The following is a 71,795-nucleotide window of genomic DNA, read 5'->3' on the forward strand; positions in this document are numbered from 1 at the left end:
AATTCAAGGGCTGGAGAGATTACTTGATGGTAATGCATTTGCCACACAGGCACGAGACTAGCCTGGGCTACTCCGTTCCAAAACAAAGTAAGATTAAATTAAAGTACAAGGTAGACCAATGTGTTAGAATGTAACCGAGTAAAAATATTGATGTTTTCAGGTTCCACATTTCAAGTAGCCTTTGAGACTCTACGCTTGTCAAGCTTCAAACAGTAAGTATCTAAGACTGATAACCTACATTATTTCAATAGATAATTAACAGATAGTTTAAAAAGCCAAATCCTTGCTGCTTCTTTCCTTCTCTGAATTATACTACTGTATAAAGAGCCCATCTCTAACAGAATATATTTACTTTAACTAGTCCCACAGCAGACATAACAATTAAGCAGACGTTGAAGAGATTGAAAAAACAAAAACAAACAAACAAACAAACAAAAAAAAAAAACCAGAGCGCTGTACTTCTCTGCAATTTCTTGGTTTTGAAAAGTAACATTGTCAAAACTACGTTGCTTATAAGGAATTTGATAGTAACTTTTAGAGAATTCATACTTTTTCTCAATTCTAATTTCTCATCTGACACACACTGGAAATGCCACCATTTTCATTTGAAGAATGCGTAGGGGTCCTAAGCCCGCTGAGCTGGAGAACTGCAACCCCCTTAAGCCAGAACAGTGGAGGCTCCCTTCAGGGAGATGGAAGGGAAAATGACAATTCTTTTTACTCTCCAGGAAATAACCAAGACATTTTAAAGCAGCGTGATAGCTGGGAGCCCTCTTGGAGGACACTATATTAAATCTCAGGGCTTTTTTCCCCATTAAATCTTAACCACGATCCATAGCTCACTCACAGGAGCCACTGGCCAAAATAAAACTAAAATGAAACCATCAGAATAAGGCCCAGAGCTAAGCGAATCTGTCTCCCCATAGAAGGAAGGTGTCATCTGCGGCACTGCAGAAAGGATATTTCAATGGCAACTCATGGACAGCCACTGCCAAAAGGCCAGATGGGGAAAGAGAACTAGAATGGGCTTGTCCTCGCTTTTAACATAGAGTTTAAGAGATATTCAAGTATTAGCTGTTTAAGAGAATACATGAAGATGAATATGGATGTGTGTGTGTGTGTGTGTGTGTGTGAGAGAGAGAGAGAGAGAGAGAGAGAGAGAGAGAGAGATTTAATTCCACTTTGTTTTAATTATATTTTTTCTCAGTTATAGGAGAATGGGCAGGAAGGAAAAAATGAGAGAAAGGAAAGGAAGATTGATGTGTGGGGGAAACACAAGAAGGAGATGAGGGAAAGGTGCAATGAAGGAAGGAGGCAGACAGGAAGAAGGGGAGTCGCAGGTCCATGATATACATTTGGATGTGGAGACAGGAATTGCATCTTCGTTTTAAATAGGATGAGGCAGGAGCCCAGAGAAGTTAAGTGGCTTGAACAAGGTTACCACTGCAGGGACTTTAAGATGAGTTTTCTAGCTTGTAAGCAGAGAAAACACACACATAAAGAGAAAAGTCAAGAACTGAGATGACTGCTGGGAAGCATGACACGGGGGCTGGAGGGGCCACCTACACATTATGCAGTAGGTTCTACGACAGTGTTGATTAAACACTGTTCCAACCTGAGACTACTATACCCAAGTGGACTTTGTAAACAGTCGTTCTAGGCCCAGTATTATTCTCTCTGTAGCAAGCCCAGAACTCCCTTGAGGATCCTGATACACAGGTTCTGTCTTAGTTGTCTTAAGGTCTGAGATTCCATATTTTCTGACAAACCCCCACCTCCATGGGATAGCTTAAATCAAGAAGATGACGTGACAGTATCTGTCACAGAGAGCACTCTGAACTAACAGCAGCCACATCACCTGGAAACTTGCTAAGAAATGCCAACTTTCAGCTCACTAAATCCCAAAGCAGCTAGTTGAGGCCCAGCTATGAACTTTAACTGGTCCCTACAGGGATCTGACACACGTCGAGATTTGTACTGTTGCACTGGGTCAGCATGCCTTCTGTTAATTACATTGTAGTACTGTGTGAGTTTTCCATTGGCTATCACTGGCATTCCAAAAACTATTCCCAAATTTACATGAAGGCTCAGGGTGGCACTGAAGTCACAGGGCTTAAGCAGGATGAGTCATTTATGAGGTGTTTTGTCTTCTTTACTGAACATGTGCCTGCCGTGAATGGTCCAGCTGATGCTCCCCTAGGCCTGGCTGTAGATCTGAGTCTGCCTCCCCACCACCACCCCCATTGAGTAGCAATGGGGAAGCAGCAGATAAAGTACTTACCCAAGCCCAAGCCTCAGATGTCCCCTGTCTTTTCAGCCCCCTGCAGTCATGAGTTCAGACGCAGAGATGGCCATATTCGGAGAAGCTGCCCCCTACCTCCGAAAACCAGAGAAGGAGAGGATCGAGGCTCAGAACCGCCCGTTCGACTCTAAGAAAGCCTGCTTTGCTGTGGATGATAAAGAGATGTATGTGAAAGGCATGATCCAAAGCAGGGAAAATGACAAAGTCATTGTCAAGACCCTAGACGACCGGGTGAGTCTTGATCTTCAATGATGAATACCACTTACCGTTTGCCGTTCTGTGGTAGAAGTGTTAGAGAAGGTTGCTACTGCTGTTTTTCCTTCTCCCTCTTCCCTCCGAGGATTCGGGCTGTGAGGTGTTTGTGGTGTTTGCTTTGGTGGAATAGGGAAGGTAAAAGAGATTGGTCTACTTAAAAGAAGAAAGTGATGCTGGTTGCTGCCTGCTGGGTCCACTCAAACAAAGCTCTGGGCTATGGAAAATCTTACAGGGCAAGCTCAGAGGAGTGATAGCCACGGCGCCCTCTTTGGTTCGATCCTTATTGGACATCCACCAGATCCCAGCTGTGGTGTCAGTCACTCAGTAAATCTGTCAGTTGTGGAACCCGATTCCCCCAAGTTTACAGTCTAGTGTAAGAGAACGAACACCAGTTCGAAGGCAGGCACAGCAAACAGATCTTGTTTACAGGTTTTACCGTTAAACTTAACCTCTAATTCTAGCTCTTCTCACTGAACTAGGGGGTGGGGGAATCTTATTCTTGGGCTCTTCCCGTCTTCAGAGCTGTGCCCCATTTTCAAACCTTACAGAGAGTCACCCTGGACTGAGTCTGATGGATCACCCAGAAATGAGTGTCAGTCCCTAAACTATCAGGATAGAGAGGCCTTCTTTCTCTCCTGTGGGCTACCTTATGTGTCTCTGTGTAGGCTCAGATATGGGGGTAGAAGGGCCTTCCTTCCTCGTGAACTTTAACCTACACCAGCCAGTCTCCTTCCATTAACCTCAAAGCTCTTCTAAGGACTTTAGTTTTAGGAGAATAAAAGCCAGTAAACCTTCTTGGCTCTCTCTTCTGCCCTACTTTCTGTGTCTCCAGAGAATGAAGTGCAGAGCCAATTATATGCTTCAGTAGGAAGGAAAAGGTGGGAGAAACGCAGAGAGGTGAAATTCAATAATTGTCTCCAAATACTCTTCAGCCACGAACCATCATACCTGTCCAAATGTCTCATGATGACAGTAGAGATACAAGCAATTATCAGAGCTTTGAAGAAGCAGGTGAAAGGAAATGGGGCATGAGATTGGGCACCTGAGTGGAGCTCTGGGGGTTTCTTTCTAGAGACAACTTTAATGAAGACATTCTATACGAGCAGGGCATCAAGGCAGGAAAGCCCAGAACACGTGAGAAAAGTTTCTTAACATTTGTCTCGTCACAGCACTCAGAGCAACAGGTTAAAGCAAGGCGACTTCCCCTGACTTGGACTATCCTAAGCTCTATCTGGCAATTCCAAGTGCCAACCGCTCTTTAGCTTTACACACCTGATGCCCCTTCTGGGCACGCACAATGCCAGGCTGTGTGGGGGCACCAGACCAGAATCAGGTTAACCAAAGAGTTATCACTAAGTCATCTCTGGACATGGAAATGACCCATGAAGTTGTTGCAGCAATGTCCTAACTGTGCTGCAGTGTCTCACTATGTCGCCTGCCCCAGGAGAGAACAGGTTAGTGGCGTTGAACCCATCACTTGCTTTTGTTCTACCACCCAGGAGCTCACTCTGAACAGTGACCAGGTCTTCCCCATGAACCCCCCTAAGTTTGACAAGATCGAGGACATGGCCATGATGACCCACCTTCATGAACCCGCTGTGCTGTACAATCTCAAAGAGCGTTACGCAGCCTGGATGATCTACGTGAGAGTCTTTTGACTTCTTTCTATTTTGCTCCCTCTCTGAGGAAAAACAAGATCCATAATCTTTTGAATCTCCTACAGACCTATTCAGGCCTCTTCTGTGTCACCGTCAACCCCTACAAGTGGCTGCCAGTGTATAACCCAGAGGTGGTGACAGCCTACAGAGGCAAAAAGCGTCAGGAGGCCCCGCCCCACATCTTCTCCATCTCTGACAATGCCTACCAGTTCATGTTGACAGGTGAGTGAAGCCTTTGATTCGGATGATTATAAGGCATGACTGACTAACTACTTGAGCCCTTATACACTCCACTCATCCAAATAATACAGTAGTCAGCATGAACTTGGGGGCCTCAAATGGCCTGAGGGTGAATAACCAAAGCCATGGCATCTTTCATTACAGTAGTCATGATGAAGGGTGAAACCCAGGGTTCTGTCAGAAGCATTCTAAACCTGTGCTCACTTTGGGGGAGTTGAGGAACACAAGGACAGTGCCCTTCCATATCCCCAACATACCCTGCTATGGGTACACTTAAACTGGAAACACCAACCACTCAGGGAATGCAAAGTTGGAGAGATGGGTAAAGCAGGCTTCTCTTACCTTCCCAAGAAGTAGATGCATGGTGACATTGCCACACCACTATACCTACCACCACTTGTCTGTTCAACTTTCACCCGACTTGACTTGCCACAAACAGAGAAAATGAGCTGCTATGATCAGAAGAGCCTCAAGAAGTAAATGATGCCTTTACAGTCCTCGTCATTTCTCCAATGTCTTTCCTTTACATGAATTGAACTTACACTTTTAAAGGGAAGAGTCACATGACTGTTTGTGTCAGCTTGCTATGGCCACTATGACACAATGCCACAGGCTGGGCATCTTAATGAGAAATACATTTGCCTCACTGTTGCAGAAGCTAGTGGTCTGAGATCCAAGATGCCATTGGGGTTGATTGTTTGTAAGGATCATGAGAAAAGATGTATTCGACTTGCTCACCCTGCTTCTGTGCTTTGTAAGCAACCTTTGGTGTTGCCTGCCTTGTGGAGACGTCCCTTCCTCTCTGCCTTCCCTTCCCTTGGTGTTCTCTCTATGGTGCACACCTTCATTTCTTCTTATTCTGCAGAGACACCGTGATGTGGTGTTGTATGTGGTGTTTATGAGCACATGTCTTCATTTTTTTCCCTACGCTGCAAGGGCACAGTGATGTGAATCAGGCCTCAGCCTGATCCAGTCTGATCTCATCTTTAATAACATCTGAGTCTCGTTTACATTCTACCTCCAAATGGGGTCACACTTGGAGTTTCTGAGGGTTAGAACGTCAATATATGACTTTTCAAGTGCCACGATTTGCCTCACACGCTCTCATAAATGAAAAATCAGTCTTACTTTATGCAAGTAGAAAACCAAGACCAAAAAATTGAAATGACATTCAATCAGCTGAAGGCTGTGGCCTCTCAGTAGCTCAGGACCCAAGGCTCGCTTCCCTTGTTAAAAGCAATGTGAGAACATCGCAGCAAGGAGTTCAGATCTACAGACATAAATACCCTTAGCACTGTGGGGATCAATATTCATTTCCAGGCTCCTGCCCATGTCCAGCATCCCACTTTCAGGAATCTGCATGAACTCTCTCACGACGATTAGACATGCCCATGCCTCACCCCTAGCAGACAGCGAAGTCAGAGCCTGTGCTCTGGGAGTCCCGGTAGGGTTGCTTGTTTTCAAATGTACCTGTTCTGTTGTTACTTGTGTGATTGGTTTGGCTTCTTTCTGTTTTTCTAGATCGAGACAACCAGTCCATCCTGATCACGTGAGTAGCCCATGTTCACACCAACATGGTCTTGGAGCCCGCACACCTCCTCTTCTGCTTTCTTTTATCCCATTTATTTTTAATTGACAGAGGAGAATCCGGGGCCGGGAAGACGGTGAACACCAAGCGTGTCATCCAGTACTTTGCAACAATTGCAGTCACCGGGGACAAGAAGAAGGAGCAGCAGCCAGGCAAAATGCAGGTAAGGAATAAGATGTGTCAAAGGCTTGTTAGAATAAATGTGCATGAAATATTAGGTGAATGCCATGGGTATGAAGGATGTACAGTCAGGAGACAGCTCAATAGACCAGCTTCATTTATTCATTTTTGGTCCCTTTGTGGTTTTATATAGAAGAGTTCTCATATCGATGCATACACATTTTTCTATAGCTGAAGTATTCTCCGGTTCTCTGAAAATGCCAACCAGGATCCTACAACTCAATTTAATTCTGACGCTACCTTCAGGGACATAACGGCACATCCCACAAATTAAGGGCTCGGGCTCACAAGCCCCAGTTCACACTACCTGTGCATCTAGCCAATTTCTTAAAAGTCAGGAGTTCCTGCAATCTCCTCTGTGGCTGGAGGGGCTCACAGAACTTGGGAGACGTGTCCCTTAAATGTATTGATTTATTATAAAGGACAAAGCTCGGGAACACTCAGAATACCACACTGGAAGAGAAGTCTGCAGTTCCGACCTTTTATAGACCTGCCAACTTCCAGCCCCTCTCTGGGTTCACCAGTCTAGACTATGTCTAAACCCCACTGGTTAAGGAGCCTCACAAGGGTTCCTCTAGTCAGCCATCAGTGACCAGCTCAGACTTCACTCTCTCCCTCTAAACCCCCAACCTTCTAATCACGTGAAGCCCTTGTCCTGAGGCTTCAGTTCCCAGCCACAACACATATAACACCACATCACACCACACCACACATATCACACCATACCACACCACACCACACCACACAACACCACACCACACCACACCACTTCAGAAACCCCAAGAGTTTTAGGTCCATGCCAGGAAACTGAACGAAGACCAAGGTACGCATCTCGGTCTAAATCACAGTCAAGCATGAGATGGTGCTGTCTATGTGGACAGCAACAGCTGAGTGATCTTGACCAACTTCAAGGCTCCCTTTAGAGAACGATTAGTGGTAACACGGGTTTTCAAAAGAGAGCACACTTCAGAATCACCAAGAAGACTTCTTAACAAGACTCGTGAGCTTTCAGGCTTACAATTTCTAGGTGACTTGGTCTCGGGTGCAGCTCCTCCTGTTTTACTGAAGGGCACGTTCAAACAAAACAAAACAAAACAAAATGACCCCTGTGATTTATAATAAAGCATCCGTACAAAAGAAAGCATGTTGAAATGGTGGGGGGGGGGGCTATGTTCCAGTCTGGAATCTGCCACAGCCAGAAGTCATTCCAACGCTACCCTAACAAAAGACTCTTCAGGTGGGAGCCACAGAACTCCTTAAGACGATGATCCACACATCAGCTCTGACAACTGGCAGATGTCAGGGGTGGCATCCCTTCTAGGACTCTGCCCAGAGCACCCACTGTTTGCATTTACTACCCATCCCAGAAGATAGCCCAGGTTCTCCCCATTCCTCTCTTTGCTTGTTACTAGGGAACGCTGGAGGATCAGATCATCCAAGCCAACCCCCTGCTGGAAGCCTTTGGAAACGCTAAGACCGTGAGGAACGACAACTCCTCCAGATTTGTAAGAGCAGATTGGTTTTCAACTCCCCACCCAATTGCACCCATCTGCTAAATTCTAGATGTGAAAATTCGCTGCAGAGACTAAGATACACTGAGCCTTGGTCTACCCTTACAAAATTCAGATCGATTGATCCGAGTATAGTTAGGAAGGTTTTGGCTTATTCCTGGCAAAAAAAAAGGGGGGGGATTTAACTGTCTGTCCTTAAGTAGTGAACACCCCTTCACAGCATGCTGATGTCACTGAAGTCTCCATGAGTAAGGAGAAATCACTTATATCAAATTGGCCTCTGTAGGTGGGAGAATATGTTTTTAAATGTCTCTGACCATTTGAGGTCCATATGCACATTTGAGGAAGCTACAACAAGAATTTGTATTTATCACTTTCTCTTTTGCCTCAAGATAGGGTTTCTCACTGAACTAGAAGCTTTCCATTTCAGCCATCGTCCTAGCCAGCAACATCACAGGATCAGATTATCTGTGTCCCACAATGCTGGGGTAACAGGCATTTGGAGTCATGCTTCTTGTTTTGAAGCATTTTTAAAATGAAAAAGTTGGTTGACTTAGTCACAGAAACCTCAGTATGACTTAAATTAGTAAACTTGACCTCCTCCAAGTCAGGAGGCCCTCCCTGGAAGGAGGGGCCAGCTAGTGAAGGCAGGAGAGGAGACTAGAAACTGAGAAGGTCTTGATATTGACAATACTAAAAGATATAGTCCACTATCCAGAATTTCACTTAATATTAGCTCAACTTATTACTCTCATGCTTGCAAATTAGTAAACACTCATTCCTCTATTTAAATGTCTTGGCCAAAGGAACAGCTGCTCAGAGGCGAAGCCCCAGTGAGGCTCCCAAACATGAAAGTGGATAAACATTCCCCACACTTCACTAGTTGGGGAAGTTCTAGCTCACATCCCATAACCTTCTTAGAAGGACTGAATGGGTACTGATTAGAAAGCTGAGGCAACTCTCAGAGACTGTGGCTCTGAGCCCTGGCTATCCCTTCCTTGGCTATACCCCTTGCTCTCAGCTCACTGCCCCATGCACACCTGGCTTCCTGGGTACACAGCTGAACCCTGCCCTTTGCTAGGGGGTGCGGGCGTCTGTTACACACACCCAGATCAGGTTGGTTATTGGGTTGACCTTTAGTGAAGATAATGCCTATGGGAACATAGTACACTCTTAGTCATGAGGCCTCTTCACTTGGCCCTGATTTAGAGTAACAATCACATCTGTCTACTCTACCATCCAGACATTTCCAAGCTAAAAGGTGATGTCCATTTTCTTTCATTAAGTTGCTGAATATTGTACTGAATCATGAAGACTTCTCTAAGTTTTCGTAGATTATTCATGAAACTCTGAGAAATGTTTGAGAATTGAACACATTGCAGACCATAGAAGGAAACAAATATGGCAAGACTTTTGCCCTCAGATTCGCTCCTAGTGTAGTAGAGGACCTGTTAAGTGCACAATATAAGAAAGGAGTACAAACATTATGCCTGCTACTGTTCTAAATTATACACGATACAATTTCATAACTAAGTCATATAAATAACACGCGAATATTTTGTTTCACATTTGGTATATAGTGTTTTACATACATGTGTGTGTGAGAGAGAGAGGGGAGAGAGAGAGAGAGAGAGGAGAGAGAGAGAGAGAGAGAGAGAGAGAGAGAGAGAGAGAGAGAGAGAGAGAGAGAGAGAGAATGGGATAACACAGATCCTGAGTTATTTATTTGGGAGCCAGGGAGACTGGCCTGGGGCAGAGCCTGGAAGACGGATTTGCCATTTGGAAATAGCATGTAAAACTGAAGTGAGAAATCTTAGAAGTAGCCCCTAGAGGCAAAACCGAAACCAGAAAGACAGCTATGGATTTTAAGGTGTTAGGAAGAGTGTGAGAACCCAGGGATGAGGCAATTAAAACAGACACAGTTCCAAGCAGAGAGTTGAAAAGTGAAGGAGGAATCAATCAATACTGATCTGGCCCAAGCAGAGAAGTCAGGAAATGAGCCCATAGTTTTCCCCAGAGTTGCAGGAACAGGGATGCAGTTCACTTTGAGTAGAACTCTCATGGCCTTGGAGGACTCACTCTGGGAACATGTGTGTCAGGGAACCAGAGAGGAAGAAAGTATCTGCGTTTCTGCCATCTCTCCCAGCCACACCTCTCTACCTACTTCCTACTCATTGATGGTAGCACCTCTCACAGAATCAGAGGCAGCATCAATAAAGTAACTCGTTTGTTAACCTGTTATTGGACAGGGGAAGTTCATTCGGATTCACTTTGGAGCCACAGGGAAGCTAGCATCAGCGGACATCGAAACCTGTGAGTCTGCACAATGTATAAAAACGGTGCTCAGCTAAACACATCTCTCAATATTTTGCAATCATTTGATTGTTGTTGTTGTTGTTGTTACCTTAGATCTCCTGGAAAAATCCAGAGTGACCTTCCAGTTATCCAGTGAGAGAAGCTATCACATTTTTTATCAAATCATGTCAAACAAGAAACCAGAACTAATTGGTAAGCTTCTTAGCTTCTTGACCAGTAGTGAGAACAGTACCCAGATTGAGTGCTGCCTGAAGGGTTAAAGGGTCTCCATCTTTCACAGACTTGCTTCTGATTTCGACCAACCCCTTCGACTTCCCTTTCGTGAGCCAAGGCGAGGTCACAGTAGCTAGCATCGATGACAGCGAGGAACTGTTGGCAACTGATGTAAGCATGTATTTATTTGTTTGCTAGCACGTTACAGAGTTCATGAGCTGAGAGGCATCCTAGTGAGCTCATGGGAAACTGGGGAATCCACAGGTACTAGATGGTTAGACTCACAGGTTGCCTCCTCCACTGCCACATCACAATGTTTCAAAATGGGATCCGCAAAGTACTACAAGGCAGGTTACCAGTTCTATTCTTTGCCATTTTGATATGAATCTCTTTTGCATTATTATGTGTGTGAACATCAGTCAGAAGTCTTCATATTGCAGAAGAGTACAAAGCAGGAAAAAGAGACCCTCCTCTCTGCAGTGGCCTCTCCATTTCCCTTTCTACCTTCATCCTAGACTCGCCCCAGGCATCTACATCCTCAGCACACAGGGCAGACATGTAACCTGTATCTTCGGGGATTCCCTGCAGATCTAATCACCATAACAGTAATAACTAAATGTGCTGAGCATGGACACATCACAGAGACCACTGACTTTACTTCTTTTATTCAGTTAAGTCCTAAAACCTATTCCCCCACTTTATGAATATGGAAAACTTACTCTTAGAAACTTAAAAGAAATACACAACTTGCCTGAAGGTCTGTCTGTAAATGTAAACATATCTAAACCCAAGTTTGCCCAACCAGGAGTGGAGTGCTTCTCCATTCTTCCTGGCCCCACCCTCACAGAAGCTTCAAAGGCTATAGAAATGAATCTTATCCTTCATCGGGGCACATCTAGCACCCAGCATCCTTAGCTTTATTCTGTGATGTTTCCATGTAAAACCAATTGTCTAAAGCAAGTAGAGATTTTTCATGATCAAATAAACCAAAGGTAATGGTTTCCCCAGTCTTCTTCTGTGAGCACTAAGAAGAGTCAGGTTAATAACTGGTGCTTCAGCCTCAGAGGAAGGAGCCCCTACAGTGTCTATGGCAAATTAGTGTTCTGACAATCCTTACATCTTCTCCTCAGACACTCGCATCCTTTCTATGGCGTGTCATACTCTTTGCCTCACTCACCTGCGTGCTTTAAGGATGCTATAGACTATACTGCCTAAGTCAGTACAAATGACACACAGTTGTATTATTTTTGGTTGTGAGCCTAGCCTTTAATGGCTGAGCCATCTCTCCAGCCCACACAGTTGTATTATATAGTCATGAGGGTAGATCATACATGTTGGCCAAAGGCAGCTGTGGATGTGACCCAACACGAAATCAGAAACTTGCTCTTAAAAGTATCAGGTTATTTTGCCTTAAAAAAATGTTCAGTTCTCAAACATAAAGTTTGTAGATTACAACATCACATCCATACCTGGAATATACCTGGAAAGCAGAAAAACCTGCACAATGTGCTTAGTACAGTGAATTTCCCCCTCAAATATTTTCAGTTGTTGGTGATTGAATCCACAGATGTAGGCCCATCTTCACACCAAAGGTTTCTCATGTCTATGCCTTCACCCTCCACTGTTCTCTCTGCTGGAGCATATCTCTTGAGTGGCAGTTAATAGCCTAAGAGAAGAATGCCTTTAAGGGGATTGTGTTCCCAAGAGGTTCCCCCAAAAGTAACACTCTCTATTTCATTAAATATAGAATTTAACGAAAGGGTCTCACAATCTCCTGGAACCCCTCACTGAAACTAGCTAGGGACCACTGAGATAAGATATGCAATCAAGGACGACTACCATGGCCCCAGGACCCTTCATTTTGCTAGATCCTTGCATGGGCTCTTCGTGTTCACAGTGGAGGGTCATCCTAGAAGTGCCTCACTTCTTCAGTAACATCCCTCTGGCTCACTGGGTCTATCCTACCAATTCCAACATCTCCAGATGTATTTCAGCCCTACCCAAGAACATGTGTGGGCTGAAAACCTGCTACATAATCAATGTGCACACCCCACAGAAGAACATTTTTAAACATCATTTATCACTTGTCATTTTATTAGGCTTTATGGTAAGAAGATGGGCAAAATAGTTTTGAAACCAAATCATCAAACACTGGATCCAGACTAGCTCTTGGCCCCACCCCATAGCATCCCCTCTATAGGACCCTGGGCAGGTTCTCATCTTCAGAGAATCCTACTTCTTCATCCACGAGTCTGTATATTTACAAAATATGTGAGCATTAAGGGTGCACACTTACATACTTACATATATACATGCTATAAACCTACAAGGTATTCATGCAGACTTAGTAAGATAAGATACCGATAGTGCCTCATCCAATGCCTTATATAAAAGGGGGGGGGTTCTGCAAAAATGTGCCCTTTGATCATCTGAGAGTTGGTAATATCTCTGCTGACCTTCCGTCCCAGGTCTAATATTCTGTAGTGAATTTACTAAATAACAGACCACACTGGGATTCCCATGTTACAACAAACCAAAAATTTTGGACATTATTCCTCTATCACTGTCTGTGCAATTTTCTTCCTCCAGCATCACAGAGTGGTTTCAATACCCTCATCCAGAAAATAACCTAATTTATATGTCGTTGGAGAGGTTACAGCGAGTTCTTATCTAATAAAAGAAAATGAATACTCCATTTTCTTCCCATAATCTCCACTCACCTAAACAAACATATTTATAAACCCAGATCTTAGCCCTTAACTTGACACGTCACACATTCATCCACTTGGGTGAGCAAATGCTGTTTCATCTGATACACAATACAGATCCCTGACTCCTTTTTGTCCCTTCTAGAATGCCATTGACATCCTGGGCTTCAGCCCAGAGGAGAAAGTTGGGATCTACAAGCTGACAGGGGCTGTGATGCATTATGGGAACATGAAGTTCAAACAGAAGCAGAGGGAGGAGCAGGCAGAGCCAGACGGCACGGAAGGTAACTGCCTCTGAGTGTGTGTGTGTGGGGGGGGGGTGAGTCCACACCCAAATCCATGTGTGTCCCAAGCCTGTGTTATGTGAGATACACTTTGTTGCTCTTCCAAAATTATATGCCCTGCATTTGAGTTGCCCAAGGTTTGTCATGAATTCATGTCTTTAAAGCAGTCCACTCCTTTCATTAAGACTTACAGTGTCAAATCGTCATCTACTCTCATCACCAAAATATGCTTGATCTTTGAGGTGGACTTGAGTGGAAGACTAATGCTAAGTGGACTTCACTATCTCTTTATGTATACTAACATTGATCCCCAGAATACTGTCCTGTTAATTTGAACTTAAAATGGAAAAACTTCTGCTAAAAAGGAAGTCAAGTTTGCTTCCTCCTATTGTCCCCACCCTGACATCTACTGAACTTGACCCTGAAGCAAAAACTAGTGACCAAGTCTCCCCTTTAGTAATTCTCACCTGGCTGCTGACACACACTCTTCCTTCACAGAAAGCCACACCCCGACATATCCACAGAAATCCGAGAAATAAAACTGAGAGTAGCAGGAAGAGAGGAGAGGCAACGAAACTCACAGCATTCTGTGTGACCTATTCTTTGGACATCTCTTCTCTCACATGCATCCTAAAATATTCCTTGAATACATGGGTGAATAATCATGGGTCACCCCTAAAAATCCTTCCTATTGACTCTATCTCCAGTGTACAAATCCAGGTTGGTTAAGTTTGGAGACCTCAAGAAGGCTCTCTAGGCATGGCTTAAATGGTAGGAAGATCTAAATGACCTTATCAGCATGCTGTTAAGGCTCACCTGATTTGTTTCTATCTGCCTGGATTAATCTTCCTTTTGTCATCTGAAAGCCATCTGATGAGCAGCATTATCATGGGTATAATAGACCGCCATATTCATAGATTCCCACCTACACTCAAGAGGAAGATCATACAAGATGTGTTCCAGAGACACGTGTCTTGGGAACCCTCTTAGAAACCTGTCTACCTCAGTGGCACATGATGGGAAGAGATACCAAATTCAGAACAGGAATCATGCTCACCTAGGATAACTGTGGAAGGCTTCTTGGAGTAGGGGACAGTGAATTGGACTGTGAAGGAGGGGTAGGATTCTGAAAGATGTGGGGAGAGAGATACACACTGAGCTAAGTAAGGATACAAGAGAAATAATGTGGTGGGAACTGAGAGCTGGTCTGTTTTGGCTACAAGGGGAAGTAAGAATGTGGTACATTTGCATTTGGCAAACTATATAAGCCAGTGACACCCCACATAGAAGGGCAATTAATGAGTCAGCAGTCAGCCTATCTTAAGCAGGGAACCTTAGAGAAAATGCACCAGGGTCTTCAACAAGTGTGGATTGCATAGAAACATGTTCTGGTAGAGTTCCTGACCTCCTTCTTGCCCTGCAAATCTTGTGCCTCGGGTTTCAAACAGAAAGAATCCCCACAAAAGAGACAGTGAAGAACTTAGCCAAGGCATGAGCACCTCAGATGATAGCAATCTGAGTTACCATAGAGAGTAGTCATGGGAGCTCACTGAACACCAGGCATGCCTCCTGGGAACCCTAAAATCCCAACGCTGCCAATATCACCCCAATTCTGCAAAGGACAAAACTAAAGCTTAGAGAAGCAGAAAATCCAGATCCAGGCAGTCCAGACTGGATCCAGGTAATCTGATCCTAGAGTCCCAGACTCTTTGCTGCTGTAGTGTTTCATGGCTGTTGGAGGCAAGGGCAAGGCCAGCAATTTGAGGGCATGAAATGAACATGGACTTACCAAGGCTAAGAGTGGCTGATGATGAATAACTAACTGGTCCTGATCACCCAAATGGGCATGGAGTGAAGTGTTCATTTGGCATTTGATTAAGTGCTTACCAAATACTGCCCTGGATTTGAACGAACCTGTCTCCACAACCAGCAAGAAGATGAGAGTCACAGGCCGGGAAAGTCAGCCTTGGGGAAGCATTGCTCTACCTTCCTGATGGGTTCAGCTGGCGTCAGTTAATGTGCACAGCTTAAATGAATGTCTCTGCAGGCCTCACTTGGCATTGTGTAGGCTTAGAAATCAAGGAATGCCTATAACTCCCATGTTCCAGTTTGCTTTCTGTTGCTGTGATGAAAGCCACGACTAAAATCAACTTAGAGGAGGAAAGGGTTTCTTGGCTTACAGGTTAGTTCACCTTTGAAGGAAGCCAACCATCAAGGCAGGAATATGTCGGCGGGATCTGAAGTAGAGACATGGGGGAAGCCACTTGCTGGCTTTCTTCCTGGCTTGTGTTCAGCTACTTTCTGACAACTTAGGACTATGTGCTTAACGGTATGCCATGCCATCCTCATCAATTTGCAATCAAGCAAATGCCCCCGCCCCTGACCAATCTGATAAAAGCAACGCCTTGTTGGAGGCTACTGCGTCCAAGGAGTCTCTAGTTTGTGTCAAGCTGACAGAAACTAACCCTGACCGGCACACACACTCCTAACAGCGAGTGAACTCCCCTGTGTAAACTGTGGAAGTATCTGTGCACTGATGTACATACTGTCCAATGTACTGTGAATTATCTCTAGATGACTTTAACATCTACTACAATGTAAATAGTCGTGCTATATTGCTAAGTGCAGATGCAATTTCATTGTTATTGTTGTCGTTTTTCAGATAGGATCTCACTAAGTAGCCCTGGCTAGTCTAGAATTCACTATATAGACCAGGGTGGTCTGAAATTAACAGAGATCCACCTATCCCTGCCTCCTAGGTACTGGGATTAAAGATGTGAGCTACTGTCGCTAATAATGCATTTTTTAAATATTACATTTATTTTGGGGGTGTGAGGGAGTTGTACACCAGGGTCCATGTAGTGAGGTCTGAGAACAACTCCCAGGATTCAGTCCTCTCCTTTCATTGTGTGAGTCCTAGGACTCAAAGTCAGGTTATCAGGCCTGGCAGCCAAACCCTCACTTGCTAAGCCATCTAACAAACTCAAACTTAATTCTTTTTTTTTTTTTTTTTTGGTTCTTTTTTTCGGAGCTGGGGACCAAACCCAGGGCCTTGCGCTTCCTAGGCAAGTGCTCTACCACTGAGCTAAATCCCCAACCCCTCTTAATTCTTTCTCTTAGCATTTTCAACTCATTGTTGGTGGGACCCACGGGTGTTACAATGTAACTAACAGCCTTTTGGGTTTGGGGTTGTTGTTGTCGTCGTTGTTGTCATCGTTGTTGTTTTGAGAAAGGATCTCTCTAGGTAATCCTGACAGTCCTGGAGCTTGCTGTATAGACCAGGCTGGCCTCAAACTCACAGAGGTTTGCCTGTCTCTGACTCCCAAGTGCTGGGGTTGAAGGAGTGCACTACTGTGCCCAGCTGATTAATGTGTTTATGAAGTTGAAATATTTGTAGGTCAAAAACCAGTCAAGATGTATACTGTCTGGCATTTGGCTCAACAGTAGGGCATTTGCAAGCTCAAAACCTTTACCGACAAGTCCATGCCTGTTACAGAGAGGAGAATACAGAGACATCACAGGAAGATTGAGAGACATGTTTCTGGGAGGAGCCTGGGCTAACTGGATAGCCCAGTGGCTTCTGTTTCCTGTAACACCATGTCTCCTCTACCTTCAGTGGCTGACAAAGCTGGGTACCTGATGGGACTGAATTCTGCAGAGATGCTGAAAGGACTGTGCTGTCCAAGAGTGAAGGTTGGAAATGAGTATGTCACCAAAGGACAGAATGTCCAGCAGGTATCGGATTCTCAGAATCCCGTTGACTGGGACGGCTTGATTTTTTTTTTAAACTGGGTATTTCTTGTTTACATTTCAAATGTTATTCCCTTTCCTGGTTTCCTGTCCATCAGCCCCCTAACCCCTTCCCCTCCCCATCTATATGGGTGTTCCCCTCCTCAGCCACCTCCCCCCACTACTGTCCCCCCACAACAATCCCCTACACTAGGGGTCCAACCTTGGCAGGACCAAGGGCTTCCCCTTCCACTGGTGCCCCAACAAGGCTATTCACTGTTACATATGAAGCTGGAGCCCAGGGTTCATCCATGTATATATATATAGTCTTTGGGTAGTGGTTTAGTCCCTGGAAGCTCTGGTTGGTTGGCACTGTTGTTCTTATGGGGTCGCAAGCCTGTTCAGCTCCTTCAGACCTTCTAACCATATCTGCAGCAGTCTTCTGGGTACATTCAGAAAGTTGTGTGAAACAGACTTCAGCATCAAACTGGAAATTATCCTTAGATCTCAGGGGTAGCCCAAGAAGTGCAGACGCGGGCATGCCCACTCCTGCAATGAGGGCAGGTAACTAGGAAATGAAGGCGAGGTGGCCTCTCTCTGACTCCTTTGCAGCTGCAAATGCTATTATCTTTGTCTCTATTGTCTTTGCTAAGTAAGGTCCCTTTGCCCCTCCTGTCTGAGACCTCCCTCAGAACTCTCAACTTTACACCTCCGTATTTCTACTTTCAACCTGAGATCCAGACCAGTGGCTTTTGATTCCAATTCCAAATTCTATAAAGGGATATTAATTCATCCAATCTACATCAAGAATTCTCTGATTGGAACACAACAAGGGTTGGAGTCATGTTCTCAGCCATGGCTGTTAAGAAACAATGTTTTTAGAGGAATTGTTATCAGAAAAAGGAGAATATCATGAGCTAGATGTCTTTATAGTATTTAATAAAACACTGACCGATGTGAAATTGTCAACATTTAATTACTTTTGGCCATCATGATGTCAATTTCATGCTTCAACCTAACGTGACCAGTGAGCGTGGACTAATGAATTAATATGAATGTTAAGTGGATGGTCCTTTCTCAAGGTGACCAACTCAGTGGGCGCCCTGGCCAAAGCTGTCTACGAGAAGATGTTCCTGTGGATGGTCACCCGCATCAACCAGCAGCTGGACACCAAGCAGCCCAGGCAGTACTTCATTGGGGTCTTGGACATCGCTGGCTTTGAGATCTTTGATGTGAGCTGTTTGGGCAAATGACTGGCTTATTCTGTCTGCTTAGCTCTGGTCCCAAAGTCATTCGCATAGATTTTTCAGACTTAAGCTCTTTCACATTTGCACCCACCCAGTTCAACAGCCTGGAGCAGCTGTGTATCAACTTCACCAACGAGAAACTGCAACAGTTTTTCAACCACCACATGTTCGTGCTGGAGCAGGAGGAGTACAAGAAGGAAGGCATTGAGTGGGAGTTCATTGACTTCGGGATGGACCTGGCGGCCTGCATTGAGCTCATCGAGAAGGTAGGGATGCTCCTTCCTTCTTCCATGGTTGGCACCTGTCTCTGTCTGGTCATAGATGGAGATCTCTAATACCTCTCCCTTTCAGACAGCTGGAGTCTTCCTTGCAAAAAAGGTAAGCTTGGAAAAAGGAAGACTCAGAAGGCACTCAGAACTGTTCTCACAACTAAGGAGGTGCCTGAGTGGTTAAAATATAAGACCACAAGCATGTCACTGGATTCTGCACATGCACGGTGGCATCTCTTACTTACTGGCATGCCCCAAAATTCAAAAAGCAGAGACCAGGAGCATTGGTATTCCTAGTGGGAGGTTACTGTGAAAATAAGGAATTATGTTAACTTTTAATAAGGACTTCGATGCTGAGCCAGGGGATAGATTCCTGTAATCCCAATGCTCAGGGGTCTAAAACAGAAGGCTTATGAGTTTCAGACTAATCTACCCAGCAAGAGTCCATTCTTTGTATCTACCACTGTTCTGTTACTACATCTCTCTCTCTCTCTCTCTCTCTCTCTCTCTCTCTCTCTCACACACACACACACACACACACACACACACACACACACACACACAGGAACCTTGTTTTCATGGCTCACAATCCAGTGCTCTCAGCAGCACAGTGACGGCACCAAAGGAGTTCTCTCTGCTTTCTCCAACCATGGAACCACTAGCATGGCTTCTCAACTGTAAAGACACCATCTCTGTCATCCTTTTTCTTCTAGCCAATGGGCATCTTCTCCATCCTGGAAGAGGAATGTATGTTCCCCAAGGCGACAGACACCTCCTTCAAGAACAAGCTGTATGACCAGCACCTGGGAAAATCCAACAACTTCCAGAAGCCCAAGCCTGCCAAAGGCAAGGCGGAGGCCCACTTCTCCCTGGTGCACTATGCGGGCACCGTGGACTACAACATCGCCGGCTGGCTGGACAAGAACAAGGACCCCCTGAATGAGACCGTGGTGGGGCTGTACCAGAAGTCCTCTCTGAAGCTCTTGTCCTTCCTCTTTTCCAACTACGCAGGAGCAGAAGCAGGTAATGTTCTTTTTCCCTCATGGAAAACTCCGTGCACTCACTCACACACTAAAGATGCTCATACATCAGACACACAACATGAGCTTCTCTCACATTTGCTCTTGCCTCCATTTTTCTTCTTCCTACTCCCAGTGTTCCTCTTAAAACACGAAGCCCTGTGGAGTTAAAATGGACCCTAAGTGGACAAGTTGGTCAGTAATCCATTGCTCCATGAGCTTCTTTAAATTAAGATGTAATTGAAATACAATATAATTAGTATTTTAAAATGTAGTGGGTGTATATGTTTGTAACTCTGAGCAATCGTCACTACTATCCAATTTAAGGACATCTTATCACCCCTGTAATCCATATGCAGTCTCTCACCGTTCCTGTCCCCAGAGCCTGGCAACCTCTGCTCTACCTCCCATCTCTCTCTATGGACTATTTTCTCAAAGCTGACCAGGGTTTCTGTGACCTCACTTAGGGGTGCTACCAAGACTTTACTACAAGGGTGTATGTGGCTATGGAACTCCTGTATAGCTGAGGCTAGGTTGAGGGTGTGTTTGGCCTCTTCTGGAAATTTCATAGAAATGGAATCAGACATGAGAAGGTCTTTCACTCAGGCTTGATATTTTCAAGGCTTGTGCCATGATGTAGCAGTATTAGTTCTCGATTACTTTCCAGAGACAGTAACATCCCACTGCATGGGTGGGGGTAGTCTTCGCCTTGTCTCTGTAGTCTGTGGGTATTTGGACTATCTCTGCTTTCTGGCTACAGTGAATAGGACTTCAGTGAGCATGTGTATGTGCTTATCTGTTGTCAGCGACAAGAGTATACACCTAGGACTAAAAATGCAGGGTCACATGGTGTATACAGGGTCACATGGTGTTTGCAGGGTCACATGGTGTGCAGGGTCACATGGTATATGCAGGGTCACATGGTGTCCTCGAGTCTTTCCCAGTTGGTGCTGTAGCCAAGCAATAACTATGTTTATTTGTCTGAGACCGGGTTTCACCTTATAATTCAAGTTAGCCTAGAATTCAGTTTATAGCCCAGCATGTCCCAAACTTACAATCCTCCTGCCTCAAATCCCCATATGCTAGGATGCAGGAGTGTGCTGCCATAGCCTGCCTCTATGTCTAATCATTTGGGAAACTACAGAAGTTCTCAAAGTGGATAAAGAGCAGCCGGACCAACTTCCAGTGTTGCTAGTCCCTTCACGCTCTCTTTACTAACAGGTGTGGTGCAGTAAACAATTGCCCAAGATATAGTTTTAAAATACTGATCATTTAAATGTGCACGTTTATTAATTTCTTCAATTTAAAATGAGTGGAAGATAATCATTTAGTAGACAACAATATAACACTATAAGAGTTAATGTCTAGTTATATTTTGGGCTGAGAATTGTAATAAATGAGCAAAATTCGAATTTCTGAGTCCGACCCGGGCACTGTCTCTTAGGGACAATGTCACTTAGCAACAGTGTCGAGACATTATTAGAAGAATCCATGGATGGATACGGATCTTTAAAAAAAAAAGGCTTTCTGACCTTCCCTCCCTGACCCAAATATACACTCCTGCCAGCCTCATACAGAGAGGCAACGTGACAGAGTATAAGAAAAAGAGAAGGAACATTTTCCTCAAAGCTGAAGCAAGATTAAGTCTCAGAGGCTAAATAGGAAAGACAGTCAATCACTAAACTTAGACCAAACATCACTGACTTCAAACTGAGACAAGAAATTAGGTGGTTTCTCCCAGAAAAAAAAAACTGGAATAGACTACAGAATATTTGTGAGGAAAAAATATCATTTCGTCCTTTTCAGTTTCTTCCTAATGAAGGCAGATTCCAGGATAATGAGGCCCATTCCTACGATCCCAGCACTGGGGTAGTAGAGGCAGAAGGATTGCTGCAAGTTCAAAGCCAGCCTAGGGTACATAGCAAGACCCAGTCTCAAAACCAAAAAAATAAAATTATGAATAATAAAAGGGGTAAACACATGAGAGAGATTCCAATCATGAAGAAGAATGCCTCAACCCATTTGACTAAATGTCAGATTCCCCATGAAGAGGACTGTCTCCCTGCACCAAGACTGTGTATTATGCTCTCAGCTAAATGTCACCTCAGCCCACCCCAGCCATTAGCATAGTGATAAGGTTGAGTATTCCCATGTCTGGGCAGCTTAGGTGTGAGCTGAGAACAGCCCAACAGAACTTGGGCCAGTGCAGCCAATACTCTTGTCACTGGGTACAGATCCTGCCCCTAGGCCCCCAGCATTGCTCCTGACCCCAGCTCTGTGTGTCCCTCTGCAGGTGACTCTGCAGGAGGCAAGAAAGGCGGCAAGAAGAAGGGCTCCTCTTTCCAGACCGTGTCGGCTGTGTTCAGGGTACGCGGTTTCTCTTTTGGCGCCTTCCTCTTCCACGTGTTTCTCTGCCCAGTAAAATGGCAAGCGCTGAGAGAAATGTGCTTGCTTTTATCTGTATCCCAGGAGAACTTAAACAAACTGATGACCAACCTAAGGAGCACCCATCCTCACTTCGTGCGATGCCTGATTCCCAATGAGACCAAGACTCCTGGTGAGTGACTCTCCCGAGGAGTGGTTATTTGAAGAGAACAGGACTCACTAAAACGTGTGCAAAATTCCTAAGGTTGGGTTGGAAAGAGGAGAGGAGACGGTGGCTCAGGAAACCATTTAAAGTTCAGAACATGGGCACAAAGGTGCACACTGCCAATCCCAGAGTCCCTAAGGCTGAGGCAAAAGGTTGTAGTTTGTTATCGGCTGAGGCATCGCAACAAGACCCTGTCTCAAAACCCAAAAGGGAAAAAGAAAAAATGAAAAGCAGGTTCGACATATTCATACCAAGGCAATACAGGACTATGCATGGGCCGTCTGGAGAGCGCGTCCATAGGGCTGGGCGCCAAGACAGCACGACCCCTGGCGGAGCTCAACTCAAATTCCTAATAAGCTTCTGTGAGAGGGACCTGGGACAACAGAATCTAGCCTCTGCTCTGTCACTGCCTTTCAAAATACCCACAGTATCCTGTCCCACCATAAGATTCTTCTGTGGAGTTTTAGAAAAGGCCTCTGTCTTGCATGGCCCCTGCCCTGATGGGACCATCACAAGATGATGGTCTTTAAGTTTTCTTCCAGATGCTGTGTTCTTCTGCCTTCCTCCCTGCCCTTGACTCTCCAGGAGCTATAGCCTTGACCCTGTCTGCTTGCCTCAGACCACAACAATGACATGCCCAGGGGCTCCTTTCCACGGGCTCAGGGCTGCTTTCCTCCTGTTACTCACATCAACTCATACCTATACCTTCTGTGGTAGAAGCTACTATTCTCCATATTCTACAAGTGAAGAAGTAGAGACATGTTAGATTTCAAGAAATTCCTTTTTCCAAAGTCCAGCATTTAGACAAAAGTCCTGGCTTTTAAGAAGATAGTTTCTGCCTGCTGAGAGGAGGCGTCATTCTCCTTATCTATGGCAAAGGAGACTGGATGGATAGCTTCCCCATTAACTATGCCTGGGGTACTAACTTGACAATCAAAGTGAGTCACTGCACGTTGGTCTCTCTCAGCACTGGATGTACTGTTAGAGAGTCCTGGCTCCTCTTAGCACTTCTCACCCTACCCCAACCTCCTGAGGCCCTGAGCCTCACTTCCCTTCCCCTAGCTTCTTGAACTCATCTATAACCCAGCCATTTTGACTAGCATTCACTTGGTCTCTTGGCTTCTTGGTCTCTGGGTTTCCAGGGAACTCTCTTCGCCCCCTCTCTCTTCTCTTCCTCTCTCGCTCCCCAAGCTCCATGGCCCAGTTCAGTCTGCTGGCCAAGTTCAGTCTGGACCATTCCAGTTCTGTGTCTCTGCTCTCCCTCCCAGCTACAAAACATCTTCTTATCAACTCACATCTGGGAGCATCAGGCCCTTTTTTTTTTTTTAAGACACAGAAGGTCCCCTTTCATGCATGCAGTCGGTAAACAGCACAGTTGGGATTTGAACCCGTAGGAATCACATTCATGTATTGAAATATACTGTGTCTCATCAATATGCATGACCTTAAAGTTTTGTGCCTCTGTTCTTTTTTCTTCTTTTTTTCCATCTTTATTAAATTGGGTATTTCTTATTTACATTTGAAATGTTATTCTCTTTCCCGGTTTCCATGCCAACATCCCCCTAACCCCTCCCCCCCCCTTCTATATTGGCTTCCCCCCCCCATCCTCCCCCCATTACTGCCCTCCCCCCCCGAATCCCCTTCACCGGGGGGCCCGCCTTGGAAGGACAAAGGGCCTCCCCTTCCCCCGGGGATCTTACTTGGATTTTCATTGCTTCCTATGCAGTTGGAGTCCAGGGTCAGTCCATGTATAGTCTTTGGGTAGTGGCTTAGTCCCTGGAAATTCTGTTTGGTTGGCATTGTTGTTCATATGAGGTCTCAAGCCCCTTCAGCTCTTTCAGACCTTTCTCTGATTCCTTCAACGGGGTCCCGTTCTCAGTTCAGTGGTTTGCTGCTGGCATTCGCCTATGTATTTGCCATATTCTGGCTGTGGCTCTCAGGAGAGATCTACATCTGGTTCCTGTCAGCCTGCACTTCTTTGCTTCATCCATCTTGTCTAATTGGGTGGCTGTATATGTATGGGCCACATGTGGGGCAGGCTCTGAATGGGTGTTCCTTCAGCCTCTGTTCTAAACTGTGCCTCCCTATCCCCTCATAAGGGTATTCTTGTTCCCCTTTTAAAGAAGGAATGAAGCATCCGCATTTTGGTCATCCTTCTTGAGTTTCATGTGTTCTGTGGGCAATTCAAGCATTTGGGCTAATATCCACGTATCGATGATTGCATATCATGTGTGCTTTTCTGTGATTGGGTTACCTCACTCAGGATGATATTTTCCAGTTCCATCCATTTGCCTATGAATTTCATAAAGTCATTGTTTTTTATAGCTGAGTATTCCATTGTGTAGATGTACCACATTTTCTGTATCCATTCCTCTGTTGAAGAGCATCTGGGTTCTTTCCAGCTTCTGGCTATTATAAATAAGGCTGCTGTGAAAATATGGAGCATGTGTCTTTGTTATATGTTTGTTATATGGAGCATCTTTTGGGTATATGTCCAAGAGAGGTATAGGTGGGTCCTCAGGTAGTGCATGTCCAATTTTCTGAGGAACCTCCAGACTGATTTCCAGAATGGTTGTACCAGTCTGCAATCCCACACCAACAATGGAGGAGTGTTCCTCTTTCTCCACATCCTCACCAGCATCTGCTGTCGCCAGAGTTTTTGATCTTAGCTATTCTGACTGGTGTGAGGTGGAATCTCAGGGTTCTTTTGATTTGCATTTCCCTTATGACTAAAGATGTTGAACATTTCCTTAGGTGCTTCTCAGCCATCCGACATTCCTCAGCTGTGAATTCTTTGTTTAGCTCTGAACCCCATTTTTAATAGGGTTATTTGTCTCCCTGCAGTCTAACTTCATGAGTTCTTTGTATATTTTGGATATAAGCCCTCTATCAGTTGTAGGATTGGTAAAGATCTTTTCCTAATCTGTTGGTTGCCATTTTGTCCTAACAACAGTGTCCTTTGCCTTACAGAAGCTTTGTAGTTTTATGAGATCCCATTTATCGATTCTTGATCTTAGAGATAAGCCATTGGTGTTTTGTTCAGGAAGTTTTCTACAGTGCCCATGTGTTTGAGATTCTTCCCCACTTTTTCTTCTATTAGTTTGATTGTATCTAGTTTGATGTGGAGGTCCTTGATCCACTTGGACTTAAACTTTGTACAGGGTGATAAGAATGGATCAATCTGCAGTCTTCTGCATGCTGACGTCCAGTTGAACCAGCACTGTTTGCTGAAAATGTTATCTTTTTTCCATTGGATGGTTTTGGCTACTTTGTCAAAAATCAAGTGACCATAGGTGTGTGGGTTCATTTATGGATCCTCAATTCTATTGCACTTGTCCATCTGCCTGTCCCTGTACCAATATCATACAGTTTTTATCACTATTGCTCTGTAATACTGCTTGAGTTCAGGGATAGTGATTCCCCCAGAAGTCCTTTTATTGTTGAGGATAGTTTTAGCTATCCTCAATTTTTGGTTATTCCGGATGAATTGTTCTGTCTAACTCTGTGAAGAATTGGATTGGAATTTTGATGGGGATTGCATTGAATCTGTAGATCGCTTGTGGTAAAATGGCCATTTTTACTAATTTTTATTAATCCTGCCAATCCATGAGCATGGGAGATCTTTCCATCTTCTGAGATCGTCTTCAATTTCTTTCTTCAGAGACTTGAAGTTCTTATCATACAGATCTTTCACTTGCTTGGTTAAAGTCACACCGAGGTATTTTATATTATTTGGGACTATTATGAAGGATGCCGTCTCCCTAATTTCTTTCTCAGCTTGTTTCTCTTTTGTGTAGAGGAAGGCTACTGATTTATATGAGTTATTTTATACCCAGCCACTTTGCTGAAGGTGTTTATCAGCTTTAGTAGTTCTCTGGTGGAACTTTTGGGATCACTTAAATATACTATTATATCATCTGCAAATAGTGATATTTTGACTTCTTCCTTTCCAATCTGTATTACTTTGATCTCCTTTTGTTGTCTGATTGCTCTGGCTAGAACTTCGAGAACTATATTGAATAAGTAGGGAGAGAGTGGGCAGCATTGTCTAGTCCCCGATTTTAGTGGGATTGCCTCAAGTTTCTCTCCATTTAGTTCAATGTTAGCTACTGGTTTGCTGTATATGCCTTCTACTATGTTTAGGTATGGGCCTTGAATTCCTGTTCTGTCCAGGTCTTTTTTTTTTTTTTTTTTTTTTATCTTTATTAACTTGAGTATTTCTTATTTACATTTCGATTGTTATTACCCTTCCGGTTTCGGCCAACATCCCCTAGTCCCTCCCCTCCCGTCTATATGGGCTTCCTCCCCATCCTCCCCCCATTTCCCCTCCCCCAACAATCATGTTCACTAGGTGTTCAGTCTTGTCCAGGACTTTTATCATGAAGGAGTGCTGAATTTTTTCAAATGCTTTCTCAGCATCTAATGAAATGATCATGTGGTTTTTATCTTTCAGTTTATTTATGTAGTGGATTACATTGATGTTTTTCCATACATTAAACCATCCATGCATACCTGGAATGAAGCCTACTTGATCATGATGGATGATTGTTTTGATGTGATCTTGAATTTGATTTGCAAGAATTTTATTGAGTATTTTTGTATCGATATTCATAAGGGAAATTGGTCTGAAGTTCTCTTTTTTTGTTGGGTCTTTGTGTGGTTTAGGTATAAGAGTAATTGTGGCTTCATAGAAGGAATTCGGTAGTGCTCCATCTGTTTCAATTTTGTGGAATAGTTTGGATAGTATTGGTATGAGGTCTTCTATGAAGGTCTGATAGAATTCTGCACTGAACCCTTCTGGACCTAGGCTCTTTTCGTTTGGGAGACTTTTAATGACTGCTTCTATTTCTTTAGGAGTTATGGGTTGTTTAAATGGTTTATCTGTTCCTAATTTAACTTCGGTACCTGGTATCTGCCTAGGAAATTGTCCATTTCTTCCAGATTTGTTGAATATAGGCTTTTGTAGTAGGATCTGATGATTTTTTTAATTTCCTCTGATTTTGTTGTTATGTTTCCCTTTTTATTTCTGATTTTGTTAATTTGGACACACTCTCTGTGCCCTCTGGTTAGTCTGGCTAAGGGTTTATCTATCTTGTTGATTTTCTCAAAGAACCAGGTTTTGGTTCTGTTGATTCTTTGTATAGTCCTTTTTGTTTCTACTTGGTTGATTTCAGCTCTGAGTTTGATTATTTCCTGCCTTCTACTCCTCCTGGGTGTGTTTGCTTCTTTTTGTTCTAGAGCTTTTAGGTGTGCTGTCAAGCTGCTGATATATGCTCTCTCCTGTTTCTTTCTACAGGCACTCAGAGCTATGAGTTTTCCTCTTAGCACAGCTTTCATTGTGTTCCATAAGTTTGGCATGTTGTACCTTCATTTTCAATAAATTCTAAAAAGTCTTTAATTTCTATCTTTATTTCTTTCTTGACCAGGTATCATCGAGTAGAGCATTGTTCAACTTCCATGTATATTTGGGTGTTCTTTCCTTATTGTTATTGACCAGCTTTAGCCCGCAGTGGTCTGACAGGATGCATGGGATCATTTCTATCTTTCTGTATCTGTTGAGGCCTGTTTTGTTCCCCATTATATGGTCAATTTTGGAAAAAGTACCATGAGGTGATGAGGAGAAGGTATATCCTTTTGCTTTAGGATAGAATGTTCTATAAATATCTGTTAAGTCCATTTCATCCATAACTTCTGTTAGTCGGTCTATGTCTCTGTTTAATTTCTGTTTCCATGATCTGTCCATTGATGAGAGTTGGGTGTTGAAATCTCCTACTATTATTGTGTGAGGTGCAATGTGTGCTTTGAGCTTTAGTAAGGTTTCTTTTATGTATGTAGGTGCCGTTGTATTTGGAGCATAGATATTTAGGATTGAGAGTTCATCTTGATGGATTTTTTTTCCTTTGATGAATATGAAGTGTCCTTTCTTATCTTTTTTGATGACTTTTGGTTGAAAATAGATTTTATTCGATATTAGAATGGCTACCCCAGCTTGCTTCTTCAGACCATTTGCTTGGAAAGTTGTTTTCCAGACTTTTACTCTGAGGTAGTGTCTGTCTTTGTCTCTGAGGTGTGTTTCCTGTAGGCAACAACATGCTGGGTCCTCATTACGTATCCAGTTTGTTAATCTGTGTATTTTTATTGGGGAATTGATTCCATTTTGATGGTGAGAGATAGTAAGGAACAGAGACTGTTGCTTCCCGTTATCTTCATATTTGGAGGTGAGATTATGTTTGTGTGCTTTTCTTCTCTTTGTTGCAAAACAATTAGTTTCTTGCTTTTTCTAGGGTGTAGCTTGCCTCCTTGTGTTGGCCTTTACCATTTATTATCCTTTGTAGGGCTAGATTTGTAGAAAGATATTGTATAAATTTGGTTTTGTCATGGAATATCTTGGTTTCTCCATCTATGTTAATTGAAAGTTTTGACAGATACAGTAACTTGGACTAGCATTTTTGTTCTCTTAGGGTCTGTATGACATCTGTCCAGGATCTTCTGGCTTTCATAGTCTCTGGTAAGAAGTCTGGCGTAATTTTGATAGGTCTGCTTTTATATGTTACTTGGCCCTTTTCCCTTACTGCTTTTAATATTCTTTCTTTGTTTTGTGCATTTGGTGTTTTGACTATTATGTGATGGGAGGAGTTTCTTTTCTGGTCCAATCTATTTGGAGTTCTGTAGGCTTCTTGTACATTTATGGGCATCTCTTTCTTTAGGTTAGGGAAGTTTTCTTCTATGATTTTGTTGAAGATATTTACTGGTCCTTTGAGTTGGGAGTCTTCACTCTCTTCTATACCTATTATCCTTAGGTTTGATCTTTTCATTGTGTCCTTGATTTCCTGTATGTTTTGGGCCAGTAGCTTTTTCAGTTTTATATTATCTTTGACAGTTGTGTCAATGATTTCTATGGAATCTTCTGCTCCTGAGATTCTCTTTTCTATCTCTTGTAATCTGTTGGTGATCCTTGTATCTCCAGCTCCTTGTCTCTTCCTTTGGTTTTCTATATTCAGGGTTGTCTCCCTTTGTGCTTTCTTTATTGTTTCTATTTCCATTTTCAATTCCTTCACCTGTTTGATTGTGTTTTCCTGTAATTCTTTCAGGGATTTTTGTGTTTCCTCTCTAAGGGCTTCTACTTCTTTACTTGTGTTTTCCTGCATTTCTCTAAGGGAGTTCCTTATGTCTTTCTTAAAGTCCTCCATCATCATGATGAAATGTGATTTTAAATCTAGACCTTGCTTTTCTGGTGTGTTTGGATATTCCGTGTTTGCTTTGGTGGGAGAATTTGGCTCTGATGATACCATGTAGAATTGGTTTCTCTTGCTTGGGTTCCTGCGCTTGCCTCTCGACATCAGGTTGTCTCTGGTGCTACCTTGTTTTGCTATTTCTGACAGTGGCTTGACTGTTCTATAGGCCTGTGTGTCAAAAGTGCTGTAGACCTGTTTTCTTTCAGCCAGTTATGAGAACAGAGTGTTCTGCTTTCAGGCATGTAGTTGTTCCTGTCCCCTGGCTTTCAGCTGTCCCTGTGGGCAGGAACCAGAAGGGCCTACCCCTACTTCTGGGTCCCTGTGTGCAAGGAGCCCTGCTGGCACTAGGTGTTTTCCTTTAGAGTCAGAAATGTGGGCAGAGAGTAGTCTCCTCTGGTTTCCCAGGCGTGTCTGCCCCTCTGCAGGTCTAGCTTTTCCTCCCTCGGGATTTGGGTGCAGGGAGCTGTTTGACTGGGTCTGTTCAGATCCGGGCACAGTCTGGATTGCAGGGCTCCTGCAGCTTGACTGCCCTTATCTTCCTGTGCTCAGAGGCCCTATACAGTTTCCTCTTGGGCCAGGGATGTGGGCAAAGGTGGGTAGAAGTGGCGGTCTCTCCTGCCCTGCAGTCTCAAGATTGCCCACACGTCTGGGCAATGAGCTCTCTCTCCTATGGGGTTTGGGAGCATTATGCCTCTGTTAAAATTAAAAACTCAGTGGATACTAAGAGGAGATGTGAAAATGAAAAAATATAAACCACAAATATTGCATGCTATAAAATCAAGAGAAATGAATACTAATGTGTTACTAAAGAAATAAAGTTTATTTATATATTTAAACATTTCTCTAATATCACCAAGAAATAGAAATGTTGGAAATTTGCCAACAAGAATAACTCATTCTTTGATTAGGCTGGCAGAGAAATTTCAACAGTACCCTAAGACCATGAGAATCTTAAGAGTCCCTTAATGGATTTTTCTATTCAAGATAAAATGAAGCCATTAACTATCGAAAAGGAAAGGAACCAAAACCAGGAGGAAATGAGGGAGGGGGAAATGTCTGTGGTTGCCTGCACAAATCCATCTGGAATTCTGATAGAGATATTTCCTCCTCAGTCTTTTCCGATCTTTCTGCAGGGAATTCCCACCCAGAGAACCTTTGGGCAGCGATGACAGTGTTCTACATTTGCACAGTATGGTGTAGCCACCAGCTGCACAAAGTCTGCCTTAAGGCAACTAAGATGAGCGCTGCTGTTAATGACTAACATGTATCAGGTCACACAAAGATGATACTTACTGCCCTAGGTGTGGCTACAGCTCCAGTCAAGCTATGAAAACTTATAAAGCTCTCTTCAGAGCAACTGGGAACACCTGTAGACATTCTAGAAATTTCTATAAGATGAAGTCAAAGCCACAATGAGCTGTGCCCCTCCCCAGCAAATTTAGAAAGCATGCAGTGAGAAACCACCACGGCCACAGTCTCTTTTCTCTAACCCTCCAGCTAGGCTGGCTACCAAGAGCGGCCTTGGCTTCTCTGGTCCCTCTGCCCCTAATTTTCCACTTGACCCCTGCTTCCTGAGACAGGTGCTGAGCAGATGGCCACCAGGCCCCTACACGCAGCCTCCATCTCCTACCTTCCCTTCTGCCTCGATTTTGTTTCACATCTGGTTTTGCAGGCTCTGCACCTAAGACATTTTCACCCTTGAGCAGAGACAGGAAGTCTCATGAGGTTGTCTACTGGGAAGTCCCAGGCCCTTTCCAAATGCCCCTGCTTTCCTCAGAGCATAGTCTCCAAGGCTTCTGGCAGGATAAATCTCTTATTCTCATGGCCACGGGCTGCTGGAGTCTCCCAGGAAGACTGGGGCAGTTTCCTCTGCGAGGCTTGTTATACAAGTTGCAGTCACTCCTAGAGTCCCATTTGGTGCGAGTATCAACACACTTAAATGCTGTTGATACCAACGAAGTCCATGGTGTCTCAGATCATCAAGACAAATAGTGAAAAGCCACCAATGCCCCACACCCTGCGTTTTCCCCAGGTGTGATGGACCACTACCTGGTCATGCACCAACTGCGTTGCAATGGGGTCCTGGAGGGCATCCGCATCTGCAGAAAAGGGTTCCCCAGCCGAATCCTCTATGCTGACTTCAAACAACGGTAGGTTACCTCTTCCGTATATCTCTCTCCTCTGGGGACAGCTTTTATGGACACACCCCATTCAAAGTACCCTTGGTTGGCAAAATAACAGCTTCTCGGGGTTTTCTATAAGCGTCACTTTGCCACAAGAACAAGCCCATGTCCAATGTGAGTCTTGGGATGTCCGAAGTGGTCTATTGTCACCTGTCACCTGACAGGTTAGGTCTGTCACTTTAAAAAAGGATGTCTCATCATAGGACTGATGGGCACTTGGGCTCTATGATCCTTTATATAGAGGTGCTCTTGTACATTAGAGCATCCCAGCAGCATCTCTTAACCTCTACCCAAAGATGCCGGCTGCAAACCACACGCCACATTTCTGTGCTGTAACCACCAAAGGCACCAGACATTACCAAGTGACACCTGGGATCTGAAGGCAAATTTTCTGAGCTACATGCTCAGTCCATCTTCCTCCTTCCTTCCTGCTTCTGTCTCTGGACTCTCCCTTCTCCCAGACTAGCAGAACAGTATTTACCTTCTTAAGAATGGAGCAGAAGGTTCTAGAAGGTCTGGTCTCGGGTACAAGACCCTGCTGAGAGGTCAGAACCATGGTCTCTTCTCCTCAGGTACCGGATCCTTAATGCCAGTGCCATCCCAGAAGGGCAGTTCATCGACAGCAAGAACGCCTCTGAGAAGCTCCTGAACTCCATTGATGTGGACCGAGAGCAGTTCCGATTCGGCCATACCAAGGTAGGAACAGGTGGCTGGAGACTCCTGCAACCCTGCAGCTAGTTTGGTGCTCAGAAGGAAGGGTCTTTCTCCCTCTGATCAACTTGAACAGCCTTGTCATGCAGCCCAGGCAGAGGAGCCCTGGGACAGTCCCTGGGGGGCTCTGGTTCTGTGCTGATCTTTAAGAGGCAAGAAGCTTAAGTTAGAAAACAGAACAGCAAGCAGGGGAACCCTCATATCCTAGAGGGAGTCAGAAGAGAGACTCTCAAAGGGAAGAAAGAGACTCAGAATGCATAGAACATAGGACAGATTCCAGGGTAGATGGCTTGAGAAGGGTAATTATAACCACAGAAGGATTTCTGGTCACTGTGTGTGCATGCATGTGCCCTCCGCACATATATATATATATATATATATATATATATATATATATATATATATATATATCAATCACTGTCTTGCTCCTATTCTGGGCACAATTTTGCCCTGTGGTTACTCTCTGGGTTTGTCCTGATTGCCTTTAAGTGGGCCCTGCAGAACCAGTCCAGTGGCTAATAAACCTGGAAGCTACTTTAGAGCCCAAGAGGTGCAAATCTGGAGACCTGACCCACTGGAAAGTGAGGCCTGGATGAACTCTGGGTGTGGAGGATGGAACTGGGAAGAAACAGGTTCAGTCCCGAGGCTGACTGAACCTCTGCTGAGGTGATAGCTGGCCTCATCTCTTTTTTAATGCAGGTGTTTTTCAAAGCTGGGCTCCTGGGGCTTTTGGAAGAGATGAGAGACGAGAAGCTGGTGACCCTAATGACGCGCACACAGGCGGTGTGCAGGGGCTACCTGATGAGGGTGGAGTTCAAGAAAATGATGGAGAGGAGGTGAGGCATCTCTCCTACCCACCCTTCCTAGTCAGCGCTAGCAATCACTTCCTGCTTCGTGACTGAGTAGCCATCCTGTGCACTGGAGACAGGGAAATGAACCCCACCTTCCAGTAGTTCATGGAAAGCAGACACATGCAGAGAGAGCTTCAATACCTCACACAGTGGCGTCTTTATAGTTAGACAGAGTTAAGCCCCTGGCCTGGTTTGCATATTGGAGTTGGCACGGAGGGCCCAGCCTTCCTTCTTCTTAATCTTTTTCTGCTGCCTCCAGTGCCCTCGTTCACATAGACTCATGGGTCCTGCAAAGCTTGGGTGTGCCCCCTTCTACCCATCTGAGTTCCGATGAAGAATCTGAGATTTGTCGGGGAGGGTTTCAAATGGAAAACGAGCTAGCCAGTTCTGTGGGTAATTAATCCGAGTCCTGTGGGTGCACAGGGAGGCCATCTTCTGTATCCAGTACAATGTTCGTTCCTTCATGAACGTCAAGCACTGGCCCTGGATGAACCTGTTCTTCAAGATCAAGCCCCTGCTGAAGAGCGCAGAGGCTGAGAAGGAGATGGCCACCATGAAGGAGGACTTCGAACGAGCCAAGGAAGAACTGGCTAGATCTGAGGCTCGTCGGAAGGAGCTGGAGGAGAAAATGGTCTCCCTGCTCCAGGAAAAAAATGACCTACAGTTGCAAGTCCAGTCTGTAAGTTTCTTCTACCGGAGGGTGCAAAACAGATTCCCAGGACAGTGAAGGAGCAGGAAGGCCCCCTTAGCTCTCTATTTAAGAGGCAGTGGTGCCACCTAGTGGTCCTACCAAGTATTGCAGCACTACCCGGTCAGTAGGAGCAGGGCTGTCCTTGATTTCCCCAGACATGTTGACAGAGTAATTTTATGCTCTCTCTGGTCTTCCATAGCAAGCAAAACACCCACTCACACACATAAAATAAAAAACACTTTTTAAATGTTTAAATTCACATTTTAAATGTATCAATAAAAATAAATCACTAAAATTAAATAACCCAACTGAAAACAGAAACTAATTTTCCACACATGATTTTCAATTATGATTATTCTCTGAAAACTCTTTTAGAGAATTCATTTTTACAAGAGAAATTGGGGTATGGATGTAACCACACTCACAGGCCACAATATTCTGGTATCATAATTGCCTTCTCTCCAAGAAATGTATTTTTTCCCTTAATAAAACCCTCAGAGACTTTCCTGGCATCTCCCCTTACCTACAACCATGTGCTCTCCCTTCCTCTCACCCCCTGAGCAGAGTGCTCTCCATGGCAGCACCGCCTTCCAAAGCTCAGAGGACAGGAGTCCTAGAGCCAGGTGGGCGAGCCTCCCGGACTCCCCATTTGTTAGTGGTGGGACTTCAGCCCAGTTAGTTCTCTTGTGTGCCTTCATGTTCACATCTGAAAATGCACGTCACAACATACATACATATAACATGCATACATGCATGCATACATACCATACATAATGAATGTCATAACATACATACATATGACATACATACATGCATGCATACATACCATACATAACGAACGTCATAACACTACTCACAGTGAATGGTTGTCAAGGACTCGGAGGCCTTGACCCATGTCAAGTGCCCAGCGTGTGCTGAGGCATCGAGAGGTTCAGAGAGCACTGGCAAGGAATCTTCTCGGTCTCATTCCATCCATTTCCCTGCACTGTGTGTCTATTGCTTTAAATGCTCTACAATGGGAAGGTGTCAGCTGATTTAGCTTACGAACATGATTAGCCAGTCTCGGTTCCATCCTCAAGATTCACTACGGTCTTCTGGGTCATGGGCCAATTCAGTCACCTCGTCGTGTGTGTGTGTGTGTGTGTGTGTGTGTGTGTGTGTGTGTGTGTGTGTGTGTGTTCCCATGTGGAGAGGTTTAACGAGAGAAGAGTAGAAGAAGAGAGGAAAGGCGGCCAGCCATGGGCCTATGGAAGGGGGGATGGGAGCAAGAACAGAGAAGAACAAAGAGCAAGAGGGGGAAAAAGAGGGTAAGAGGGAATAAGAGAGCGTCGTGTGTGTTTTTAATCTCCTGGTTTGTTGCTGGAGGAAGCCCAGCCAAGGACACATGGATGGCCCCCTTCTGTTGAATGTTAACAGGTAGCAAGTAGACTTTCAGAAACACCAATCTGTTCTGTCTAGCACGGAGGACATGGATCCCGTGGTATTCGACTGACGGAAGAGGCTTTCTTGTGTACAATGAACCTGAAACTGCATGAGTGCCTTCACGTGAAATTACTTTGAGTGATTGGCTGTCCATGATGATGCCCTCAGTGGTTAAGAGAGCACATAGGTGACATCTGTGTAAATGCCTGTGTGCATGTACACCCAGCCTACTCCTCAGCTCGGCTTGGGTGTTGGCTTTTTAGAGGGTCAGGTCCTTTCTTCCCAGGGTTTACAAATAATTGACCGGAACTCACAGTGACCCCGGCTCTTTCAGGAAACAGAGAATCTAATGGATGCGGAGGAACGGTGCGAGGGTCTCATCAAAAGCAAGATCCAACTAGAGGCAAAGGTCAAGGAGCTGAATGAGAGGCTGGAGGAGGAGGAAGAGACGAATTCCGAGCTGGTTGCCAAGAAGAGGAACCTGGAAGACAAGTGTTCTTCTCTCAAAAGAGACATCGACGACCTGGAGTTGACCCTGACTAAGGTTGAGAAGGAAAAGCACGCCACGGAGAACAAGGTGGGTGCACCGCAGGCTTTCCACCAGTCCTCACTCATCACCTAGAAGTGGGAGGCGGGAACTGGGGCCAGCCTGGTCTACAGAACAAGCAGCTGCCAGTAATGACGCCTCGTCCTTGAGCTCCCCTTCACAAGCTCTCTTCAACTCTGGGGCTCTTGCTAACTTGTGCATTTCCTTGACAGCAAGGATTGGATACAGGCACCCTCAAGCTTTATTAGAGGGATGTAGAGAAAGCCAGTTGGCATTACTTAGTCCAATTAGGAATCTAGTGGCTAGAGAGACAGCTTAGCAGTCAAGAGCTCTAGCCGCTCTTCTAAAGTGGTTTACAACAGTCTGTAATTCCAGTCAGGGGATTTGATGCCTTCTTCTGAACTTTATAAGCACTGCACACACATGGTATACATAGGTCCACACACGCAGACAAAACACCCATGCACATAAAACTAAAATGTCCAGGAGTAGTTGCGCATGCCTTTAATCCCAACACTCAGAAGGCAGAGGCAGGCAGATCTCTGTGAGCCTGGGGCCAGCCTGGTCTACATAACAAGTTCTAGGAGAGCCAGAGCTACATAAGAACATTGTATAAAAGGGAAGGAAGGAAGGAAGGAAGGAAGGAAGGAAGGAAGGAAGGAGGGGAAGAAAGAAAGAAAGAAAGAAAGAAAGAAAGAAAGAAAGAAAGAAAGAAAGAAAGAAAGGGAGGGGGGAAAGGAAAGGAAGGATAGAAAGAAAGGAAGAAAGAAGGAAAGGAAGGGAGGAAGGAAGGATAGAAAGGAAGGAAGAAAAGAAAGGAAAGAAGGAAAGGAAGAAGGAAGGAAGGAAGGAAGGAAGGAAGGAAGGAAGGAAGGAAGGATAGATGTATATATCCTATGCTCCCAACAATTTTGTTTTGGTGTAGACTAAGGAAGTTTCCCATCAGGGTTTGGGAAACATATATGAAAACATATATATGGATGCTTTCAGTAGCTTTGCTTGGGACAGAACAGGGAACCATGTCATAGGATGTGTTAGAGTCACAGGGAGAGCTCAGTGCTCCATTGGGGCATCAGGTGGGGTGAATCAGGTAACAGAGACGAATATGAAGCAGCTGGTGCTCAGTGGGGAGGAGAGCACGTGAAGTGAACACAGAGTGCATGCACACAGCACAAAAGTGTAAGCTTGACAAGAATGCTTATGTGCAGGGCACGGTTCACCTAATAAGGGCTACCCATGAGCAGGACAAAAGATGAAGCCTGCTGGACATGAGAGGACAAGGACAGATGACACTCAGAGTCAGTGACGGACAAATGATAGCAAGTAATGGAAGTGGACAACAGGGAGGGTGGAGACTGCAGCTAACGCTATCCGCCAGCTGCCCATCCCCCCCTTAGCAGCCATGACTCAGTCCCAACACTGCTGGGGGTTTAGACTTCCCCAAGGAGCCAAACATCAGGATATAGGGTAGACTCTCATTTTTCCAATGTCGATAGCATTTCAGAAAACATTACAAATTAAATATATTGCTGGTTGGATTCAGGTCCCAGGTGAGAGCTACCAATCTCCTACCTGGAAGTTTCTGTTTAATGCCTGAAAGCTCCACGTGTGCTGTCCCCAAGCCCCTTCCTGCCAGCAAATCTTCTGGATTTTCTGCCTCACACCTCAGGCTTCTCCCTCCCCCACCCGCTTTATTCTGAACCCCTGTGAGCTGCTGGGCAAATGTTCAGAGGTGTACGGTGAGCACAGACTGCTGTGCTGCCCTTCACGTGGTGCATTTGCACCTTAATGACGTCCTTCCTAGTGAACCATAATACATTCTGAAAGACTGGTCCTGATGCAGGGGTGTGAGACACCAGGATAGACCAGGGAGGAAGAGGGTAGAGTGTTTGCCTAGCATTGATGAAGCTCTGAGTTTCATCCCAGAACCATGTGAAACTGAATATGGCTGGTTCACTCCCTAAGATACATGCATCTCGGCATATGGAAAATAGAGGCAGGAAGGCTGGAGGTTCAAGGTTATTCTTGGCTGAACATCCAGTTTGATGTCACTTTAGGCCAGGGGAGACCCTGTCTCACAAAAAACGTGCAAGGCTGGCTGGTACAGTGATCCGTGCAGTGTCTTGGCTACTTGGGAGGCTGAAGCAGAAAAGTCTCTTAAGCCTAGGAATTTGGAGTCAGCCTAGAAGCTCTATGAAGACCTTTCTTAAAAAATAAGATGAAATAAAATTAAAATAATAAACAAAAGAAACTTATATTAAAAAAAAAAAACTCGAGAAACAACTTATCCCAGAATGCTAAGGAGCTAAAGACACAGGAAGTCAGCCATAGGTTCTGTTGCTGGAAGCTGCTGGGTTCATTGCTTCACTACTAAACAGGTTGCTGGCTTTCTCCTAGGTGAAGAATCTCTCGGAAGAAATGACAGCACTTGAAGAGACCATTTCCAAACTGACGAAAGAAAAGAAGTCCCTGCAGGAAGCCCATCAGCAGACACTGGATGACCTACAGGTTGAGGAAGATAAAGTCAATGGTCTCATGAAGATCAATGTCAAGCTGGAACAGCAGACCGATGACGTAAGGACGCACGACTTCCGAGCCTGGCAAAGATGGGGCTGAGCAGGGGTCAGTCTAGAGAGCTCAGATTCTAGAGTCAGAGCCTGAGTCCAGATTCCAGCTGTGCCCTGACCCCAAACACACAGGTCCAAGGTGACAAGCAGGTCACGTGACCTTGGGAGCCATCAGTTCCCACTGATGACTTAGGGGTACATACAGACAGTTAGACTTCAGAGGATGTCTAAGGAAAGAGTTCAACGCATAACATTTTCAGTAAAGCAGAAACCACTGCTATCGTTAGCATCTACTTATAGGCATTCCAGGTTCAGTGACCTCCAATTCTTCTCCACGGTATTTAGAGCCTCATGCTAGGCAAGCGTGTAGCTCAGTGGTACAGCATGCATGAGACCACGACTTCTACCTCTAACACCTCAAAAATGGAACAGAAAAATGGGCCAGGAAAATGAACCTTTTTCTCCTTCATGATGAATTACTGCTCATGACACAAGAGCCAGGTTTCAAGTTAGCTGGTTTTATTCCCTCTTATGGCTAGACCTTTTGTATGTCTCTACTTCAGTAAGGCCAGGGTGTGTGTGTTCCCTGATACACCCTTGTTTTCCTGTGCCCTACACACATACTTGAGTTTCTTGCCTGACTCCCCTCAGGGCCGGGTGGCACAGGTGAGGGAGGGGTGATTGGCCCCCACTTGTTCCTATGGGAGATTATGCCCTGTGACAGGCCAAGAGGGAATGATCTGAACAGGGGAACCAGGAAGCCCCCAAGATATCCGCCTCCTAAGATACAGAACACAGACGTGGAGGACGGAAGGTTGGCTTCCTTCCTTCTGGGGCTGGTGGCCACAGGACCTGGGTGTAACTGTGCTGTGATGTGAGTTAAGCTACTTCCCCACCTGTGTCTTCCCAGCTCGAGGGCAGCTTGGAGCAGGAGAAGAAACTGCGGGCTGACCTGGAGAGGGTGAAGAGGAAGCTGGAAGGGGACCTGAAAATGTCCCAGGAATCTATCATGGACCTAGAGAATGACGTGCAACAGTTGGAGGAGAAACTGAAGAAGTAGGTGATGGGTGTTCCTTCCCTTCCATTTGAGCCTGAAAGGCAAGCATGGCTTCCTCAAAAGGCCCCTGCTTCGTGCTGATTCGCTTGTTCAATCTGCTTGCAGAAAGGAGTTTGAAATGAGTCAGTTACAAACCAGAATCGATGACGAGCAAATCCTCAGTCTGCAGCTGCAGAAGAAGATTAAAGAATTACAGGTGAGGATGCCAGGGCCTTCCTAGTCGCAGAGCTGCCTGCAAGTGCCGGTTTGCTCCCTCCCATTCTTTCTTTCCTTCTCGTGTCATTATATGTGAGTCTTCCTTTTTCTTCTTTCTTCTTCCTGTTTCAGCAGCACACCACCACAGTGGGCATTTTTTTAAATAGTTTAAATTTTCTAAGTGGTGCATATACATATATATTCATATATATACAGATACATATATATTCAGAATGTGACCTAAGTGGCTAATCATTGCCACTAAAAGAGCACTGACCACTGTCCTTAAGCCCAAGGCCTACCAGTCTTCTGAGAAGAAACTGCCAGTTTCAGGTGGATATGAATCTTTCAGGATCCCGTTGCTATGTGTTTCTGTATATATTGAAGACCTAGAGAAAAATACATGGTATATATGCAAAAACTCATTCATATTTCTTCATATTCGCAGCATGAATCTTTTCATCCTAAGCACAGGGTACAGCTTACCTCCTTCACGTATTCCAAAGGGCTTTCCCTAGTAGACTTGCTGCACCATTGAGGTGCTGCTTGGCGTTACAAGACACTCATCACAAATGATTGGTCATTCCCCTACTGGTGGACTCATAGGCTGTTTCCAAACAACTGCCATTGGCCTTTTGTCCCCCACTAAATCATAACATGTTCTCAGCTTGGGGCTGCTTTCCCCAATCCCCTTAGCACCTAGTTGTTCTTGAAATAGATTGCTCTCCTCCCTGACAACCTTCCTAATTACAACAACCCTTTCAGGCCCGCACAGAAGAGCTGGAGGAGGAAATTGAAGCAGAGCACACAGTCAGAGCCAAAATTGAGAAGCAGCGCTCAGACCTAGCCAGAGAACTGGAGGAGATCAGCGAGAGGCTGGAAGAAGCCAGTGGGGCCACTTCAGCCCAGATCGAGATGAACAAGAAGAGAGAGGCCGAGTTCCAGAAACTTCGCAGGGACCTGGAGGAGGCCACCCTGCAGCACGAAGCCACAGCAGCCACCCTGAGGAAGAAGCACGCAGACACTGTGGCGGAGCTCGGGGAGCAGATCGACAACCTGCAGCGGGTGAAGCAGAAGTTGGAGAAGGAGAAGAGCGAGCTGAAGATGGAGATCGACGACATGGCCAGCAACATTGAAGCAGTCTCCAAATCAAAGGTACCTGACTGACTCTCTGGTCTTGGCAGCCCTGCCTTCCAACCCTGTGAGCAAGTGGAATTTGATGCCCCAAACACACTGTGTGTTGTGAATTGTTACCATCTTCCTACCTCTGCTTTTCCTAACTCTTCAAATTCTGTCAAGTCACGTGCCCTAAATAACTGAGACTGCTATAACAAAGCACCTTAGACTGGGCAATTTTATAGATAACAGAAGTGCTGCTTACAGTTTGGGAACTGGGAAATCTGAGATCAAGCAGTCAGTAGACTCAGTGTCTGGCCAGGGCTCTTTCTGCTTCAACGATGGTGCCTTCTCCCCATGATCCTCCAACATCAGAAGGAACAAGGGAGCCAGCTCTTACTTATTTGTTCTTGTTTGTTTGTTTGTTGTTTTTTGAGGACGGTTCTGGTTCTCCCTGGCTGGCCTGGAACCCTATGTAAACCTGGCTAGTTTCAAACCCACAGAGATCTGCCTGCCTGTGCCTCCAGAATGCTAGGATTAAAGTTGTGTGCAAACATTTCCATCTTCCCACCTCTTTTATAGAGACCCTATTCCCTATAAGGTGGATTCCTCATGACCTAATTACTAACCCCCTACACACACACACACACACACACACACACACACACACACACACACACACACACACACACCACTCTCCACTCAAAGGCCCTACCTCTCAATGCATGGAGATTTAGTTTCAACTAATGTACTTGTGGAAAACACAAAACTGCAGAGCAAAGTTGTCCCAACTTGATTGTGCGATCCTGATACCTTTCCTGACTTTTCCAGTCCATCTAGCACATACAAGATTTAAATCTATGGCTTAGCTAACACCTGGACTTTGTGAGCATGGTTTTCTCCACACCATCTTCTTACCTCACAGTATTTGTCATTAGGAGCAGCCCTTGAGACAGATGCAATGATAGAACTGGATGTCTTGAAGAAAAAGCACAAGGGACTAGAGAGATGGCTCAATGGCTACAAAGCATGCACTACTCTTGCAGAGGACCTGGGTTCAGTTCCCAGCACTGGAGCTCACAATGCCTATAAGACCAGCTCCAGGAGATCTAGTGGCCCTAACTTCTGATGACACCTACATCTATGTGCACATACCCTGCCCCAACATACATATATAGAGATTAAAAATAAAATAAATATTTCTAAGAGAAAGCAAAAGCACAAGTCAGACGTGGTGCTGCACACTTGTAATCCCAGCACTTAGGAGGCAGAGGAAGTGGATCTTGGAGAGTTAGAGAACATCCTGGTGTAGATTGTAAGTTCCAGGACAGTCAGGGTGACATAGTGAGACCCTGTCTGAGGTGAGGGGAGGGGGTTCAAAATCATCCTCAGACACACAGTGAGGCCAACCTAGGCTATATGAGACCTTTCTTGTCTCAAAAGAAGAGGGGGAGGAGGAGGAGAAGGAGGAGGGGGGGAGGAAGAGGAGGAGGAAGAGAAGGAAGAAGAAAGAAAGAGAGGGAGAGAGAGAAAAACAAAAGAAAAGAAAGGAATAGTCATACTTAGTATCTTGAGTGGTTTGGTTCTAGGGCTTCCATGGACACCAAATCCATGGTGCACGACCTCAATTGGATGGCTGAGAATGTGTGCACACCCTCTCCTATTCACACCCTCTCTGGTTCACACCCTCTCCTGTGCACACTCCCATGCACACCCTCCCATTTAAATCTTCTACAATTCCCATCTCCTCAGATAATGTGAATGCCGTGAAAGTCATTATGCTCTATTATTCAGGGAATAACAACCAGAAGGAAAAGTCTGGGGTGTGGTTATCTGTGACCCCACCACTCGAGAGACAGAGAAGGTGGACTACCGTAAGTTTAAGTCAGCCTGCTTCATAGCGAGTTCTAGGCCAGCCAGATCTACACATGGAGAGACCATGTCTCAAAAAACCCTGAAACTAAACTAAAACTAAAATCATTTTCCTACGCCGAGCACAGATCAGTTTGTTTTAGTATTTTCAATTTTCTGGGGGTTTTTGTTGTTGTTGTTGTTATTTTTGCTTTGTTTTGTTTTGGTTTTTTTTTTTTTGTTTTTAATGAGATTTCCTGTGCAGCTGGGCTGGCCCCTGAACTTATGGTAGTCTCCTGCCTCATCTCCCAAGAACAAATGCTAGGATTTACAGGTGTGCACCACCACTCACAGCTGTTTTAATTGTTTTGGATCTGCTCTGAGTTCAGTCTAAGGACTGTACCTGTGAACACTGAGGATCATGTGGATACAAACTTTGGGAAACGAAGCATAAAATGAGCCTTTATTTAGTTGCTTTTTTTTTTCTTGCTTTGAGATGATGTCCGGGATTGGGCCTAGGACTTCACACATGCTGGGCAATTATTCTGCTATTTGGTCAGACCCCTAGATAGCACATCAATACAGGTATAAAAATAAGCAGGAAAAGGCACGGGTTACTGATGTGTGAAGACATAGCTTTCTTTCCTTTGAGAATATCTAGGAATATATTCTGTCTCCCCCTACACACACACACACATACACACACACACACACACACATGGAACTTCCCAGGGCTCATCACTGTCCATGGGGCTCATGCAATTGAAGGTTCTGACACTTAAGCCCAACCACCTTCACAGCAAAGTGTCCTCCCTGTGATGTCACAAAAAATTCCCCTCAGAGAGCAACTATAACCTCCTTGATTTAAGAGTTGTTCTCATCCCAGGATGTCCCAGGGTGTCCCAGGATGCACTTGGAACTGTTTGGCTGGGCTGGGAGAAACACCACAGACCCCAGTGGGGATGTGAGTGAGTCTCTCAAACAGGTTCCCAGAATGCCAGAGACTGAGCTAGAAGAAGTGTAGGAGGCAAAGTCAGGAAAGAAAAATAGGTTTGATCTCTCTGTCTCTCTCTCTCTCTCTCTCTCTCTCTCTCTCTCTCTCTCTCTCTCTCTCTCTCTCTCTCTCTCTCTGTGTGTGTGTGTGTTTGTGTGTGTGTGTGTATGTGTTTTACTTGAATTGAATTGAACACAGGGTCTTGCACAAGGTCTAAACAAGTGTTCTACCCCTGAGTTACCACCTCAGTCCCTTGGCCATCTATTTTTAGATTCTGTTTTACATAGTATTGCTTTCTTCTCTTTTTAGGATTCATTTTATTTGGGGTTGGGAGAGCATGTGTGTGCAGGTTCCTACAGAGACCAGAAGAAATTGTTGTATCCCCTAAAGCTGTACTTACAAATGATTGGGAGCTGCCTGACAGGGTGATGAAAATCAAATTCTAGTCACTCCCTGTCTTAGTTCATTTTCTATTGCTGTAGTAAAATACCTGAGGCTCTGTACGTTATAAAGAAGGCAGTTTTATTGAGAAGATGTGGCAGCGTCTATTTAGCTCAAGGAAGGACAGCAGATGACAACACATTGGCAGGAGCATTTGTTAGAGGAACATAGATGCCAGTTAGTTTTACATCAGCTCATTCTCATGCCCACGAATCTAGTGTTAAGAGACCAGCATTAATCCCTTCAGGGAATGGTACCCAAATGACCTAATTACCTCTCATGAAGCCCCTCCTTTTAAAAGTCCCACCTCCCCTTGATACCATCACACTAGAGGCCAAGTTTCATCTCACAGCATCTTACTTCTGGAATGGCTCTATTTCACTCTGTCCTCTCAACTTTAGAGCCCAGCATTTCTTGTTTTACATTCTTTAAGTCATTCTATCCTTTGAGTTTTCCCTTTGAGAGTTATCTTTCCTCTCAGACCCCACCCCTGCTGGAGGTCTTCTGCATGCGTCATCCTCAAACAGGTTCTGAACTCCTTGGGGACCATCTTTGATCTGATAGCCCTTCTTCTGCTGCACCTGCCTCAGACTTCCCAGTCTAAAGGAAAGCATGTACTCGCTTTATTCTATATTTAATGGGGAGGGAAGAGAAGTGAAGTCTGAAACATGAACAGGAAGTTTGAATGAACCTCATACAACTACAGGCAGATGGGAGGCTTGGGTAGTGACATCATCATCTCTATAACCTCCCCCCAGGAACCACTGAAGTGTTGAAAGAAACTACACCACGCAGGCAGGGCTTGCAGACAATATCCATTCCGCAATAGACTTACATGTCTTCCAGCACGGTTCCAGGGTTCCTGTGAGTAACATCATATAGAAGCTGGTTTACTAATCACTGGACTAATACTTACCAAAGCCGACATTCCACACTATTGCTGATTAAAGAGCAATCACGCACAAAAATAAAGTAAATCCAAAATGATAATGATTCTTAAAAACGACTTTCATCTGCTCCATAGTTTTATTTAGTCCAACAAGAAGCCAGACTATCCGAGTGTCCAGTTCGGTACTGGGTACCAGAAACCCATTTCCCCATTCCCACAGGCTTTTTTTTTTTTAACAGAGTAACATGGAAAGAATGTGCCGGTCTGTGGAAGACCAATTTAATGAAATCAAAGCCAAGGATGACCAACAGACCCAACTAATCCACGATCTGAACATGCAGAAGGCAAGGCTGCAGACCCAGAATGGTGAGGATGGCAAGCCTCCAGGGCCCAGTGGGGACATGGTGGTTGGCAGTCGGCCATGCTCAAGTGGAGCCGCATCTGTTTGGCAGGCGAGCTGAACCACCAAGTTGAAGAAAAGGAGTCTCTGGTTTCACAGCTAACCAAAAGCAAGCAGGCCCTCACCCAGCAGCTGGAGGAGCTTAAGAGGCAACTGGAGGAAGAGACTAAGGTGAATGAGGTTGCCTCTTTAAGGGAACAGCTGTCAGACCAACCTGAGCAGCCAAGTAAGACGACCCTCGAGAGAGGCTGATGGGAGATGGTGGCTGGGAGGGAAGACTGGCTGGAGGCCAATATCAACGATGCTTCATCTCTCTTTGCCCTTCAGTGTCACGGTAACCTGTTCCTGAAAGACAGGACCCAGGCAGGAGAATTTTCCTCAGGACTAGAAAGCCCTAACAAGGTGTCCCATCTCCTTTACACCTCCATGTCCCATCCGGTGACCTAATAAACATCCCCTCCAGTCAGGAGCATCCCTTCCCACCCCAGCAACTTAGAATGCTATACTCTTAGTGGGCCACCTCTTGTATGATTGGTTCTTAAGTACCCTCTCTCCCCAAAGACTACATGACTTGAGGGAGAACCTTTTGGTGTTAATATGGAGGTAACATCATAGTGATGCCAACTTTAGCATCTAGATACCGTCTATAATCCATGTCTACCCACTGATCTGTAAACAGATAGGAATGACCTCCCCACCACCACCACTGTAGCTGTGGGCAGTAAATAAACTCTCGCTAGAGCAGTGTCCACAGAAAGTGCACGCATGCTCGTGTTTCAAGCATTAGAATAGGCATCTAGACATTCAAAATCCCGCATGAAGGAAGTTTGCTTTGATCTGGTTGAGACTGCTGTGAGGTGGGTGGGATTTACGAGGCAGCCTTTGAAATTCCCTTTATCTTTCATTTCTGGCAAAGAACAGTCCTGTATTCATCACTGGTCTTTCTATTCTGAGAGAAGGTTTTCGGTGGGCCAGGGCCCAAGGAGGAGTGGTGAGAACCAGAGACCGAACAAGTAGCACAGGTCACGGGAGGGGAGGGGCCGTCCTCCCCCTCCTCTCACTGCAGCTGTCAGGCTCCTTCCTTAGGTAACGTTCTGTGTTTCACTGTCTCTTCTAAAAAGGATGCAAATGCAGAAATCCTTGTCCTGGGTCTTCTCTTTGGTGGTGGCACCCGAGGATGCACTGCAACCATTAAAACTAGAGCTATACATTTGCCCTGTCCAGAGGGAAGAGGTCATCAGTTCCCACCAGCGGTCCCCAGTGTGGAGATGCTGGCCTCTGGAGACCCCAGAGGATGCTTCGTGGGTCACAGCATCCCATCACACTGCATGAAGTAGCAAGATGAATTCCCTTTCAACTGTTTTAATTCTTGCCTGAAAGGCTTCAGTGTGGACAGCAGGCTTTTAGCAGTAACTAATACTTAATTAAGAAACAGAGGGCAAGCTTCAAGTACAGAGCCACAAATGCAAACTCACTACATAGGTGCCGATCATGTTGCTTTATGTCTGTTGTATAAATTTCTGATATTTCTTATGGCAATCTGGGAGGGCGTTGAGGGAGGATTTTATTATGATCTAGAACTCACCATGTGGCTCAAACTACCCTTGAAGTCACTATCCTCCTGCCTCAGCTTCCTACGTACTGAGACTAGAATTATGTGGTACCGTGGCTGGCTAAATATTAATAGATTTCTCTTTACTATGGTGTAATAATTTCTTATAAAAGTAAATAGAGTCATGGAGAGAATTTTTTAAAAAATCAAATTTTAGGTATGCTGATAGGACAAAATCTGTGAAGCAACATGGAAATGTTTCAAATAGGGGGGAAATGATTCATATCTTCTCTGGGAAGAGGCCCATGTGGATTTGCAATTGGTTATCATTGTAATCCCCAGGCCAAGAATGCGCTGGCCCACGCCCTGCAGTCCTCCCGCCACGACTGTGACCTGCTGCGGGAACAGTACGAGGAGGAGCAGGAAGGCAAAGCCGAGCTGCAGAGGGCGCTGTCCAAGGCCAACAGCGAGGTGGCCCAGTGGAGGACCAAATATGAGACGGATGCCATCCAGCGCACGGAGGAGCTGGAGGAGGCCAAGTACGGCCCAAGTTCCCCATGGGAGAAAAGGCCCTAGAAAAAGGCTCAGAAGGGCAGTCCCCCTACCTGGAGAGAATGTCTCTCTTTCCTTTGTAGCTTTTAAAGATTTCAGGGAGTATGCCTTAGGGACTGTCCTTTCACCTGGATAATTGGTGACTGATTATAGACCGACTTTGCCACTAAGCATTTTAGGATTATCCTGGTGATGTAGACATGCAGCGTGACAATGGCTGAGAAATATGTCATTGGAGATTCTATCATGAGAATCTTCAAGAGCGAGTTCACAAACCTCGGTGGTATGAAAGCCAGTCCTCCATATGGCCTCTTGATGGAATCAAGAGACCCAGTATTCCTGACTTATATGAACTGCTACTAGTCTAACATATAAAGTGTTAGGCACTTTATAGTAAACTTCTCTTTCATAAGTAGAACAAAAAGTGTAGCACAGACAATACATGGCCCAGTGACATGGCTGTTTGAAGTAGGAAGTACTCAGCACCTATACAATGTTGCCTGTGCCAGGCTTTCCAATTACCAGCTGCACAGTAGCTTTGCTACAGTGGTTACTGCTTTCCAATGACCAGCCACTCAATAGCTTTGCTACAATGCTTACAGTGTTGCCAGTTGATGGGGGTGGGGCATGTCCTTTATCACTTCTCTCATAGTCTTACCCTGCCACCATTAGTTATGTTGTTCACAGCACGTCATTATGTGCACGTGACTGCACAGGAGCCTCCCCACTCACATGTCAGATCTCAGTAGCCTCTTCTAGGCTGTCCATTCTCCTTCAGTGGAATAATTACTTGCTAAAACATCCCACTCTGCTGAGACATACCATCTGGTCCCCCTAGGAAAAAGCTGGCCCAGAGGCTCCAGGAGGCAGAAGAAAACACTGAAGCATCCAACTCCAAGTGTGCCTCCCTGGAGAAAACCAAGCAGAGGCTTCAGGGAGAAGTGGACGACCTGATGCTGGATTTGGAGAAGGCCAACACAGCCTGTGCCACACTGGACAAGAAGCAAAGAAACTTCGACAAGGTCTTTCCCCAACTGCTTCATGGCCATGGTAGTCTCAGCGGTAGTCTTTCACATGTGCCAGTCCTCCATATGTCCTCTTGATGGAATCAAAAGACTCAGATGCACACAACTAGAGCCTCAATTCATAGTTGGAAGATTCGGGGAGTTTCTTCTCTGATGGTTTCTCCAAGGGAAATTTTAATCAAAGCTAATTCAAAGTCTGATGAGCTTGCCATGTAGACTGAATATGTTTAACCCACACTCTAAGTCTAAAATTTTTGAGCACCAGGTGCTACAAAGGGAAAATCATCCCATGTTCAATTTCACGTGATGAGTGGTAGTTCAAACATCGACATGCCTAGCTGTAGAAAATGGCTCAATGGGTAAAAACACTTGCCACTCAAGCATGACATCCTGAGTTCAGACTCTCAGCCGAATACACAGCATGAGCATCTGTGATCACAGCGCTCCTACCAGAGGATGGGAGGCACAGACAGGGAAAGCCTGCAGGCCAGCTGGTCTAGCATACTCAACATCTCTCCTCAAGGTGGAAGGTGAAGACTAACACCCAGGCTTGTCCTCTGACCTTGGCATGCACGTCATGACATGCTCACACCTACACGCACATACAAATTATCCCTCACAAACATACTGTACATGTAAACACACACATGCACATCATATACTCAGATACAGCCCCATACACACAAGCATGCTCAAAATACTATGTAACATTTCTTATGACCATAATGGAGGAAATGAAACAGAACTACATTTTGTACGGAGCCTGTGTCTCATCTCCATGGTCTCTCATGTCTTCTCAAATTCTCCAAATATTTTGAAATCTGAGAAAATTACCTGTCAGATCAGTAACATTCAATCTGTATTTTAAGAACTCAGCAGGGCAGCTGTAGAGACATCTGGATTTGGAGTCCCTGGTCTAGAGTAGAACCAGCATTCTTTTTGTAGTGCTCGAGGATGACAGGGTGAAGCCTTGGCATTGCTCACAGCCTGTGTTTGAATAGTCTCTCCCATGTCCCCCAGGCTCGTCTGTTACCCATGTCCCCATCCCTTCATTGTAGGTCCTTGCAGAGTGGAAGCAAAAACTGGATGAAAGCCAAGCTGAGCTGGAAGCTGCCCAGAAAGAGTCCAGGTCTCTCAGTACTGAAATCTTCAAGATGAGGAATGCCTACGAGGAGGTGGTGGACCAGTTAGAGACGCTGAGACGGGAGAATAAAAACCTGCAAGGTGAGCTCCCTCCGGAACACAGCTGGGTTATACTGCCCTCCCTTCTCCTGCCAACTCCAGCCCCTCTCAGCCACAGCTTCCTCCTTCCCATGACCTTATAACATCCTCATCTATCAAACCTCAAATGTACTAGTGCTCCCTAAGGCTTAAAACCTCTTCATGAAAGGTGCAATGGCCCCGGATTCTTATTTTGAGGATTGGAGCTACCTAGTAAGCTGCTAAGCCTGCTGCTCTTACAATACAAGAGACTTCAGGGATTCTCCTCTTCAAGTGACTTTGCGTCCTTGAGCCTGTTACTAAAGTTCTTAATGACTTCAGAACTTCTGACTGAGAGAAATTAGACAGCATCCAGGTTTCCCCAAGTCTCTACTGATTTCTGGAAGACTCAGAGTCTGAGTTTTCTAGTCCTTCATGATGTGTATACTTAAGGTCATAAAGAATTCTCTTCTTGTTGTTCATTCTCTACATAGTTCAGGTAAGGCAACACATCTGCGTCTGTGTCTCCACGTCCTCAGAACAACTTCCTGAGTTCTTTCCTCTGTAAATGCCATGCATGAACTGCCATCCCCTAAGTTGTCTGGCAAACACCTATGCTGTGAGCTGGAGCCTTTTGAAATCCTAAATCAAGCCCGTCTTTTGCAGAAGAGATTTCTGACTTAACTGAGCAGATTGCAGAAACGGGCAAAAACCTCCAGGAAGTGGAAAAGACAAAGAAGCAAGTGGAGCAGGAAAAGTCTGATCTCCAGGCTGCTTTAGAAGAGGTGGAGGCAAGTGGCTTGTCTGGAATCAGATAGGGACCGGAAAGAGAGAGCATCCATCCACCCACATGGAGCCCTTCCAGCCAGAGGTTTGGAGTCCCCACTGGGAAGAGCAGCCAACCAGCCCTGGGTCATTTATCCCCTCGTGTCATTTATCCTATGTCCTCTTTGAGAATAAATGTGTTAATACCCTCAATCTCTCCCTCTCACCAGCATTCCAAGAGCCAACTCAGTTGCATACACAGTCATACAGAATCTTTGGGTCATCAAAATAGACCCAGACTCTCCTGGTATCACGATCAGTAGGTGTCTGTATAGAACAACCAGCCAGCTGAGATGTTTCTGGAATTTGGCTCATGCAGGGTAACAGTAGAGCAGCAGTCCTGAACCTATAGAGACTAGATCAGTTCTTGAATTATAGTCACTATTAAATACACCATTTATAAAAATATACATTTACCAGCTCAAATGATGTTCTGCCCCTTTCAAGATGTAAGATTATTTAATAGGAGATACAAAGCTTTAGACAGACTCTTGGGGACATTCGCTAACCCATCAAATGCTCAAACCTCAGAGCACTGTTTCCTCGGTGAGCATCATGATGCCATATTTAGCATAGTTCGAAAGAGAATGCTCATTGAAGGTAATGCCCAGGTATAGTGGCCCACGCCTGTAATCCTCGCATCCAGAAGGATCATGAGTTTAAGAACAGCTTGGGTTGGATGTGAGGGCAATATGACTGTGACATGTCACCCATTGATTACTAGGGTTGATTCAAGCTGCTAGGAAGGTATCCCATTTGTCCCTTAGGCCCCATTTGCATCCCTTCCAAACTGCCTGCTCAGTCAAAGAAGACAGCTTCCCCCAAAGAGGAGGACTGATCTTCTGCCAAGGGTATATAAGTAGCTGCTTTCTCCTGCTAGAACCTCCAAACAAGCTCTCCCAGGCTAGCCTGGACCACATGACCCTATCTCGAAAGAAAGAAAGAAAGAAAGAAAGAAAGAAAGAAAGAAAGAAAGAAAGAAAGAGAGAGAGAGAGAGAGAGAGAGAGAGAAAGGAAGGAAGGAAGGAAGGAAGGAAGGAAGGGAGAGAGGGGGGAAAGAAGGAAGGAAGGAAAGAAGAAAGGAGGGATGAATAGTTGAATAGTGTTACTAACAAAATTCCTATTGCTCCTTTGTTCTTAGGGTTCCCTGGAACATGAGGAGAGCAAAATCTTGCGTGTCCAGCTAGAGTTAAGCCAGGTAAAATCTGAGCTTGACCGCAAGGTCACAGAAAAGGATGAGGAAATCGAACAAATAAAAAGAAACAGCCAGCGTGCTGTGGAGGCCATGCAAAGCGTGTTAGATGCAGAAATCCGAAGCCGCAATGACGCCCTGAGGCTCAAGAAGAAGATGGAGGGTGACCTCAATGAGATGGAGATTCAGCTGAGCCATGCCAACCGCCAGGTGGCAGAGACCCAGAAACATTTGCGCACGGTCCAAGGCCAGCTTAAGGTGAGCATCAGTCAGTTTGGCACCTCTGGGCTCATGGTTCACACTGAAGCTCTGCCATCACTCCTGGTTTCCCTTCAAGGATTCCCAGCTGCACCTGGACGATGCCCAGAGAAGCAACGAGGACCTCAAGGAGCAGCTGGCCATTGTGGAGCGCAGGAATGGCCTCCTGCAGGAGGAGCTGGAGGAAATGAAGGTGGCCCTCGAGCAGACAGAGCGGACCCGCAGGCTGTCAGAGCAGGAGCTGCTGGACTCCAGTGACCGTGTCCAGCTGCTCCATTCCCAGGTGCGCTGTCTCCTCAATTCAGGTCCACCCTGGGACAGACAAGGCAGTGGCTCAGCCAGATGCTTTCTCTCCCCAGGAAACTACTCCACAACATCGCACACCCCCACCTCATGGTCCACGGGATGGCAAAATGTGGTGTGGCACAGATATAGCCGAGTTCCCCACTCCTCCCAGACTAGTAGTCAGGACTAACCCAGGGAAATGTTGACTCTTAATTGATAGAGCTCTGAGCTCTGTTTGATCAGAAGGGAAGATGAAAGGTCTTGCAGGCCGTATGCTGTGGAATTGGGGGAAGGAAGCAGAGAAGAATCCATAGAGGAAATTCAGGTTAAGAAAACCCTTATCCAAAATACACATGGCAGGTTTACTCGGGGTGGGGGGGATGGGAGGGACTTTTTCTGATTTGGGGTGATTTGCATGTGTGAATATTTGCATATGTATAATGAGAAGTAGTGGAGGTTGAGGACAAGCCTAAACCTGAAACTCATTTCTTTGTACACATACCCTGAAGATGATTTTGACTACGGCTCATTGCATGAGGTTGGATGTAGAATTCTGCACTTTGGTATCATGTTGCTACTCAAAGGTTTTAGATTTTTGGATCTTACCTGAATTTCAGAAGTTCAAATGAGAACGAATGCTCAACCCGTAAATTAAGCTGAAATCTTAGGATACTTGGAATCCCCCCCCCCAAAAAAAAACCCCTGATTTTATTAATTTCCTAAAAATTTTAAAGATGCCCAGTCTAAAACATATAAAGCATAAGTAGAGAAATGGAAGGAAAAATCAAATGCTCAACGCATTCGGATTTCTCATTCGTAGATCTTTGTGAATTACATAAATACTAGGCTTTTGTAAAACTTAATCTTTTGCAACTTCTTCCTTTCATTTAACAATGTGTCCAGAATATATCCCGACTCTCAAATTAGTTTTCAATGCCAATGCCGTGGGTTTCAATAGTTAAAAAAAAAGCAGGCTATGAAAATGGAATATTATGACTGCAATCTATCCTCTGTGGCTGGCTATTTAAAATTGTTACCAATAAAATTCTTAACTCTTATAAAGACTAATTAACATTGTCTTTAAAGACTAAATCTTTGCATTCGCCTGGGATAACTATTGTCAATATTTCTGGAAGAAAATAAATGTCAGGGCTAAAAGAGTAAAGTCATTTATATATAACCTTTATATATAACCCATATAAATTACTTTTTAACAAAACTGTCCCAAATTTATTCCCATATATTGTCTTGTGAGGACTCGTTTCCAAACTCTAAAAGCCCCTAGCTGTTAAATCTTCACCAACTTTATTGTTGAAGCAAACATCATTGATTTATTATTATTATTATTATTATCATTATCATTATTATTATTTGTTAGTATTTCTTACTAAGGATGAGATAAATCATTTCATCACTTGAGTGTCCATCATATTTCTTATGCATTTCCACTGTTTATTCTCCTTGCCTCTTTTTCTTACTAATACATCTTATTTATATAAGGATGAGACTGTTTTTCATAGATAGATAATGTTTTCTAGTTTGTCATCACTGTTCCCATTTCAATTCCATGCATGGCCTATTTTAATCAGTGGAAATATTTTTCATTGTACATAGATGTGTCTATCAATCACGTTCTTGTTCTAATGCCTTTTACTGAATAATCTACCCATCCTCAAATGTTTAAAATTCTCCCTTTATCATTTACCCAATTTTCTGATGGACAGCTCTTGGCTCTGTTTCAGAACTTTCTGTTCAGTCAGGAATGATATTGTCCCCAGCAGAGCACTCATGTGGAAGATAAGAATCGAACATGGCTGTGATTCAGTTCCCTCCCTGCCCACTGCCCTCCCTCACTATTGTTTTAAGTGCCTGTATGAAACCTTCACCCTCAGATCTAATTTTTCTCGTAGAACACAAGCCTGATAAATACCAAGAAAAAACTAGAGGCTGACTTGGCTCAGTGCCAGGCAGAGGTGGAGAACTCCATCCAGGAGTCCAGAAACGCAGAAGAGAAGGCCAAGAAGGCCATCACTGACGTAAGCATCACTCTCTGCAGAGATGGCAGTGGGAGATGAGGAAGGAGGACTTCAGGCCCAGGGCATGGAAAGGGGGTTTATCTCTTCTGAGCACAGCCAGTCTCTGGTGGCTTCCTGGAGAGATGTCAGGAGAAATGGGGTCCTTAGAGAGGCAAAGTGGGGTGTGATGACTGGGAGGGGAGGCTCAGCTCCATGCTCAGGTTTGCAGCATTGTCCATGCACTCTGGGTGGCACTGGATGAGTATCCTACTAGTTGTGTCCTGTGAACTGATCCAGGCCGCCATGATGGCGGAGGAGCTGAAGAAGGAGCAGGACACCAGCGCCCACCTGGAGCGGATGAAGAAGAACCTGGAGCAGACGGTGAAGGACCTGCAGCACCGTCTGGACGAGGCTGAGCAGCTGGCGCTGAAGGGCGGCAAGAAGCAGATCCAGAAACTGGAGGCCAGGGTGGGTGATTTGAGAAGGCACTGGCCTTCCATGTGGTTCTTGTTTCAGCCATCTTGGGTAGAACCATGAACCAGAAATTTAGATTTAGGTGGTGGGAAAGCCTCCCCTCCCCAGGGTCTTATTGTGTAGAACTCACAATGTAGATCAGGCTGGCCTCTAAGAGATCTACCTATCTCTGTCTTCCAGTGCTGGGATTAACAGTGTATACCAACACGCTCAGCAAAGAGAACACCTTTTGATGTTCACTTCCTCTTGCCCACATAGATGCATGGTTATACACATATATAGGGAAGATGTTCTATGATCATTAAATTCCCCATTTGGGCATGAGTTCTAGTTCTGATCAAGCTTCATTTTTGATAAGCAGTGCTTCTGCTGTATAAAGTCTCTCTGTCTGTTAATCTCAGATTATTCGCTTTCCCAATCTCTACATGCAACTGCTGTTGTGCAGTACATCCCGCTCCGTCTGCAAAAGAGTGTGATTGGTCTATCTTCCCCCACATTAGTGCCCCAAAGAAACTTCGCCTCCCCTAAAGTCCTACACTCGCTTTCTGAGCCTGCCTCACAGTTATTCATTTACATGGCTGATCACTGTTTTGTTTCCTCAGCCTCTTGACGCTTCCCTTCAGATCTGTGTTGGATTGCTTGAATCATTTTTTAAATGGGCCGCATAAACAATTGACATTTCAGAGAAGGGCTGCGTGGAGGTGGCTATTAGAATATCTCTTTTGTCCCGGGGAAAAGAGAAAATGGGAGAGGGCAGGAACGAGGAGGAGGAGGAAAGAAGAGAGAATTTTCCCAACAGGAAGTCCCTGGTGCAATTGTTCTTTATCTGAGCCTCCCTAGGACAGGGCTGCTAGACACATGGCTTCTTTTAAATATGCAAAGGTTTTTACTTTTCCCCTCTGCTCTAAACAAAAAGTTGCTTCCTTTCCTTTCCCATGAGGAGGAGCTTAGACCCATCCTTCTCTTGGAGCCCTTCCGGAAGGGAAGTAATAAGTCCCATGAGACCTGCTGGATTTTCCTAGCTTGTCTGGGAGCCTGCGGTCACCTTACCCTGAGACAGACACTTTTGAGTGTCCTCCAATCCCGCTGCTCAGTTTCACAAGCCAATAAAGCTTACAGAGGCCTGGAGAGAAAGCCTTGGGGTGAGGACCTTGAAAAAGAAGACATGGGCTGTTTGACATAGAGCCCAAAGGAAACCTGCTCCCCCTAGGAGCTTTCAAAGTTGATCTGATTGGTCTTGAGGTCACCTTCGAATGACAGGCATGTGAGTCTGTGAAAGAAAGCTGGCCGGCCGCCTTGACCTCACTTCTGGGGTATACGCTTTACCCCACACAGGTGCGGGAGCTGGAAAATGAGCTGGATGCAGAGCAGAAGAGAGGAGCTGAAGCTCTGAAGGGGGCCCACAAATATGAGCGCAAAGTCAAAGAGATGACTTACCAGGTAGCAAGCTCCAGACCCTCAGGCATTGCTATGTGGGGCAGACCCCAGCACAGGGAGCCAGGGGCTGAAGGTCTCTGCTGTCGATGCTCTGTTTACAGGCCGAGGAGGACCGCAAGAACATCCTCCGACTCCAGGACCTGGTAGACAAGCTGCAGGCCAAAGTGAAGTCCTACAAGAGGCAGGCAGAAGAGGCTGTGAGTACAGGAGGTCCCCATGTACCTTGTCCCCAATGGTGTATCCTTATGAAGCCTGAGCGGGAGTCAACACCTGATTAGAATTATTCAGCCCCAGGTCTGACTTGGCACCTGCAGATCACACACAGAAACACCAGCCCTTTCTGCTTCCTTGGTCTGTGGTTTGGAATCTTCTCCATCTCCAAGTCTTCTGTACCCTCATAACTCCCCAACTTCTCCCAGCCACCTCCTTCCCCAACCTACATTTCCTTATCCAACCCCATCCTGGTTCATTCTGTCTTCCCCAGAGCATCTTAGCTCACTCTGCTTACCTTGCAGCATTGCAACTCTCCCAGACCAGACCAGACCAGACCAGGGCAGACCAAGGCAGACCAGATCAGATCAGATCAGAGCAGATCAGACCAGACCACCTATTGGCACTGGCTCTACTCTGAAACACCTCATCCCACCACACCCTACTTTCCCGGTCCCTCACCCCCAGCCTTCCTCAGCAACACCCTCACGCTCCCTTTCCATCCCTATTTAACTGCCTCCTGACCAAATAGGTAAAATCAACAGGAAAAACAGGAGACAGGCCCAAACCAGTGCTTTGAAAGATGTCCTGCCCAGGCATTGGGTCTGAGGGCTACAAATAGCAAAATTCCGGGGCCAAGATACAAAGTAGCTTTTCTCTTTATAGAAAATAAATCATGCAGGCTGGTTTTCCAGCATCAGTCTGTGAACTCCAGCACTTCCAAAATAGAGGCAGCCTCAGGCCAGTCTGCACTACATGGAGATAGCCTGACTCTAAAAATTAAATGAAAAGAAAAATGCCATCCTACTAAGGGTAAACTAGTTGTCTTCAAGGATGTCTCTGACTTTATAGCTAATATGTTAATTAACTCTCCAAAGTAAAAGGGCCCTCTAGACTAGAGCCTTTTCTGCCATGTGTTGGCTTTGGGACTGTAGTGTTACCTGCAGAGCATCTCTGAAGACCAGTGTTTGAAGGAAGAAATGACTGGGGTATGGCCTCTCCCTTTGCCCTCTTCCTTCCCTGCTCAGGAGCCTGGTCAGTTGCTTTCAATAACAACACCAGAACCAGTTAACTTGCACACATCACATTAGTAGAGTCCCAGCAGGATGGTACAGAGCCACATAGTCTGTCCCAGATACACGGCAATTATCACAGACATAAAACAAAAGGGACTTGGACCAAAGGTCTGATGCCTTCAGGGGCCTTCAGAGTACTCTGGACCTGGGTCATCTCCTGGTTGTATGGGTTGCATGGGAGAGCTAGTATAGAGAGGGAGTTTAGGGGGCCATGTGGTGATTCTTGGGAGAAGAACAAGAAGAGCTTACAAGGAGCCCCTAGTTAGCCTAACACCCCAGCTGTGATCAGGACACTTTCATCATCCACAAGAGAGCTAGGCTCATCTCCCTTACCACTCTCAGCGGAGACACTGCTCACCCTCTCCTGGTTCCCTCTACTCCTCAGAACCCAAAAGTCACAGAGAGGTTCTGTAACTGTACAACCTCCATCTTCTTTCCGTGCAGGAGGAGCAAGCCAACACACAGCTATCCAGGTGCCGGAGGGTCCAGCATGAACTAGAGGAGGCTGAGGAGAGGGCAGACATCGCTGAGTCTCAAGTCAACAAGCTAAGGGCCAAGAGCCGTGATGTGGGAGGCCAGGTAACAGCAGACACTTGAGAACTATGTCTTCCCAGCAGCTTCCTCACACCAAGGACTGACAGACAGACCAACCAAAGAGAGCTTGGAGGATGCCTTTTGGTGCCTTCATCCTTGCCACTGCTCAAACACCCACTTATGCCATTTTAGCACAGACTCTTGTGTACCAAGCTTGTTCAAGGGGCACAGGGGGACAGGCATGTTATTCCCATTGTCTCTCTGTTGTTAGAGATACAGTCCAGGAAGCCCCTGCTTTTCAGATGACTTGTCCGCTCCCTAGAAGCTTAACTGGTTTCTTTGTCAACACAGAGTGAGGCAAAGCCATTCCTTAATGCCATTTTCCTGAAGTTCCAGACTTTGCATCTGCTCTCCTTGATGGGGATGCGGGGCCTCCCATGGAGTTTGACTCATTTCCTGTGTACAATTTCTTTTCTCCCACAGAAGATGGAAGAATGAGGCCCTCCCGAGGCTTGTTGCCATGGGCCACCTCCAGGAGAGCAGAGGGAGGACTGGGAAAAATAAACCCTTCTGCATACTCAACATCCAAGCTCTGCTGTGTTTGTTATTGTGGGGTTGAGTTTCAGATTCTAGCCTGCTTTGTTGTAAATGGTAAGAAAGTTAGAAACGGGGAAACATTTGCTCATTGCCTCAAGTAGAGAAGGTAAAAGCACAGCCTATTTCCAGCTGAACTTCCAGTGTCTACAAACACTTTAAAATAAAGACCAGGCTGGGGTGTGGCTCAGTGGGAGAGCATTTGCCTGATATATGCAAGACTCTAGTTCCCATCCTCAGCACCACACACCAAAGACGTAAAACTCAAACCAAAGGCCCTGTGTCAGCACACACCTGATGCCTGTTAAAATAGCTCTCCCCAGAAAGATGAAAGCTAACAAGGGTTGGTGACAACAGAGACATACAGAAACCCTCGTGCACTCTTGCTGATAAAGTGAGTGGGTCTGAAAGAGCCTCAGATTGAGGAGACCCTTGCTCCATCCCTGAGGATGTCCGACACCCCACAAACACACGGGACTCACTCCTCGATGCAATAGCAAGAGGCTTTATTTGATTAACCAGTGTACTGGGGCTCGACACGGTCCTCACGCAGGAGGGATGTGAGAGCCCTGAACAGCAGAACCATACAGCTTATAAATGCAAAAACCACATCTAAGGTAAAATAAGGTCACACTGGGGAGGGAGTATAGGGGCAATAGTTAAACCGAGGGTGGCAAATTCTGGTAGACCTCACCCATCTGGTCTAACCAATATCCGGGTTTGCACCTCCACACTGGTTTGAAACTTCTGAGAAATGTTGTGCAAAGTTCAGGGCATATTTATCAAGATCAGCTGTTAGCAATGTCCCTGCAGTTTCCTGATATGAGCTATCAGGGTGGGTCAACAGCTCACACTCTTACACTAATTTTAAAAGTCAAAACAAATGGCTTTAGTATAGTCAAGGGAGAATCTTTCAGGTCCAGCCACCATGGAGAGCGGTGTGAAGATCCCACAGAAAACAAAAGCAGTGCCGCAGTATGGCCCTGAAGTCTTCTAAGACCAGGATGTTGACAATGAAATTGCACTTCTGTTTACCTCACTTATTCACAATATCCAAGCTATGGAAACATCATTTGTCTAAATGTCTGTTCTGGATGAATATATTTTAGAAATCTGTTGTCCAAAACAATGGTGGCCGGGGCTGGGGAGACAACTTGGTAGGTAACGTGCTTGCTAAGCAAGCCTGAAGACTGAGTTCCGATTCAGCACTCATGCACAAGCCTGGGAGGGGTAGTACACACCTGCTACCCAGTGCTGAGAGGGCAGAGACAGATCTTTGGGGCTGATTAGTCAGTTCATCTGCCCTCTAGCCAACCAGTGTCCTCTGTGTTCAAGGAAAGACCTTGTCTCAAAACATATGATGGGGAACAATAAAAGAAAATGTCATCTGGCCTCCACAAACTCACATGTACACGTATACAAAGACCCACACACATATCACACAGACACATGAAAAAATTGTGCCTCAATATGCAATAAGCTATTCAAACTTTTGGAAGAAGGAAATCCTACCATTTGTGGTAACATGCATGAATGCAGATGGCACCAGGCTAAGTGAAACAAGACAGACACAGACAACTTGTAAATGATGTCACATGTGCATGGCATTAAAACAATCATCCATGGAGGCAGAGTGGTCCTTAGAAAGGGTTAGAAGTCAGAGGGAATGAGAAAATGTTGGCCAAAAGAAAATAAGCTTCAGGTGTACAAGATGAATAAGTTCTGGAGATGTGGTGGTGTGCACAGCAGCTCATCAGTATGTATGTAAGGTACGGAGTTCAAGACCATCACACATAAAGAAACAATAAAACAAGGTATATACCTTAGCACTGGAAAACTCCTATTTGTCTATTTTATGTTAGACCTCAATAGGCTTGAAAATAAATACTTCAAGAAAGGAAAGAAGGCCAGGTGTGGTGGCGGCACAAGCCCTTAATTCCAGCACTGGAAGGCAGAGACAGGTGGAACTCAGGTAAATTCAAAGTCAGCCTAGTCTACATAGTGAGTTCCAGGACAGCCCGGGCTACATACACAGACCGTGTCTCAAGAAGGTAGGGAGTGGGGGTGGGAAAGAAAGGAGAGGGGAGGAAGAGAGAGGAGGAAGTAGAGGGAGAGAGAGAGGAGATGGAGAGGGAGAAGAAGGAGGATGGGGAGAGGAAGAGAAAGAACGCTTTGGTAACTATTATTTCTTCTTAGGAATACATAATTCTCACAAATTGGGTTTTTCTATCTTCTCCCCTAAATTAACTGAAGGTTTAGTGGGCTCAGATGCCTAACACTCTATTTATGTCCAGGGAAGAGTGGAAGCTGGTCCCTGTGCTTTCCCCCTGAGCTACTCTGCTTTTCTTTCCACACCATTTAGGATCTGGTCTGTATAGATCTCTGGGCCCAAGTAAAGACATTCGAGCAAGCTGGAGGTATCATCGAATCCATTCACTTGCAGCAAGTCAGAGGCATTGGGGAAATACAGGCTAGGCCTTGGTCCCCCACTCCCTGATGTGGGCAACTCTTCTCCACCTGCCTGCATTCTCTTCAGGATGCCCAAGGCAAAATGTCAAAGGAACCAACTGGGCCTGGAGAACTTCGGACTTTCAAAGTTCAGGCTGAGACTGGGTCCACTCACCACCATCCCCTCTCCACCCAAACCGAAACGGTTAGTCCTAAAGGTCCTCCTGATTCCTGATTTTGCTGATTGACTGGTCCCAGGGGATGGTATGGGATGAGGACCATTACAGAAATCTTATGAGCCAATCGATATTAAATATGGGCCTCAGCCTGATCACCTACAGGCACTTCATGTATGACCTTGGATCAATTTATGTTCTCTAAACTTGACTTTCCTCTTTGGCTACCTGATCTATGTGGTCAGGAGCACAGGCTGTGGAGTCCAGCAGACCTCAATGGAATTCTGACAGTGTCGCATGTAAGCTGTGTGGCCTCAGGCAACTGTTCTCTCTCAACCTTAGTTTCCTAATTCTTTAGGGTGGGAGAAAAAAAGGACAATTATTCATGAATCTTTATGCCTTAAAGATTTATTTGATTTGTGTGTATATGTGTCCGTGTGCGTGTATATGTGCCCGTGTGCGTGTATATGTGCATGTGCAGGTACCATGGGGGCCAGAAGAGGAGGAAGAATTCTATGAAGAAGAGTTATAGGTGCTCATGAAGCACCCAATGCCGGCACTGGTGTCTGAGCTCCAGTCCTCACAGTGGAGCAGCAGCACACTTCCCGACTGGGTCTTCCCCTGCCACAGTTCCATCCTTTCCAACCTAAACTTGCTTCGTGACTTAATCCTCAGTTTTCCCACATGCTAAATGTGGTGTAATCAAATACTTCCCAAGTTTATTTTGAGATGCAAATGAGAACACGTAAGCAGTACACTTGGCCTGGGGCCTGACATGCAGTAAACATTCTAATATTTTTATATTGTCATGGGAAGGTTTGTGATTTCACCCTAGGAACTCGGGGGAACACAAGACATAGGTCTAGCTGGGTAACAGTCTGAGTCCGTGACTTCCTCTACGGGTCTCCATGGTCTGAGGAGTTAACTCACCATGCTTGGAGCCTGAGAAATTGCTATGGAGCCATCCCTCTTCAGTAGCTCAGAAGATGAGAACAGAATCTCCTCTTCTCAGATGCTCCCCTGTTTATCTGGAGTTTCCCAGGAAAAAGTTCATCTTAAGTCTCTGCACTGAGTTTCTGGTCCCTGCCTGGGTCTCTGTTGAGGGCTAAAGAGTGCCTGTATTCTTCACAGAGTTGTGCTATTATTTTAATCTCACATCATGAACCCCAATTGTGCTCACCAATGAGCCTTCTCTTTCTGCCCCCTTCCTTATGTTCTCCCCCACATGCAAAAGGAAGAAAGGAAAAGAAAAGAAAAGAAAAAGAAAACTAACAGGATCATGTTGTGTTGTCCATATGGTCACTGGATCATGGTCAAATTTCTAGTATCCAGCCCTCCAAAGAGGGTGAGTCCTTCTCTACCTCTACCCTCACCAGAAGCCATCAACTGAGGAGAACTGTACAGCCACAGAGAGAGGCAGGGCCAGATCTCCCTTGCCCAGGGTTATCTATATGGCTTCAGGTGACAGCCCCTGGCCACAGCAAGACCTCCAACCCACTCATGAATGGCCTTCAGCACCCATAGGTGGCCATGCATGCTACTCACATCAACACTCACCCCCAGGCAGCAAAGCCGATGGACCACAGACACCAACACGCTCTCCAGTGGCACCATGAACCACCGTGGTCCTTCAAGGAGGTCCAATCCGGAAAGTGAATCTTTCCTTATCTTGGGCCTCTGGTGTTGCCCAGAACTGGGATGGCATGGGCTGAATCTGCATCTGCATAAGCTTCAAGATGCTTCACATCATCCTACTGACCCTAGTGGGCAATGAGAGCATGCTGATCTCAGCGCTCTCTCTCTCTCTCTCTCTCTCTCTCTCTCTCTCTCTCTCTCTCTCTCTCTCTCTCTCTCTCTCTCTCTCTCTCTCTCTCTCCTGTCACAACCATCATGCCTCCAGTTCTCCTCTCTCCATAGCACACACACTGCCCCTCCCACTTCTCCGTTACATATTTGTTCATCGCAGTAGTCCCTCATCCCTTACTGTTTTATAATCACTCTTCTGGTTGTGAATGAGAGGAAGGACTGACTGACAGATGGAAGATGGACAGATCGATAAACACATGGCAGTCTTTCAGGCCAAGCTAAGCCACCAGGTACGCCTTGTAAAAAGAATAAAGTAACTTAAGATAATTTCCTTCTCTGGGGCTGAAAGAGAAAGAGTGAAGATGAGATTCGTGTCCCGAATTTTCTTCCACAGCATCTACGTGTTAAGGTCCAACTTGAAACGGGGGCTAGTCCTGAATCCCTAACTCTCCTTCAAAAGGCAGAGGACGAGGAAGGGGGCCTGCCACAAACTAGAGAATATACAGGATGGAGCAAGAGAACTTGGGAGTTGTCCTAACATCTCCACGTTCCAAAGCCTGTGAGCGAGTCAAGAAACACATCCGGGTCTCAGCACGGAATAAGAAGTCTGATTATCCATCACCTGCCTGCTTGATAGGCCTGTTAAAAGATTCCTATGTAACAATATGAAAATGTTCCCCTAACTTTGCAACCCTCCCCCAAATGAAGGGGGGGGGATCGTTGCTGTTACTTGGCTACCAATAATGATAATAATAGTACTGCTATTATTACTACTAATTATTACTCAGCATTAAAACTTAGGTATTGAAGGTGGACTTTGAGTCCTACCAAGGGCACTGAGGTCTCCTACCCTGCTCTAAAGCCCCCTCCAAAACAGGACTTTGCTGCCACCTTCTGGCTATGGGAAGAAATGCTTTGCATTATGCAAATGATCTGGGGCTTAAACCCATGATTCTTTTGGAAGAGGTATAGAGGGCCAGAGGTGTCCTTGAGAATCATGATTGTCTCTTCCTGGCTCGCTAAATGAGAAGATTCAGATTGGTAATGGCACTTGCAAGCCTACTGGGACAGTATCAGAGCCAGACACCCACACCAGGTCTCTTGGATCCCAGACTAGGGCTCCCTCAAAATGACTATCCAAAGAAAAGAACCCTGCAAACATAAACGACACTTGTGAGCCAAGTGGACTGTACCACCAGACAAAAGAGCTGGTAAGGTTGAGCAAGCCCAAACCCCAGGAAATCTCAGAAGTGAGAATGTAGGCATGGAGCCAGCTCCCTGCCAAAGTGTCTAATCTGGAATACCTAACCATGACACCCCACTGAGAGGACCATGACATTCAGCCACTTAGCATAAAAACCTGGAGTTCTCTGTGCTAATGGGGTTTCTAGATAGGCCCTGTGTGTTTAGCCAATTAGCTTCCCTTCCTGGGGAGGCCTTCCCTCAAAAGGTATTTAATCCCTGGTTCAGCCCGAGTAAGACATATAGATTCACAGGTTCAATCAAATAAAGCAGTTTGGACAAGGAAGGACCAGCTCCTTCATCAAGGATCTGCGATGGGAGGCCTCTATTGTAAAGAGCAGCTCTAAATCTCCTGGAGAAGGCCTTCTTTCTTCCAGCCCCTCCACACTTTCGGCACTCACTGGGGACCAAACCGATTCCAACCCCAGCCCCGGATTCATCAATCCCCTTTCTGCCTGGCACATGGGTAAATCATGGACCCTTGGGCTCCTGTTCCCAACTCTCCATGGTCCCCAGCAGCGTCTGGGTACATAGGAGGCTGAGAACCACAACATCCATTACAGATTCTGCTGTCTTTAACCTGGAAAAACACAGACTGTGTTCTGCCTCCCCTGAGTGGCTTGCAGGTGGTGCTCGGGCAGCCCAACAGACACTAGTGCTTATGGATGACCCTGGTTTCAGAGGGTAGGGGACCACAGGACCACAGCCACAGTCTGCTCCAGTGACCCCTTTCTCATCCAAGGAGCCTCTGTCAGACCAGCAAAGATGCCTTGGTCCTGCAGGGGCAGCCCCTTACCTCTAGCAAGGGTGAGTAGAGGGTAAACAGCAGTTCCGAAAGCGGGCTCCCTTTAGCTTTTCTAAAGACTAACTAGCTGCTCGTTCTGCCAGACTATACCATGGCTACCCCTTCCTACCCTGTCCAGAGCTCCCAGGAGGCCGACACAGATAGGCTCCACTGTGCTTTGGCTTTGGTTAGGTCCTCGCAGCAGAGAGCCAGGACAGAAGAGCTGAGGGAGAGAGGGGATTGGATCCAATTTATTCCCATCATCCTTTGCTACAGCCAAAGGACCTCTGGCCTATCAGGCATCCCAGCCCTCGCTTGTCTTCAGCCTCTGGTAGATTCTTCTCACTTCCCGAAGGCACCAACTAATACATCAATGGCATCCTGAACTTGTGAAGTACAGCCCTGGTGGGCCTGTGGTCTCCCACGTTTGGCCACACCTTTGTAAAAAGTCTCTCCCTCAAATGTTCTCCCTAGTGTAGTAACTTAGATGTGGTATCTACTTCCTATGGAAAATGGCTGATACGGGACCTTCCCTATTCTACACATGTACATTATGGGTGTATAGATCTTCTGATGGAGGTGCCTGTGCCCGTAAGAGCTCTTGCTGCTTCCCAGCTGATCACAGTCCTCCACAGGCGGGCGACAATGCATTCTGTTTCCTCATGTACTTCAACCTGTCATCAATCCTTACGAAAAGCTGCCAAACCTATGAAGAGGCCATCCATCCCGTCAGAGTGATGTCAGTGGTGAGCTCGATCCAGTTTGCGAAGCCAATTATAAAATGCAGGGCTTCTGCGAGCCAATTATTGAACTCAAGCATTAGTAAGATCTTAGGTTGTAGAAACTTAGACTTAAATGACTTGCATTTAAAACAAAAGCAAGACATTCAAGGCCAGCCACTCTTAATGACCTATGATATTTTATTATCTCTAATCTCTTGAGGTTATCTACAATCATGAAATCTGTGTGGTGGAAATGCTCTCTAATGATGTACTTTTTCATCTCCCCATTTGGTCACGTGATATCGCTTCCTTGAAATTAATTGGCCATGGTGAGAATATCACACCATGAAAATTGGCAAACACTACAAAGTACAGGTAGAGGCTTGTAAGCCCATTAGCAGCATGTCACTGACTGGAAGCAATGAAATGTAGGCAAGAGAAGCCTAAGCTCCTGTCTGTGAGAGATGCTGGAACACAGAGAGCCAACCCCAGCCTAACCCCTAGCCTATGTCATCTTAAGCAAGGCAGTTCCCTGAAAACATGTGAGATGAGCGATTTCTTTTGTCTTCCTCGGGGCAAGGTTGGAGAGAGGGCAGAAAGGACATGGAAAACTCTGCTATGAAGTCCCACTCGGTTGCTCTGCTCCAGGCCTGAGGACAGAGTCCACTGTTTCAGAAAATCAGCTGCAAATATCTACATGAAAGGGAAATTCACTAGTTCACCTAAATGAGGTTCCAAGAGAAGTCAGCTTCAGGCTTCCTGTCTTCTAGGATACATCCTGTTCAGATATAGCCATTCACTTGATTCATATTCTCTCTCTCTCTCTCTCTCTCTCTCTCTCTCTCTCTCTCTCTCTCTCTCTCTCTCTCTCTCTCTTCCCCCCCTCTGTCCCTCCCTCCCTTCCCCATCTCCTCTCCCTCTCTCTTCTCCCTCTCCCCCTCTCTCCTTTCCTCTTTAAACCAACTGTATTTCTAAAATTGTATTACATTTATGTGTGTGTACGTGCCTATATGTGCATGTGTGTATGGCACACATGTGCCATAGTGAACATTTGGGGATTACAGGATAAGTTCTGGCAGTCAGTTCTTTCTTCTGTTATGTGGGTTCTGGGGATCAGGCTTTTAGGGAATGCCTTTACCTGCTGATCCATCTCACAAGCCCTAAATTAAGTGCAACACACACACACACACACACACACACACACACACACACACACACACAAAGCTTTGACTGTAACTGACATTTTAAAGTTCTGTAGTAGCATAAAGGCACTTGCAGGGAAGGAAAAATAAACCAGAACTGCTTTGCTTCAATTGCCAAACATGGCCCCACGTTCATGGACAAGAAGTGGTAGGAGGATGTGGAGTCTGGCTGGTCAGGTCTGAGTCACAGGTCCTGGAAGTGTGAGTAGCGTCAGCTCCTCCCAAGCTTCATAAACTGAGAGTGAGGAGGGTGGTTCCTACCCTCCCACTGGGTCAGGTTCCTATTTCCAAAGAAACAGCACGAAAAAATCAACAGATGTTCATTTTGTGGCTGGAGACCATGCTGGATGAATCCATGCTTCTTAAAGTTGGACAGACTCTGCCTTCCCTATGGGTCACTGGAAGGACAAGGTGACACAATGTCTGTAACCTCACAAACGCCAGTGGCCACTTCCCTTTCTTTCCCACTCACCCTCATTAGTCTCTTCCCTGGGAATGACAGTGCCACTCCATAAGACTCCGACAGTGTGGGACATGTCTCTCTCCTTGCTCACTGTTGAATCAGCCAGTGTTCAGAGCCAGCAGACAAGCCTCGTCCTTCACAGCTCCTACCAGACTGCAGCCTCCCCTAACATCTCATCACTTCTTCTTCAGCTGCTGTCTCCAGTTGAGCCCAGTGCCCCTGGCTGCTGACAGCAGGAGGGAGAGCCTCTTGCTCAGAGTCAGGGCCCCACAGTCAGGAACTTCCTGGCCCGTGAGTCGGGAAGGACAGATATGGGTGGGGCTAGACAAAACATCTGGACCTAAATCAGGACATGGCTTCCATCCGAACCCAGGGCCACCCACAGCAAGCTGCTGGCTTGGGCAAGAGAATTGCTCCTTCTGGAGATATGTCAGCCAAGTCATTTGATTAACAATGAATTAGCTGAGGTCCCATGACATGCCAGGAGGTACTCTGGTTATTGGGAAACAAACCACTCATTAAACCAACAGAATGATTAGTGCCTTCCTCTCAAAGACAACCACCCTCAGGTTTCCTCCATCTTCACATCACGTCCCATATAAACCCTTGGTCCATTAGAATCACAAGTTTCTCACCACAACATTGCCAACTGTGTCAAGAGCTGACAGGAGCTTCACCACCTTATATCCAGCATAAACCAGACTGTGCACATACAGGAGACTACCTGAAGGGATGGACATGCATAAGAGCATTGCTATAATTAAATAGCTAAAACCTAAAATGCTCAGTAACAAAGGTCTGCCTGAGTCTGATACGGTAATAAGCGTAATGGTTACAGTCACAGAGTTAACTGGGTGCACATTACATCCTCAGTGCAGATTCAAGAGCTTCCTGTGGATCATCTCATTTCTCACTACAGCCTGGTGCTGGAGGCTCTTACTTTATCCTTATTTGACAGATGTGGCATAGACTGTTTAAGAAATCTGTCAGTGTTTCTCTCTCTCTCTCTCTCTCTCTCTCTCTCTCTCTCTCTCTCTGTGTTTGTGTGTGTATGTATGTATGTGTGTGTATATGTGTGTGTATGTGTGTGTATGTATGTGTATGTATGTGTGTATGTATATGTGTATGTGTATGTATATGTATGTGTGTGTATGTGTGTATGTATATGTGTGTATGTGTATGTATATGTATGTGTGTGTATATGTATGTGTGTATATGTGTGTGTGTATGTGTGTATGTGTATGTGTATGTGTATGTGTCAGAGTCTGGGCTTGCAGCCACCATGCTATCCTAGGATTGTGTATATTTTAAAGGGCAAACACATAAGTGACATCAACATGTACCCATGATGCTTATACTCATAGGTACTAAACAAAGGGGTCCATGTTAATATGTGCATACTAGTCTTCATCATGTGAGAACATAGGGCTTTGACAGGAAAGTCCATGGTGTGGGGAGAATAAGATGGGGTGTCTATTGTACATGAATCTTCATTTCTTTGCAGGGGTATGAATAGTTCTTGCAAGTTAGCTGCCTGAGGGGTTCTGTCCTTGGAGCTCAGAAAACAACTCTCTAATTCGATAGAAGAGCCGATTTAGGAGAAACTGCCTCATTCCCTCAGCCCATTGTCAGGAGGCACTTCCTCAGAGCTTCTGGAAACAAGGCTTTGGCTCAAGGTCACTTTTGGGGGAGGACTGGCCATAGGAAGTCCTGAGAGGCTAAGAAGAGGTTAGGTGTCATTGAGACCCTTGAGAAGGGGTCACAAAGAGTCACAAAGTCACAACAGCTATTTTGTCGTGACCTTCTGCAAAGGACGATACCCTCTCACTGTTTGATTCTGTCCTCCTCATCCCCAAGTTCTTCAGGGTGTCTAAGGATGAGTAGGCAAAGGGAAGCTCAGATAGGCAGTGTTAACGATGGGGACTCTGGGTGGGGTGAAGCAGGATGGCACCTTCAAGAAGGTGGAGGAAGCACGAAAGCCCAGCAGAGCAGATATACAAGTTACGCAGTAGACACTGCACTGTCCAGCCCTGTGCTGGTTTCCTTCTTCCACCCTTCAGGATTCCAAAGATCAGTAATCCGAAAAGTATCCACATCCCGCAGCTGGAGCCACCCCAGGAAGTGTTCAAGGAAATGCCTGCTGTGCCAGAGAGGGGTGGGAAGGAAGCTGGGAGAAGAGAGGCTATCAGCTTAGGGGTGGAGAATGGGTGGTGTCCATGTAGGCCCACCTGAACTGGAGTCAGGGGTACAAAGATGGTTGCATCAAGAGCGGTTGAGGGAACCAGTTTTGATTGGCCTCAAGGTGAAGCCTGGAAAATGGGAGGTGATGGGAGACACAGATGTCTTGACACAGATGCTCATGAAGAAAGAAAACTATCACACACTGCTCTGGTCTAGAGTCTTGCTATTCTAAGTGTGGTCCATGCTCCGACATCAATATCTGTGGGTTCTTAGAAATGCAGAATCACAGGCCCTCTCCCAAATGTAGTGAATGCCAGGCCACACCTTCACCAAATCCCCAGGTGATTTGTGGACACACTAAACATAAGCGGCACAGATTCAGAACAAGTGAAGATCACAGATTCAAGTTATGATCTCAGACCAGGGTCCATCTCTGAACTCTTCAGTAATGTTCTCCAACAAGGCACAAATAGAAACTGAGTGTTTGAAAGGGTTTTATGTTGTTGTTTTTGTTTGCTTAAAACAATTTGACATTGCTGTGACATCCATGCCTATGGTCAGGAGGTCCATCCATTGCATGGATGCACGTCTAGCTCTGTAAGATGAGGCACAGGCTGTGCCTTGTCGATTCACTCAGCTTGCAGGGAAAGTCATCACGGCAGGCATTTGACTTCAAACCAATGGCTGTCAACTTCCAGCCAGGAGAGAGCTGGCTAAAGGCCAGACTGACCCAACCAGTTCGTGACTGTCTAGTTCAGAGGTGGGACCTGAGATGAAGTTACATTTCTAACAGGCTCCCTCTTCAAGCAATGCTGATGTTACTGGTATAGGGACCACATGGAGAGAAACAGGGCCCTCACCCAGAAATCCAGCCCCATATACATGCTACTACACCTGGCCAAATAGTTCTATTTCAAATAAATTAATTTTTTTAAATTTCTGTTTTATCTTCAAGTAAATACCAGTATTAGAACCCACACAAACCAGAGGACCTTCCGTGTCTTTCAGCAGGACACTGAAGAAGCCTGCTGTGAGCAGAGCCTTGGGACATTCCTCTTATCACATTGGTTAAACCTGCCTGGTGATGGGGTTGGGGAGGGGGTACAGTGCAAGAAAAGAAACAGGAAACCTTTTCTCTCTTCCTTTCCTGGAATATGTCCTGAACATCCTTCCTACAAGTGTCAGGGGAAGTATCACATGCTGTGCTCCCAAGCAGATGGCTGTGGCGGTTTCTGATCCATATCACTGAAGGGGCTTAGAATGTCAAGACTAAAGAGAGAAGAGGGAGATGGAGGAAGAGCCCCGGACACACACACAACAAGAAGCATTTGTCAGAGCACGATGCTGACATTGCTCCTCACGGCTCCAGTAAATAGCTTTGTAGTAGCTATGAGTTTAGCTGCTACACTGCGTTGTGGGGCCTCAAGCCCTTGCCTTTCTGAACAGTCTCAAGCCTCTCACTTTCCACCAAGCACATAGTGAGGTGTGCCTACCATGCCATATGCTACAAACTTACAAAAACTATCCATATGCTACAAACTTACAAAAACTATCCACTGCCCTAAGAAACAGCTGGTGTACAGAGGCTGTGACTCCTGGCATTAAGGAACCCAGGAATGAAAAGCCAGACACAGCCTCAGCTCAGCAGTCAATCTCTAAGGTGACCCACGAAGAAACACTTGGGGCTCTAGGAAAACATGGTGTAAGACACCCCGAAATATTCAAATCAGCATTGTCATATTTTATAGCTTCAGATACCTGTGAGGGGAAAGCAATGAAGGAAAAAAAATAACTCCAGTCTTAGCCAAGAGTTTCCAGAGAGCAACAGTGCCAGTCGGGGTCATTTCAAGAGGCCAATACCATCCTGATGTCAAGATAAGAGTTCCAGGTCTGTTTTTCTCATGAGCGTGGATATGAAGGAATTCTAGAAGGCATACGGGCCAACACAATCCAGGACCATTTAAGAAGATAATGTATCCCGAGGAAGACTGAGTTTATTTCAGGATTTTAAGTTTGACTCAACGTTAGAAAACTTATCAGTGGGCCTGGGTAGGGGGGACAGCTTACTGTATAAGGACTTGAGTTCGAGCCCTAGAACCCATATGAAAAAAAAATGGGCATGGTAGCACTTGCTTATAATCCCAGTGCTGGAGAAGCTGAGAGAGGTTGATCTGTGGGGTTTGCTGGCCAGTTAGCCAGTTTAGCCTACTTAGAGAATATATTTATTTGATAAAATTCAACAAGCAAGCCTACCACAGTAGAGTTGTGGTAGCACAATTCGGG

General features: G+C 45.5%; 1 protein-coding gene across 1 annotated transcript; it reads left to right on the forward strand.

The window, feature by feature from the left end:
• The first annotated feature begins 2,329 nt into the window (after positions 1–2,329).
• On the forward strand, positions 2,330–58,401 carry Myh13 (myosin heavy chain 13). Its single transcript, XM_032912547.1, has 39 exons — positions 2,330–2,533; positions 4,057–4,200; positions 4,281–4,437; positions 5,977–6,004; positions 6,095–6,206; positions 7,636–7,728; positions 9,984–10,047; positions 10,144–10,242; positions 10,331–10,434; positions 13,117–13,255; positions 16,872–16,990; positions 18,067–18,216; positions 18,327–18,497; positions 19,214–19,523; positions 21,813–21,886; positions 21,989–22,076; positions 31,377–31,494; positions 32,100–32,223; positions 32,938–33,074; positions 33,513–33,768; positions 35,537–35,779; positions 38,147–38,323; positions 39,227–39,372; positions 39,479–39,569; positions 40,334–40,723; positions 45,099–45,225; positions 45,312–45,430; positions 47,154–47,350; positions 48,202–48,385; positions 49,447–49,612; positions 50,255–50,379; positions 51,555–51,863; positions 51,943–52,146; positions 54,059–54,184; positions 54,461–54,631; positions 55,973–56,077; positions 56,176–56,271; positions 57,805–57,939; positions 58,378–58,401. Exons 1-39 carry the CDS (start codon positions 2,330–2,332, stop codon positions 58,390–58,392), a joined length of 5,817 nt encoding a protein of 1,938 aa, XP_032768438.1. The 3' UTR covers positions 58,393–58,401.
• Positions 58,402–71,795: the final 13,394 nt, after the last annotated feature.

This window comes from Rattus rattus, chromosome 9 (genome assembly GCF_011064425.1).
Source record: "Rattus rattus isolate New Zealand chromosome 9, Rrattus_CSIRO_v1, whole genome shotgun sequence".
Lineage (NCBI taxonomy): Eukaryota > Metazoa > Chordata > Mammalia > Rodentia > Muridae > Rattus > Rattus rattus.

What these genes read in the sequence shown, in the direction of transcription:
- Myh13 (XM_032912547.1), top strand. Translation starts at nt 2,330, where the DNA reads ATGAGTTCAGACGCAGAGATGGCCATATTCGGAGAAGCTGCCCCCTAC. An exon ending in TACAGTTGCAAGTCCAGTCT is followed by an intron (nt 33,769 to 35,536) that starts GTAAGTTTCTTC and finishes CGGCTCTTTCAG; the next exon opens with GAAACAGAGAATCTAATGGA. An exon ending in AACTGGAGGAAGAGACTAAG is followed by an intron (nt 45,431 to 47,153) that starts GTGAATGAGGTT and finishes TGTAATCCCCAG; the next exon opens with GCCAAGAATGCGCTGGCCCA.